A 72,089-nucleotide genomic window follows, 5' to 3' on the forward strand; every position below is an offset into this window, starting at 1 on the left:
AAGCCTTAAATAGGGCCCTTCAGCAGGTCCTTGTCATTATTACACAAGTAACGTGTTGCTCTAACCGTTATCCATTAGTATCGCATGAAGTCATTTTCAAATTGGGCACATGATACAAAAAATCATTTCCAAGTTCCAATACCAAGAGCTAACTGTTCCCTCTTGTTTGCATTCATATCAAAACAGCTAGCTAACTCAACCGACAATTAGTACTATATCTAATTGTGTACTCCCTCCGTCCATGAATAAGTGTACTTCTAGCTTTTGTCTTAAGTCAAAGTTTTAAAACTTTGGCCAACTTTATAGGAAAAAGTAGCAGCATTTATTATACTAAATTAGTATCACTAGATTCGTTTTGAATTGTAATTTCATAATATATCAATTTTATGTCATATATGTTACTACTCTTTTGTATATATTTGGTCAAAATTTTAAAACTTTGACTTAGAACAAAGGCTAGAAGTACACTTATTCGCAGACGGAGGGAGTATATTTAGTAGTAGTTGATCACCATTACCCCTATGTATTTTAACACATGCTGAGTTGCTGACATATCACCTCGCCAAACATGTCACATCATGAAAGGACCACCTCCACATGCCTGGAAAACAGTTTTTCGTTAGTAGTCCATCCCCACTACTCTATTGATCTCAACCTGTACACATCTTATCTCACCACAATGTCACCTTATCGAGAGGCCGCCACAACATGCATGGGAAAAGTTTATCATTATATTATGCTTCTCATATTATTCATAAATATATTTTTCCAATATACAATGATCGAAGACAACATATAGTATTAATTTTAGTTTAAATTTATATATTATTTATTCAAATATTTGTGTTATATAAACCAAATTTTATTGAAATATATTGCGAATGACTCCGCAGCCACACACCATCTATCATATAGTTTAATGCGATACCAAGTTATGAAAACTAGAAGAGTATTTTTTTTATTTGTTTCACAATTTGCACATGCTTTAATCCTCATTTGTTCTTTGTTTATAAAAAATACTTATCCGTGCTTAACGGTTGCTTGTCTATTTTGGCAGAGACATACACGACATCACATTGCGCACTTGGCGAACAACTGTCTAGATGTACTTTTGACCGTTGAGAAGGATCACTACTACAAATAATGTTACATTCGAGTTCGACACATCAGCACTAAACGGTTAGTGACCACTTGTCAGTGATCACAGTAGCACTGAAGAGACAACAACGACCGATAAGCAATGACACGTGGATCACTATGCTGGTTAGTCAACACTGATGGGCCACTAGATGACTAGCCAATGATTGTGGTTTACCCTTGCTCGGGAGGCCATATCACCGATAGATCGCCATCACAGATCGGTTGCCAAGTTCAGCCAATGAGCGGTGACACCATTTAAGCGGCCACCTTGCTAGTTTTTCAATAGGGACCTCAAGGGGCATTATAACCGCTCGACCACCCGTCCCCTGACTTAAACACTCCCGTCCCTTCTGTATCACCGTTGAGCACCTCTCAACCAAATCTCCCCCGCCACTCGGACCGCCTAGCTACCGCTCATCTCCCTCCCATCCTCCTCCCTCCCGCCATGGCCCCCTACGTCACCCGAATCTACAACGTCGCTTCCCGTTTTACCTCGGTCAGCATGACACCATGTATCATGGGTCGTCACCTTGTTGAGAATTCACTGTCCGAAGCTGCCAAGCCCCACATCGTATGGGCCAAGCCAGCCCAGCCCGCCACACCTCCGTCACCAAGACGTTGACATAGTTGACCACCCTAGCTCATCATTGACATGGCGTCATCACTTGTGCAATCTTCCCCCATAGTTGTTCTCCTGGCTCCGTGCCGTTAGGTGCCCTACACTGTCGTGTATGGCCATAAGCCTGACAATGTTGCGATGATGGTGGTGGTGTTGCCATGCTGGCTCTGCCCTACCGCCCGAGTCTCTTGTGTCAGCATGCGCAGTTGTAGACCCGAGAATGCTACCGAGTTGCAGTACTAAAAAAGCGGTTACCCGTGGCATGGGCAAAATATGTTATCATAGGCATGCGGGGGGTCACGGCACTAGTAACTCTAGCAGAGTCGCCATATTCATAGCCACCATAATTTTTTGGAGTCCATGCAAACACAGATCGTCACAATGTGGGTTCCATTTATTTATTTTGTTTTCTTGTTTCTAGTCTATACTCCCATTTAGATGAAATAATTGAACAATTCAGCAAACATTATTAAAAGCATTAATCCAAGTAGAACAAATAATCAAAATTAACAAATAATAAAAATACACCTAAAAATCCAATGAAAATAAATTTCCAAGTAAAAGTAAATGAATTTGAAAGAAACATAACCACACTATCTCCTACCTAGCTGTCAATGATGCTTAATGAGATGCTCACATGGCTGATCATGGGAGGTCATGTCTTCAATTTCTTGTACAACTTAAGAAATGCTTGAATGCGGTTTTGTGCCTGCTAGGCCTGATAGTTGAGCCGACATTTTCATGGTCAATAGGGCTTGAAATGTCCCTCTCATCCTCAATGATGATATGATGTTGTGTAGGATCACACAACATGTCATGATATTTGCCAAGAGATCCTTCTTGTTGTAGAAATGAGAAGGACCACGACCAATTTCAGACCTAGCGTGCAGCACTCCAAATGCTCGCTCAAAATGTCCGTCTTGGCCTCTTCTCGCGCCTTTGTGAAATGCTTAAATTTCTTGGTCTCGGGATTAGAAACCGTCTTCACAAATGTTGAACGAGATGGATAGATGACATCATCTTCGATAGTAGGCTTGGTCATAGTGATGGCCGTTCACATGAGTTGCATGCTGGAGCAGTACCACCTCCTAGCCTAGTTTCTGCAACACCTACTAGGCTACAGCGAACAGGAAGACTAACTGCTGTTGTACACATCAACCCTAAGGAAAGGAGCAGCAGAAAACCAAATCCAGAGCAGATCGTCTTGGTCGGGCTGGGATGTGATTCAGTGATGCTCGACACAGCACACAACTCACACCAAGCAGTCACCCTACACTGCAGGCCCAGATTATTCTCTATCAACAGCTACAGCTACTGCAGTACAGTAGTCAGTAGAGCTGCAGAAGCAATCACAAGTCATTCCCCGAGTACATCGGGTAGGCCTACTATCACAAGATCCTTCCGCCGGGCTCCAAATTGCAGACTACAGCGAGGTTTCTCAACAAGTTGAAGCTGTATTAATTCCTCCTACAGAAGGTTGATTTGGCACTGCCGCCGAACCATTGATTCTACACAACATGTGATGAATTGGAGTCGAACAAGTGCAGTCTCCAACCTAATCTATGGCAACAAGTCGTCTTCCAAAGCATATGTGTCTCAGTGTGACAGTGACTTCAACTTTTCTGAATACACTGACCAATTTGACTACATGAGACATCGACAATAGTTGCTGATGTACTGTAATCCATTTTTTCAGAATAGCAAGATCGAAAATACATGGATGAAACGAGAGAGCGCCAGGAACAAAGGTGACTCTGTTTCGAAGGAGAAAAGAAGAACAAAAGTGACAGGGAATACCGCTCGATGTGAGTTCAGGCCTTGATGTGAGTTCAGGCCTTAAATCACAGAGCTGGAATCTGGACACACGCAGGGGCTGGACAAACACGAAGAAGGAACGGACATAACAAAGTACTCGCGCTAAACACGCCATGATCCACACATTGTGCGTGCCTTCCCACACATTGTACATCGAGACGTTTGACTCCCAAACTCATTCCCAACCTGAACTTGAGTTGACACTACCGAGCATCTCGGTGATTAAGGTTCAGACTGAACAATCACAGGTTAATTTAATGAAGCCAATTAAATGAACACTGAAACGAAGCGAAATAGACTTTTTTTCACATGATCTTGAAAGTGGAGACCAGGGTGAGAATGGTCGACATCTCGTACACGCCGACTGCATGAACAGCTAGCGTCACGGGGCTTGGGCAACTCCTTGGAGGGACCAAAGACAGCCTTGTTGTTGCTGGCCTCCGTCGGCATATCAAAAAAGCGTGATGCTTCCACTGACGCTACCCACAAACTAGGCTTTTGCGTGGCCTCTCTTTCTGCTCCCCTCGTCCAGACTCCAAAAACAAGGCACGGATGGTCATCACCGTGACCTTGGACTCCAGCGTCATTGCAAGGTTGAATGGTGGCATCGACATGAGCTCTGGCTCTACAAAGGGAGTGTTGCGGACAATGGACTCGTACTGCTGATGACAAATATTGGATGATGGATTAGGTGGGAGAGGATACATGTATATTTGTTTTCCTCCAATATTTTAGATAGACTGCAGCTGGATAAAGAGGGATGCAAATCTAGAAACATATGGCATTCACTTTCACACCCTAAGCCAGTGGACTATATATACTCCTTTCTGGAAATAAATAAATAAACTGTGAGCATGGGATATGTCCTGAGCAAGCCAGTCAAGAACTGTTTATCATGTCTTTTGAGCCGTGCGACCATCCTAATTGCATGTTTCGTTTATGATTCCTTGCCAAACCCAAATTGATAGACAAAATACTATGTTAGGTTGAAGTCAATTGACCTGAAAAGAATGGCACAACAAGTTGGAATGAGTCTCCCGTTGAAGGGAAATTGCATTTGCAGACAAATTTGTCTTGCCTTATCTACAGTGGTAACCAATTTATACAAGAGTAAAAGAACTTGATATGCCCACACCTGTCCGGCACGTTTCATCACTACAAGAGTATATCAAGAACTTATATAAGTTGTCTTGAATTATCTAAAGTAACCAACTTATACAAGAGTAGAAGAGTATAAGTTGGACAGATTTGCAAACCTGTCCGGCGCGTTTCTGACCTTACTGTATGCCCTGTAAGCTTCATATACTGAACAGTGCCGAGTAAGGTTCCGGTCAAATAATGCCAAGCTCACTAGTTTATTGAAGCTAAAATAAAACCGAAGGAAGACAGCAGACTCAACATCCTGAGCCTGCCCCTTTTGTTCCTGCATCTTCGGTCCTCCCTCGTAAGCAGACAGCAAGTTATTCAGATATCAGACCTTCTCTGGCCTACATCGAGGAACAGACTGATGAAACTGAAGACTAAACTGCTGCTGATCCACCCAAAGAGCTAGCAGCAAACCAAATCCAGATCAGATAGATCGTCTTGGCTGGCCTGGGATGTGATTCAGCGATGGTCGACTTAGACGCCGCCACGGTACAGCAAAGTTTGTCAGCAAGTTGAAGGACAAGCAATGTCTTGTCAACCAAATAATGCCGCTGAAACTAGATAGATACATAGGCAGCTCACAAGCGTGAGTACACATCCCAACTCTTACTAAACCCGGGGAAATGTCCAAGGACAAATCACTCATTTTATAGAGAAGACAGAACCAAACAGTTCATGGACCTGAGCTTTTTTTTCCTTCAACAAGTATCGAACAGGTAACAAAAATCACGGTTCAGATAGCACGTGTTGTGTTCTGAACAATTTAAAAGGTCAATCAATACTGTCTACTCAACCAGACTAAATGACCTGAAACTAGATAGTACATTCATTCCTCCGCAGCTCACAAATTCTGAAACTGAAATTCAACTGTCGATCTTGATAAGTTTCTCAACTGCACACACAGGGCCATCGCATTCAACAAGTGCCGGCCTCACTGATACCTGCTGCTGCTACTTAACCATCTTACATACGAGGAGAAATGCCTCTCATACAGACGATGAAACTGCTTCTTAACTGTATATTATATACTATATATCTGCATAATCCAGATATGATGACATCCATCCCACACCTCACTATATGTTTGTAAAACTTCGCGTCAAGCAAGCAGGGCCAGAAAGGCTTGTGCTTGATCTGGAAAAGGCACCGGAGCAAATAAACAAATCACAGTTGAAACAAGATATATATATATATATATATATATATATATATATATATATATATATATATATATATATATATATATATATCACATAACAAGTACCCCAGCTTCTACTAAACCTGGGAAGTATCTGAATATTGAACAAGATAAAGGTCAGAGTTGAACGGAGCAGATAACAATCATGACATAAATTGGTACAATTTCTGAAGCAAAAAATAAAAATAAACTACCATGCCTTTTCTATGTTGTTTCTTCACTGTGTTTCCTCGCTTGACTGGGCAGCAGCAACCAGATCAAGATGAGATTGTCTCGGCCTAGGATGTTGATTCAGAGTTGCTCGTCCCTACGCCCTACACTGCAGGCCCCGACAGTTCTCTGTCAAGGGCGACTGCATCACGGTTAAAGATGTAGAAGCAATGACAAGCCATTCCCCTAGCAGATCAGAGCAGAGCAACAATCAGGGACCAGGCCTAACAACCAAGAAAATCCACAAGATCCAGACTGCAGAGTGCTCAAAAGTTTCTCAGATGAGTTACAGCCTTAGTTTTCCTTGCAAAAAGGATCGTTCGGCATGCCACAAGGTCCTCGCAGCAATGGTGTTTCAGGTAATGCTACCAACTTTCCACAATTACTAACAAACAACTTCTCTAGCATAAGCACCTTCAGTTTTGGAAAAGTGAAGATTGTACTGGATCTCAACCATGTTTTGCAACATACCCATGCACTCTCCTCCATACGAATATATTTGCAGAACCTGCAGCCCATCATGAGGTTCGAAATTGTCGAGCACCTTGCTGTCACAAACAGAAGTCCATCTTAGTGTCAGCTCTCTGAGATCCTTCTTGTTTCCAAGGTTTGCCACTTTTGCCTCTGCTTCTATAACATTCTCTATCCGACGCAGCTCTAACTGGCCACCAAGGTTTAAATTCTGCAGCTCAGCAATATCACTGCAAATCGGTCCAGTGACTGCTGCTGCTACAAAACATGTCAGTGTCTGCAGGTTAGTGAGTTTCCCTAGTTCTGGAGGCATGCCCTTCAACCTCCGACATCCATGAGTGTAGAGGTGACGGAGGGAAGACATATGCTTCATTTGCCTTGGAAGTCGATCAAGAGAGCGACAGTTGGAAAGGTCCAATGTTTGAAGGTTACTAGTGGTTGGGGCGCCACTTGGTGGCGCCGCCTCAGAGAAAGCTGGGCGGTGCCAGGTGGAAGGCGCCTCTTCCACTTTATTTTCTATACTATGCAATGTTATTACATAATAGGCATATTAAGCAGCAGGGAGTCACGAGAAATCAGATTTGGGATCATCAGGAACAAAATTTAAAGTTCATTACACAATTGATGAAACAAGTGACGCGTGCATCTTGGCTCATCTCCAAAAAAAGAAGGAACAAAATAGTGACCGTGGATGGAGTGACTGATCTTCACCTCGAGCTCAATGCATCCACTGTCCCAGATCCCGGGCTAGTCTCCGTCGTCGTCGCCGCCGCAGCCCGCAGGTAACCACTGTATCATTTTGAGCCTCACCTCATAATTTCAGTGCAAAATGCAGCCACCATCTTGGAATTCCTTGAGAATCCCTGCCCAAGTACACCATATACATCCACTCTAGTATGGTTAATGCAATAAAGGAAGTTGGGTACCTTTTCTTGGATGTCATCCTTGGATTCAAATCCAATTGAGCTGCTCTGTTGAGGCCATTGTTGGTGCTTCCACTTCCTTGAACCTTCAGAGCAAGGCTCCAGATTTTGTATTTCGAACCGAGGGCAGAGCATACGGTATGACATTGAACAAATCAAGAATGAAGGAAACAAATCATGCCATAATTTCTTTTAGACACTCCCTAAGTTGAGATTGTGAATAATGAGAGAAAAAACTATCGAATATGTCGCCTTTCATTTTCAGCTGTTTCCCTTCAAATGTGAATGCATCAATACACAGATATGTTTTCTATTAACACCCAATCCGAAACAAAGCTAACTATAATAAATTAGAGAACACAATTCAATAGTTTTCAGTGATGTTACCAAAGAATTATAAAATGTTATTTGAAAGTGTACATCATACCTTTACTACATTGGTATTCATAATTATTTGAGTGACGAACTGAGCTTTATTTACCTATTATATATTTTTGTTTTTCGCCAAAACCTAAAATAATATAAGCTTGGCAAGAGGTATCCGTAAACCTGCACAACCTCAGGTTGTAGTTCTGCCCGATCTATCTCCTCCAACACCCATAGTTAAAACTTTGAGAGTTATATATTTATCTTAACTGATAGGAATAAACACAATAACAATGGACAAGAGCATAGTGCATTCAGTGCATCACTTCATGTTTATAGAATATACATGATGATCAAGCAACTATCATATGTTGTAAGAACTGAAGCCTCTAACACAAGTTGAATTTGAAGATTGCAGAAACTATGAGAAGCAAATGGAACTGCAAATAATTTATAAAAAATTGAAAACATAAGTAAAAAAATTGAAAACTATGAGAAGGTTGTGCCTGGAGCATCTACGCTTGCTCTGCTTCCACTTCTTCTTGGACTAAAGATGTTGAGTAACTTCGTGCCTGCACGTGATGCAGTTCTTGGCGTTCGACTCGTTGTCCACATCAGCGCCATGGTCGGGGCTATCGCCAGTGGCCAGATGGCCGAGCACATTGGCCGGAAAGGGGTGAGAAAATCTTGACCCTTCCCTCCCTCCGAATGAAAATTTGGAGTTGACCTTGTATTAGTCTCGAATCTCATGAGTTATTTAAGTAGTTGTGTGTGGCATTTGATATGATAATCAGAGAAGAGAAATTGGTGTTACAGAAAATGTGTAGGTGAAGAATTTTTCTGAAAAAAGTTCAGTATTTTATTCATGTCATATGCTTGCAAGTTGCAACAAATTAATTCTTAACTACACTAAAGTTTTATTCTTTTATACTCTAATAACAGAGTAATGGACATGCCTACGGAATTTTCAGTCGTTAACGATGGTGGCGATTCAGAACATCATCGGTTGGCTCGCCATCTCCTTCACGAATGTATGGCATAATGCACCCACATGTTTCCCAAGCTTATTTTCTGCCCTTTTTCTTCTCACGGCGATACGAGCTTCATGCTTGCTAATCGATGTTTAATCCATAGGACTCATCACTTCTCTACATGGGACGGCTGCTTCAAGGATTTGGTGTTGGTGTCATATCATACATGGTTTGTAATAAAGTATCTTCACTGCATGATTATTCTGTGCCTAGGATGTTCATGACTTTATGCTTTAAGATTTTGAGTACTTCTTAGCTGGTTCAAATATGTTCAGAAACAAGAGAGCAACTAATATGTCAATATACTGGATGCAGAATGGTCCATGTTTTTTTTTGGAAAAGATGGTTTGTTGTTTATACGTATGCACCCCTATCAAAACTAAATTAACCTTTTGAAATTACAACATGTTTACTTTGTGCCTAGGCCTCAGTGCATGCTGATTTTTATGGCTTTATGCTTTAAGAGATTCAGTACTTCTCCATCGTATATACCAACTTATTTTCTTGTCAATAGATTATTGAGCTACCTAATAGTTACAATACTAATTCTTACCACACGGTAAAAGTTCAAAGTGACTACAAACAATAAAATAAAACTTGTGATGACAGAAAGAATAAACAGAAAGGACCATTGGCATCTAATCGCAGTTAACAGCTAGAAGCGTCAAAATTACACAGAGAACAAGTATTCTAGTTGGTCGTTCCTTGTTGCTGAAGCCGTGAGGAGAGTTTCATTGCGAAGCAAGCACAAATCCAACTTACTCTACCCATCTCTTCTCAGATGGAGAGGCCGCCTCCAGCTGGCTGCTGCAGCGCCATCACCTCCAGGGCGCCGAAGTGCTCTCCTTCTACACTCCCCCGCTGCGCCTCGGCTGTCGTCGCCCCAGCAGCTCCTCCCCATCTCTATCCGCGCCCAATGCAAGCAGAGCAGACCCCAGGCTGAGCAGCTCGTGCTTGAGCGGGCGCTTCCGCCACGAGCCCCCGCCCAGCGCCTCCTCCTCCTCCTCCTTCTCCACCTGCCGCGGCGTCGTCAAGGGTGGTCGTGGCTCCTCGAGCCACGACTTCTTGCGGCAACGGTGGTAGTACTAGTAGGAGATCACGGGAGGCCTACCGTCAGCAGCGCCGGAGGCGGAGCTGCGGGGCTTCTTGGGAGCCGCGGGTGCTGCCGCTTCCATGGGGTCCGCCTCCCCTCCGCACGCAGCCTCCCGAAGGATGAGCAGTAAGACCGAGACCCACGGTGGAGGTCCTCGCCGCTGCCACAAACGCGGCCGAGGCCGGAGTCGGCGACGGCGCCCGCATCCATCCAGAGATTCTTGGGCACCTCAGCAGGGTCGCCTCGCCGGCGGCAGGGGCGGTGACCATGGCGACGTAACGCGAGGCAGAGGCGCGTCGCCGGCGCGGGCAGGCTAGCCCTAGTGCGGTGGATTTGGCGGAGGAATAGGCGGCGTGGGTTCTCCAACGAGGCACGTTAACGAGCAGAGGATCAACGCGTTTTCACCCATTTTTTCTCTTCCTATCGTCACAGTAAAGATCCACGTGGACACAATGAGGGAGCTCCCCTTGCGCGATGGGCGCACAAATCTTGCCGATGTACTTTTGAACATGCATATGCAGCCCAAATGAGCAGCATATGTCAAAAAAAAGGTACTCCACTTAACAGAAATACATCATTAAAATGTTCAACATATAGCATAGCATAGCAAACAGAGGAAACCAGAAGGTCTAGACAATGTTACAAGGTGGATGCCAGAGCACAACCATCAATTCAAAATAAAAGCTAACATATCTTTGCGGACTTTAACCACAATACGTGTCACTCTTCTTAATACTCCCAAAGCAAAACTATCACTAAGTCACCTGATACCATCTCTTCTTGTTTGTGCCATCCCACCACAATGCATAATGGCCTCAGGTGGCAATTGTGGCATATCTGTAGATAATACAGAACAATTCTAGAAACCGAGAACATATATATAAACCTACGAGAGATCACCAAGAAAATTAAACACCGAAACTTTACAGTGGTATTGACAGAACAAGGCATCACATATTATTTACTCCATTCTCCTAAGAATAATACAAAAGGGACTTCAAACTATGTACCTCCATGAATAACCTATGCTTGAAGCCACATGAACATATTGTCGTCGGTTGCCGGGCTTCCGCATCTACGCACTGGCAAAATAAAGAACAACTTGCTTAAAAGTGTTAAACTGAAATGTAAGCAGATATATAATGTGGGGATCCCCCCAGCCCTGGCCTTGCCAAAATAAATTAAAATGTGGGTGCTTAAATTTTTTGGAATGTATGTCAAGGGAATGTGTACTATAAAAAGAAGGGGGTATTTTCTTTTAGTCATTTGAACAAACAAGCAAGAAGCACCTTCTGTGTCACATAATTGCAGCCATCAGAACAAAAAATTGTTAGATTGTGGATCAAAGATCCATGATAAAATACATGCACACATCCTATTTGATGCATTAACACAATCCTCCGAAGGGCATATACACCATGCATAGAAGAGAAGCTAAACGAGGAGGAAAAACGAATGAAAATCACAACCAAGAAGGATGGTAAAATCCAGACGTACTGATCATCCTCAACCCATCCAAGGCAAGGCCATAGTCGAATCCCATGGTGGTGGAGTATCCCAGGCGGCGGAGCAGGGAAAGGAATAACACACCAGCACAATCGGCGAAGACGAAGACACCACTGACTGCTCGTCCTTCTCTTCGGCGCCACACTCTGAGGCACGACAAGTGTTTTCATCATTCCAGTTCCCATTGAACTGATGCTTGATTCTGGTGCAAACCTACACGAAAGAACACATATTTATGTATATTTCATCAAGTATATGCCAGAAATATCAACAAGCGAAACCTGTGTGGTTTGACCTAAAGTCCCGTCATCCCATCAATTGTGGTTGTGTATGGAGTGCTTCTCATCCTTGCTCTAGAAACATATTTGTATATGTGAATTTGCTAGTCCCAATCATATGTGTAAAGAAAAGGGTAAACATGAACTGGCTATATGCGTTTATTCCAGCATACCGTCCCATGACACGCTTTGCATACAGATCCCTTTCCTTATGAGCTGAAGTAAAATGAGCTAGTATCCAGTATTAGGAGGATAATAAATCCAACATTTTGTCATGTTAGAACAACCAAGCTGTGGTAGTAAGAAAACTTCCCCTAAAACAAAGGGGCAAACAAAAACTAATATACATCCAAGAAACTAAGGAGGGATAGGAAAAGTAATTGTAGCAATGAAGGCCATCCCCCATCATGTATTATCTACCATCAATTATTGCCCAAGAACACATCTAAATTTAACATGAACAAATGTACAATTTTTTTGTTTTCAAATTCACAGTTTAACTACTAATATACTTGATGAGGTTTGCAAGATCATCCATTAATTTGTTGGGTGCAAGTTCTCCGAGCTAGTAAGAAATAGAGATTCACAAGTAAAAAGCAGAAGGATCACCTCTCACCCTCTCTTTCGTTGTTGAAGAGTGTAATGTTCCCACCCAAAGATAGGTAAAGCTAAAGCTACTTAATGGCATCCCTAGCTTCATCGAAAAGTATTTATATTTTCACTTAGACTGTGGCATATGAAAATGAAAACATCTATAAATCAAGTGCAATTTAACATTGCCAGAATAGCTGCTGGCATCCATCCAGCACCAGTGCCCTTTGCTTCCTACAGAAACATTAACATTAATGAGAACAGAATTACCAGATAAAAAAGTGATACACTCTGGCTACTGTGAGAAACTGAGAATACATGCTTCTGTGAAAAAACAACCTTTGTCAAGAGGTAAGTAGCCCAGGAAGCATTTGCTGAGAAAATTGGAGCAGTAACACGCAAACGGTCTCCGCCAACACTTGGAAGTTCAGAGCGTTTACCAACTTAGTAGACCGATCAAATATTTCGGGCACATTTTTCAGTAACATGCCACCAAATGCTTCCAGCTGTCAAAGTTAACCCAGGATACCTAGTGTCACCGATCACATGACCAAGGGGATACTTACGATAGAAGCAGCAAAAGATAATTCAGCCATGTATTCTAACTGTGTTTCTGCTTTACAAATAACCCGCACATTATTAAATTATTCCGCTCTCTGTGAGGCTCTTACCATGTCCTATCATCAAACCAGTTCTAGAACTCGTAGATTCCATTCTTGACAGAAACTGCACAAGTAGGGGTAATTCAGAACCAATACAGTACATAACTGCATCAAGCCAGCTTTTTAAGTTCCTACTGTAAGCACTTGTTTGCTACATACTTCCACTAATCATCCATAGTAAGCGTGAACTACCAATCACCCTCGTCACTGACCTTGGTGCAGAACCACACGGGGGCTGAATCCTCTCCCGATGTTGCGACCGTGTGGAAGGAGGGAGACAACCTCCGTCGCTCCACGCCCTTGAAGACGGGCAGATCGAAAAAATTTGCGCTGAGATCGCCATCACCCATGGCTCGCCGTCGAGTGGAACGCTCGGCATCCTTCTGCCTACCCCTCTGCCTCGAGGTGGATTTCGGCAGCCCCTCCATCCCTAGCGGATGAGAAAGAGTGGAGATGAGAGCTGCGTGCCCGATGGTGACACGTTTACATATTAAATTCAGAAAACCATGATACTTTAGTACAACAAGTAGATGCTAAAAAAACTATCGTTAAATAAAGTGGCTGGTGCTATAATTCTTTGCTATGGTCCTACAAAAACTATTAAGCTGGTCCAGAAATTATTAGTATGACTAACATACTTGTCCAAGCTGTCAATCTTTTCAAGAAAACAATATGTGTTTGCTTCTTTAATAAGAGAAAAGAATCAGGAACTCTCACAAAATATTCTGCAAACAATTATAACTCAAGAAACAGAGAAACATGGCCTGAAGCAGATCAACAACATAAAACTTGACAACCTGTATCACTCCTAGGACTAAATTAGGAGATCAAAAAACCCTTGCAGAATTTACATGCCAACAGAGAACAAACTGATGACCAAACAAGACTTAGTTCTGGAGTACTAATAAGAAAGATAGATAAATGGATGATGGTTAAGCGTCATAGATAACTTAGTAGATAAATGGATGATGGATAACTCGTCAGGCCTATGGAGCTATGATAGCATGGATAACTCGTCAGGCATAACATAGCTGCAACCAACACAAGAGAGGTGTTATACATAGATAGATACATCGGTAGACAGAGATATGAATCAAATAGGGGATCCCATGCACTTACCTAGAATTTGTCTTCAGAAGGTTTGTGCGTGGGTGCTGAAGGTTGCGGCTGATGGGGCTATCCACGGCTGCGACTACGGGGCAGGCGGATGGGGTAGGGGGCAGCGGAAGGATGGAGCTCGGGGCGGTGGACGGCCGGAGCTCGCTGTCGGGGCCGGCGGATGGATGTCCAGATGCTACTTGCGGCTCGGCGACTCAGATCTTCGGCTTGGCATCGCCGGAACCAACGACCAGAAGCCGCGCCAATCCCTTACTGCACGGTCCCCCGAGACCTCGCTGGCGCACCCGACACCGCGGTGGCTGCCCGGGCCCGGGCCTCCATGCCGGCGTCATCGTGGCGCGGACGGGAGGCCCTGCCCCGCGAGACGGAGGGATCTGACACTGCCACCGCTCGGGGACTCCCTCCCGTGTGCTCCCGAGATCCAAATAGAGAAAATCAGGGGATATGAGGCTGGAGGAGGTGGAGCTCGAGACGGGAGATGAAGAGGGCACGGGCACAGGCGGCGGCACGCAGTGTATTTGCGGAGAAAGAGGCGGCGGCGGAGCAGCAGGGAAGAGGCGGGGGTTGGAGGAGAGGAAAGGAAAGAGAGACAGAGGGATCGCGTGTGTTGGAAACCTTCGTGGGAAAGGAAACGAGATATATTTTCCTCTCCAGGCTCGATCCCGATTGGCCCCCCAAATAGTGCGAGTGATGAGGTGTCCATCTCCAGCGATCGCTATTTGCGCCACAGTTAAAGGGTTGTATATAGAATACTTATATATGTAGGAAGTGTTAAATTGTGATCCAAATTCTAGTACCGGGTTGGACTAGACGTAGTACAACCGGTGTGGACTTTTGCGTTGGCGTCGACGCGTACGAGTACAACTCGTTTACTTATCCTACAAAGACTCCTATGTGTTGCCCCTCATATATACCCCATGTAATCGCACCTCAGACGGCATGTCGTCTCGTGCTTGTAATACTCCTCCTTATAGTGATTGCGCCTTCGTGCGTCCGTGGTTTTCTTCCATAAGGGTTTTCACGTAAAAATCCGTGTGTTCTCGTGTTTTGTTTTATCTCGTTATTATCTAACAAGTGGTATACAAAGCTAAGTTATAGATACGAGATTTGAGACGAGAGAATTAGGGTTACGGCGTCCTGTGCGGCGCCGCCGACGCGACCTGGCGAACCGAAGCCAGATCGATAAAGGAAGCCGAGTTCGACTGGATTTCCACAAGTTACCGCTGCTGCGTATATACGCTTGAAGCCCCGAGTACGTAGCGTCGTCGAGTAGCTGCTGCTGTTTCGTTCAAGTCCCGAGGCTGCTGCTGTTGCTTCGCATCACGTCAAGCATTGATCTGCTCGTGCTACTTCAACTAGTACTAGTAATTGATTCGCACGGTGACCGAGAAAGCTACATCTCACGTGAAGCTTACCCAGTCGGCTAGTACTAGTCTGTACTAGTTTGGTTTATTGCTCTGTCATCGCTAATTGCTACATCCGTTCCGAAGCTATCAGGTGTTACTGTTCTTAGTTCTTTGCTCTGCGTAATTTAAATTCTGTCAAGAATTATTCTACTCTGACTTGTACTACTTTGTATACAGATTTGTTCGACTCATGGCATCTATGAAGTACGATTTTCCGCTGCTGGATCGTGACACAAGGTTTACCCTATGGCAAGTCAAGATGCGGGCGGTGTTGGCACAGGCCGACTACGATGTAGCACTGGATAGTTTTGGAAAGAACCGAATTGAGGACTAGACTGCTAAGGAGAAAAGAATTGATTGTAAGGTTTTGTCACAAATTCAACTCCATTTGCATAATAATATTTTGCAGGAAGTTTTGAGCGAGAAAACTGCCGCCGCTCTATGGTTAAAGCTGGAAGGGATTTGCATGACTAAAGATCTCACCAGCAAGATGCATCTGAAGCAAAAATTATTCCTGCACAGGTTACCTGAGGGAGGTAATATTTTGAATCATATTTCAGAATTTAAGGAGATTATATCCGATCTAGCGGCAATGGAGGTTAAGTATGAAGAGGAAGATACTGCTTTAATGTTACTTTGTTCACTGTCAAGTTCTTATACCAATTTTAGAGACATCATATTATACAATCGTGATACTCTCACGCTTAATGAAGTTTATGAAGCTTTAAACTCTAAGGAGAAGATGAAATTAATGGTGCCTCATGATGGTTCAAGTTCATCCCAAGCAGAGGGATTATCTGTTCGTGGCAGGACAAAGGAGAAGAACTCCAATAATGGAAACAGAGGCAAAAGTAAAAACGGCTACACGGGCCGGTCACAATCCAGAGACAAGAAATATTGCAGATATTGCAAGAGAGACGGGCATGACATCTCAGAGTGTTTCAAGTTGCAGAATAAAGAAAAGAGGAAAGGTAACAAACAAGGTGAAAATTCTGCTAACATTGCTCATGATGATAGTTCCGATGATGCTCTTGTCGTTATTGCTGGATGTGCTGAGACCAATGATAAGTGGGTACTTGATACTGCATGTACTTTTCATATGTGCCCGCATAGAGATTGCTTTAATACTTTTGATTCCACTACTTCTGCTGGTTCCATTTTGGGTTTTGATAATTCACCATGCAAGATTGAAGGCATAGGTTCTATTCGAATCAAGATGTTTGATGGCATAATCAGAACTTTGACAGATGTTCGGTATATTCTGAAGATGAAGAGAAATCTTATCTCTGTTAGTGCCCTTGATGCTAAGGGGTACAAGTATTCAGGTGGAGATAGTGTTTTGAAGGTCACCAAAGGCTCCCTTGTTGTGATGAAAGGTGACTTAAGTTCGACCAATGGTCTTTATTACCTTCGAGGTTCTACCGTTTCAGGTAACGCTACTCCAATTATTTCAAAGAATTCTGATTGTGATGCTGCTAACCTTTGGCATATGCGTCTTGGACATATGAGTGAATTTGGTTTGACAGAGTTAAATAAGAGAGGTCTTCTTGATGGATATGAACCTGGTAAATTGAAATTTTGTGAGCATTGTATCTTCGGCAAGCACAAGAGGGTGAAGTTCAACAGTTCGACTCATACAACCGAAGGTATTCTTGATTATGTGCATTCTGATTTATGGGGACCATCTCGCAAGAAGTCACTAGGTGGTGCTAGTTACATGCTGACTATTATTGATGATTATTCGAGAAAAGTTTGGCCTTATTTCTTGAAGCATAAATATGAAGCATTCTCAGCATTTAAGGAGTGGAAGATTATGATTGAAAGACAAACTGAAAACAAGGTAAAGATACTTCACACTGATAATGGTATGGAATTCTGTTCTAAACAATTTAAGAATTATTGCAAGTCTGAAGGCATTGTCAGACATTACACCGTTCCTTATACTCCTCAACAAAACGGTGTTGCTGAGCGTATGAACAGGACCATTATTTCCAGAGCCCGTTGCATGTTGTCCAATGCAGGTTTGCATAGGCGTTTTTTGGGCTGAGGCCGCTTCCACTGCTTGTTATCTCATTAACCGTTCACCATCTATTGCTCTTAATAAGAAAACTCTAATTGAGGTATGGTCTGGTTCACCTGCTGATTATTCACAGTTGAGAGTTTTTGGTTGCACTGCTTATGCTCATGTTGATAATGGAAAGTTGGAGCCTAGGGCTGTTAAGTGCATCTTTCTTGGTTATAAGTCTGGTGTTAAAGGTTTTAAATTGTGGAATCCTGAAACCCAGAAGATTATTATCAGCAGAAATGTTATCTTTAATGAATCTGCTATGTTACATGATGTTTCATCTACTAATGTTCCTGTTGAGAGTGAACAGCAGCCTCCTATTCAGCAGCATGCTGTTCAGGTGGAACATGTTATTGACTCAGGTGATACATATAGTAATGAAATTGTTGATGCACATGATGAACCCGTCGTTAATGATGATCATGTCACTCCCACTCCAAATCAGCCTATTGTTCCGCCCAGTTGGAATCTTGCACGTGACAGAGTTAGACGGGGTATTAATAAACCAGATAGGTTAATTGAAGAGTGCAATATTGTTTCTTTTGCTTTATCTGTTGCAGAAGAAATTAAAGGTAATTCTGAGCCTTCTTCATATTCCGAGGCTATTATTTCTGGTGATAGTAATAAGTGGATGACCGCTATGCATGATGAGAGGAATCACTTGAAAAGAATGGCACTTGGGATTTAGTAAAATTGCCTAGAGAGAAGAAACCTATTCGTTGCAAGTGGGTTTTCAAGAGGAAAGAAGGTGTTTCTCCTAATGACGAGACAAGATATAAAGGAAGGTTAGTTGCTAAATGTTACAGTCAGATTCCAGGTATTGACTATAACGAAGTATTTTCTCCTGTTGTGAAGCATAGCTCTATTCGTAGTTTACTCAGTATTGTTGCCATGCATGATCTTGAGCTTGAACAATTGGATGTTAAAACTGCATTTTTACATGGAGAATTAGAAGAGGATATTTATATGGAACAACCTGAAGGTTTTGTTATTCCTGGAAAAGAAAAGCTTGTCTGCAAGTTAAAGAAATCTCTTTATGGATTAATTGAAGCAATCCCCTAGACAGTGGTACAAGAGATTTGACACCTTTATGCTCTCTCAAGGTTTTAAAAGGTCTAATTATGATAGTTGTGTTTATTTGAAAATGGTCAAAGGTTCAACTATTTATTTGCTCCTTTATGTTGATGATATGCTTATTGCTGCAAAGAGTATGTCAGATATTAATGAACTAAAGAAGCAATTGAGTAATGAATTTGAGATGAAGGATTTGGGTGCAGCAAAGAAAATACTTGGCATGGAAATATCCAGAGATAGACCGTCTGGAAAAGTGTATCTAAGTCAGAAGGGATGTATTGATCAAGTTCTTCGTCGTTTTAATATGCATAATGCCAAGCTAGTAAGTACTCCGTTAGCTGCACACTTTAAATTATCATCAGCTTTATGTCCTAAGTCAGATGCAGATATTGAGTACATGTCTAGAGTTCCCTATTCGAGTGCAGTTGGTTCACTTATGTATGCCATGTTTGTTCTCGTCCGGATTTATCATATGCATTGAGTGTTGTCAGTAGATACATGGCTAATCCTGGAAAGAGAGCATTGGAGAGCAGTTCAGTGGATTTTCAGATACTTGCGTGGTACTTCTAATGCTTGTTTACAGTTTGGGAAAACTGGAGATAGACTTGTTGGTTTTGTTGATTCTGATTTTGCTGGTGATTTGGATAAGAGAAGATCGCTCACAGGTTATGTTTTCACCATTGGTGGTTGTGCTGTGAGTTGGAGAGCAACTTTGCAGTCTATTGTGGCTTGTTTCACTACTGATGCCGAGTATATGGCTATTTCTGAGGCATGCAAAGAAGCTATCTGGTTGAGAGGTTTGTACGCTGAGCTTTGTGGAGATTCATCTTGCCCTACCATATTTTCTGACAGTCAAAGTGCCATATATCTTACAAAGAATCCAATGTATCATGAGAGGACAAAGCACATTGATGTCATATTTCATTATATTCGAGATGTTGTTGCCGAAGGCGATTTGAAGGTATGCAAGATAAGTACTCATGATAATCCTGCTGATATGATGACAAAGCCAGTTCCTACCAATAAGTTTGAGCTTTGCTCAGGCTTAGTTGGTATTTCTCACTAGTTCTATGGACTTTCACGCACAAGGTGTTTATGCTGTTTTGGATGGAGTTATTCACTTTCTTTGACTACTGGAGGGAATTTGGCTCAAGGTGGAGATTGTTAAATTGTGATCCAAATTCTAGTACTGGGTTGGACTAGACGTAGTACAACCGGTGTGGGCTTTTGTGTTGGCGTCGACGCGTACGAGTACAACTCGTTTACTTGTCCTACAAGGACTCCTATGTGTTGCCCCTCATATATACCCCATGTAGTCGCACCTGAAAATACAAGGGACAGGTCCCTCGCGTCGCCCCCGCCCTGGGCGACTCGGGGGCTCTCCAACCCTAGGGCCGCCGCCGTCCTCTCCTTCTCCCCTCCTCACGCCGCCGCCGGGTGACGCCGCCGGGTGAAACCCGCGTGGCAGACGGCGGCGGCGGGGGGACTCCCTCTCCCGACTCCCCTTCCTCCGCGGGCGGCGGATCTAGGCGGCAGGCGGCGGTGTCCTGCGGCGCTCGTGGTTTGGCGCGAGGTGGCAGGCCTCGGCGAGCGGTGGCGGGGCGCGGGGCATGCGGCGGCGAGCCTCGGCAGGCGGTGGCGGCTGCGCGCAGGGCTGATTCCGGGGCGGCGGCGCGGGCCTGGATCCATCGCAGATCTGATCCTGCGGGCGCGGTCTCGGCTTCCCCTGCTCGGCCGGCGGGTCTCGGTGGGGGGCTTCTCCTTGCTGAGATCTAGCAGCGGGATCATCCAGATCCCGGCAAGGATGGCGGCGACTCGTGCACGAGGGATGGAGGTCTTCGATCAGATCCGGGTGAAAACCTGCTATTGGCTATTGCCAAGGACGGCGATGGCGACGCTGTCTGCGTCGTTCCCTTCCCGAAGGCATCATCGTGGAGAAGTTCAAGGCCACTCTCTGCTACCTCCGGGGGAAATCCTAGATCAGTAGATTGGATGACGGCGGCTCTCTGGTGTCGTTTCACCCCCTGTGGGCGTCATTCTTGGAGGTGCACACGGGCTTGAGGGACTAGAGGACGACGACTTTGGTGGAGCGGTGCTTTATCTTACACATTGATGGTGGCGGATCTCGGCGGCGTGGCGCTGTGGAGACTCGGCGTCTGATGCGCGGAGATGGACTCGTGCAGGAGGTGGAAACTGTCTGGCGTCATGGTGGCGTTGATGGCAGATAGGCCTGGCAAGGTCGGTGCAGCAGTACAGCTCTGAAGATGGATTGGTGGCAGGCGGCTGCAGCGGCCTCATACCCGGCAGGGGTCCTGGTTGAGAAGCACGCCGGACTGGTGGGTGCCCATACCAGGCAGGCGTCCTGGGTGGGACCTCAAGTCTTTAGATGTTTAGGTTTGGCTGCGTGGTCTGTTTGGTATTAGGCCCAGACTTTCAGCGCCCCTACATCAACTGGATAGGGATAGCGACAGTTGTTGCTTGTTTTGGTGGCTTTAGACTTATTGTTGTATGACTCTGTACGGTCTTGTGTCAATAATTAATAAAATGGCCATATGCATCTCCCAGATGCAGAGGCCGGGGGTCGTCCTCCTTTCTAAAAAAAAATGTAGTCGCACCTCAGACGGCCTGTCGTCTCGTACTTGTAATACTCCTCCTCATAGTGATTGCGCCTTCATGCGTCTGTGGTTTTCTCCCGCAAGGATTTCCACGTAAAAATCCGTGTGCTTTCGTGTCTTGTTTTATCTTGTTATTATCTAACAGGAAGTGCTTTGATATTACTGTATGAGAGATCAAGGTACCGCAGATGATGTAGATACTTTGGTTTCAGTGGAAATGATTGTGATCCTATATGAAGCTGCAAGGCATGCAAAGAGCTGTATTTTGGTAGATGCTGCAATGGGTCTTCCACAGAACTGTCGCATGGCAGTGTTTGGATAGCAGGGGAATTTTTCTTCATAGAATCATTCAAAATACCTTCTGTTTCATCCGAGCAGTACTTGGAAGCCCCTCGATTTCACTTGGTTCCTTTGTTGCAACAATACATTCCTTTTGCATAACAGACATTGCAATATCATGCATAAGATCACGGATTTTGCATGTAGCTATGGAATAACACTCCGATTCGTCTTTACTTTTCTCTATCTCCAGAAAGAATGACCTTGAGGCAAGCTCCATGAAAATAATTTTTCCAACGGTTTCAAGACTATCTTCCTTGTGTTCTGGGATAAATCCATTGGCGATCCATAGTCGGATCAGCTTCGCCACATCAATCTTGTAATCCTGGGAAATACAGCTGAGAAAGCAAAACACAGCTTCATGTGTGATGGCAAGTAGTTGTAGCTAAGCTTTAGTATTGGCAAAATTCCAGTTTCCTCGGTGCAAATACTGCTTCTAGATGATACAACCTTCCACTCGTCCACGCTGGTCCTGGTACGAAGTATAGAGCCCCGTGCAGTTGCAGCTGAAGGAGAGCCATGACATCTCTTCATAATCTCACCAACTATCTCAAGTAGCTCCGGAGGCTTTTCATTCTTTGAACTGAATGCTCTAGCCTTAATAATTTCTTTTATGAAGCTATCCCCCAAGGCATTGAGACGGTAGACCCAATCAGCACCCATTATTTGAGCAACTTCTTTATCACGGGTTGTTGTGAGCAGGACACTACCCTTGGCACATTGCTTAAGATGGTCCGTAAGCCTTTCCCACTTATGGACCTCTCTGTTCCAGACATCATCCAATACAAGGAGATACCTCTGCCCAATGAGCAATTTCTGAAGTCTATCCAATGGTGATTTGTCTGTATCCTCATTTTTCTTGGGAGATGCTTCAACTATACTCTTAGCCAAGGAGTTCACATCGAAATAATAAGAGACACAGACCCAAAGCACATCAACTGAAAATCCTTCTAAATTTCAGGTTCATTGTATATGAGCTGCGCTAATGTGGTCTTGCCAAGCCCCCCATTCCAACAATGGGAACAACTGCAAGATCTGAACAGCTAGCTTCACCAAGTAGTATATCAACAATATTTTTCTTATCTTCTTCTCTGGATCTGCTGGCAATTTCTTGTGCATCGATGACGACATAATCTGTCTGCCGCCACTCTTTGAACATTGGCAGCTGTGGCCGGTACTTGAACCGAAAGGCATGCATCTCTGCGATGAGAACCTCAACGGTCCGCACAATCTGGCAAAGCTTGCGAGCCATTTTGTAACGGAACACGATACGGTTGTTAGTAGGGAGGAGTTTTATCACATCGAAGCCAAGCTTAGTGTAGTGCCCCTTTTTTTTGCCTTCACGGTGGAGTGCTTCATACTTGAATTCGTCAAGGACTTCATGTGCCTCATATGTCACCATCTTGAGCTCCTCGAGCCAGGCTTTCGCCCCTTCTCTGTGAGCCGTTGCCTGCTCCTCGGCATCAGTAATGACATCAAGGATGGATGGAAGCTTGCGTTTGAGAAATTTGGGTTGCTTTTCCAATCCCTCCATCACATTGTATTGGTCCAGGAGGTAGCTGGACGCCTTGTTCATCAACATGGACACCAGTGGCGGAATCACAATGGTCGCCAGCAGCTCTGCCATTGGATGGCTCAAAAGTAATTCCCGCAGCACATGTGGCACACCACAAGTACACTGCAGAATAGTCAGTGGAGAAGAGATGGTGTGTCAAGACGTATGTAGAGCTCGAGACCTGTATTTTAACTAATCACAAATTGACAAACCGCTCTCGCAACCATAGTTACCTGAAGCCACCGTGACTTGCATGTGGACACTGAGCAGGAGCAGCAGCAGCTCCGTCGTTGCAGAGGCAGCAGCACTAGCAGAAGCAGGTGGTTACTCCTGTGAAGTTGTGGCAGGACTGCACGCACGCGGTTACTAGATAGATGACTCTTGTGTGGCCTTCCTCTCTGTGTCTCAGCCACTCATAGAGATGCTTCTAAAGCACCTGCTCAAACCGCTATAGCTAGGCTATAGCCGGCTATTCAAAAACTTTGTCCCTGGCAGCCATCTGTTAAGGACAGAATCACAGAAACAATGGTAGACAATGAAAGTCTACATGTAGGGAATGTCTAAATAGAAATGTAGAATCAAGGGGGCGCCCACCTCTCTCGCTGTTTGCAAACCGTCTGGACCTGTCCCATGGAACCACCACTTTAAAAAAATGATAGAAAACTACCAAAATTTTCTAATTTGTGACTAAAAATTACCACTTTCAGGTAATGACCATTATAGACGACTTAAACGTGTTTATGACAGGCGGGGCCCATCTGTCAGGGCTGATGTGGCATGAACGTGAATTTCGTTTATTTCGACCGTTATTACAGAAGGGGCCCACATGTCAGCGTCAACCTGCTCCTTTTTCCTCCTCTCTCTGTGGCATTTTCCCAAACAACTCGTGTGCACCTGCGCGCCACCTCCGCCGCCATCCAGGTCAGTAGAGAGGGCCTGAAATCGCGCCGCGCGCAGCAGCAGCTGGACCCGCCGCTCGTGCCCGGTGCCGCGCCCTGTGGAACAGCAGTTGGCCATGCCGCTTCCTCGCACCGGCCCCGACACAGCCGCCCTGCCGGACGCCGGCATGGAGGAACTCGCGCCCGACCTCGAGCCCTTCCCGACGTAGCCGCGCCTGCCAGGTTCCCGGCGACGAGCTTCCACGCGCCGGAGCTCGTCGTCCGCCTTTCCTGTGAAGTTTACTTTGACGCCACGTCAACGCTGGCAGATGGGTCCCGCCTGTCATAAACACGTTTAAATCATCTAGACTGGTCATTATCTGAAAGTAGTATTTTTTAGTCACAAAATTAGAAAAAATTGATAGTTTTTGGTCATTTTTTTAAAGTGGTAGTTCTGTGGAAAGTGGTAGTTTTTTGTCAATCACTCGTCCCGACAGCGAGGAAGAACAAAGAAGAGAAAGATGCGGATCGACAAAGTTTGTGTTGGGCTTGTAATTTGGGCGTCTCAGAAAATGGAGTCCAGTTTGACAAATCCTCCTTGCGGGCTTATACATTCATTTTTACACATAACATAATTCCTAATACGATTTTGAAAATCCAAAAGAACAATTTCGGGACCCAAATAAAGAATTCATGCTCTACGATTGGAAAGCCATTATTATTATTATTATTATTATTATTATTATTATTATTATTATTATTATTATTAGATTCATAAACCACCTAGCGACGACTACAATAACTGAAGCGATCCGAACGCGTGCCGCTGTCATCACCCCCCCCCCCCCCCCCCCCCCCCCTCGTCGAAGTCGGGCAAAACTTGTTGTAGTAGACAGTCCGAAAGTTGTCGTATTAAGACCCCATAGGACCAGTGCACCAGAAGAGCAACCGTCGTCGATGAAGACTAGCGTAGATCAGAAGGGTCCAACCAGAAGACACATGAATGTAGACAAACGGCGAATAGATCCGAGTAGATCCACCAAAGATAGATCCGCCAGGGACACATCTTGACATGCCGACCGATGATGCTAGACCATGGAGGCATGGTCGTGGGACATCGGCAGACACCGGACGACAACAACTTTTACTGTTGGGATGTTGCATCCTCTTGGTGCAGAGGTTGGAGGATCAAACAAGAAGTGTTTATTTTTATTTTTCAACAAAAATGCAAGGTTTATGTTTCCGCTATATTACACTTAATATACATTTAAGAAAAGATGATGGTGCTATTATGGTGCAATATCCAGTCCATGTATGTGGCTAGATAACTTGGGAACTAAGAGAAGCTTCTCCCTTCTGCGCACCGTTAGCCCAAACACCTCAGTCATATCAACATCATTTGGTTCCAACCCTTGGGGTAGCTCCCAATCAAAATAGTACATAAGTGTCACCAACATGATCTCTATGCTGTCAATCGCAAAGTTGATTCCAGGGCACATCCTTCGTCCTGCACCAAATGGCAAGAATCGGAAATCATTTCCCTTGAAATTGACACGTGCTGCATTGCCATCGTCTAAAAACCTTTCAGGCATGAATTCATCTGCGTCCTCCCAGGAGCTCGCGTCTCTGCCAATAGCCCAAGCATTAACAAATATTTGTGTGCCACTCGGAACTGTGTAACCATCGATGCAACAATCAGCCATTGCATGATGCGGAGAAAGGAGAGGCGCCACAGGATGTAGCCGGAGCGATTCTTTTATGATTGCTTTCAGGTAAATCATGCTGTTATGGTTGACTTTGGTGAATGCTCCTTCTCCCCGATGTATGATGTTACTCCTGACCTCGTCTTGTAACTTCCTCATCATGTGTGGCCTCTTTACAAGTTCAACAAGGGTGAACTCAAGGGTTTGAGATGATGTGCTTGTTGCTCCAAAAAATATGTCCTGAGAATATTCACAAGAAATCTGTTAGATCAACCTAGCCAAATCCACATGTACTTTCTCCGCTATGAAATGATGGTGTGCATGACATGTGTAATTATTTTATTTAGAGATTACAGCCGGAAGCATTGATGCTTACTGTCAGCATAGCAATGATGTGCTCTCTGGTTAGATCATATTCTTGTTGAACAGATAGCAGAACATCGATAAAATCAGCACCCTCTTTCTGATCAGGCATCACGCTGTCCTTGCTATCATGGTCATCAATCACCTTTTCAAGTAGATCAGCCCATCTCTTCTTCATTCTCTCGGCTTTTGCACAGACAACCCACTTCAGCACGCTAACCTTAGCCAGGACAGGGAAGTACTCCTCAAGGATGAATCCTCCTAGCAGTCGTGTGCTATCATTGATCAGGTCCTGGAACAGCTTGTTACGCCCTTCTTTTCGGAAGAACTTGCCTGATATAGCGCGACACGCAATATCATTTGTGAACGAGCTTAGCAGCTCACTCATGTCCACCGTTGAACCTGTTGCGACTGCCTTATTGATCTTGGCCATGGCAATGCTCACCTATCATTCATATGTTAAGACGTCAGGGCTAGCTAAATTTTCACAGCTATTAGCCTCTACAAAATGAAATTTATTCTTTCTTGAGGTCCTTTTTAATCGTCATGGAAAGTAAGATATGCATACAAACTATGGCTAGCATACATAACCAAGATCTGAGACTTGGTTATTTAAAGTTGTAACGCACGGGCAATTATCTAGTCAGCAGAAAAACTAGGGACTAGTAATTCAAAGTTGCAACCTGGAGCATGACAGATGATAAACAAATATGTTAACTGTTTTTAGCAACATTATTAAAATGGAAAATACCATGTCCATATAAAGATATAACCTTCTGTCGAAGAAATGTTTAGTTTTGTGGCATGTGTATAAAGAAAGGGATGTGAAAAGATCCGCCGGGGTGCGAGCTGTCGGATCCGGCGTAATCTTGTGGCTTAGCACAGTCCTCACTTTTGCAACAAAAGTCATGTTGCGTGTTCCCTTTTGCAACACATACCCGGTTGCAGAAACATTTGAAATAAAGATTGTGTTGCAGATTTTGTTTTTGAAACAGAGGTCTAGTTGCAAAAAATTTACGTCTTTACTTTTTTGCAACATAGGTGTTGCTTTGGCAGGAACTTTTGCAACACAGGTGATGTTGAAGAAAAAATTACAACAGAAATTTAGTTGCAATAACGCCGGAGAATACTGTGGTGCGGTGCGCAGGCCACACACAGGACACGCGTCACGCGCTGCAGGCGGCTGATGGCCTGTGCCGGATCTCCTAATGTTGCTTTTATAGATCTTGTTATTTATTTATTTTTCAGAGCGCACAATATACCTTTTCTTGATGAAAACACGAACATGTATGTTGTATTTTTTTAAAAAATTATTGAGTTTTCGGACATCTTTAGTAATTTAATTGTTAGGGGCCATCCTGCGACCCCCATTCTTCCTTTGGCCAGCGCCGTCCCCTCTTGCAAGTTTCACCCATTCCGTCAATTGTTCTGAAGCACTACGTCCCCTGCATGCCTGTCAGCTCTTCCCTAACATTTTTTACCGAGATTACGACAACGGTACCACTGCCTGGCCTACGGGACAATCTCGCGCTCTCTAATCCTGTTGAGCAATTGAGTATTCCCTCCGTTTCTTTTTAATCTGCATATAACTTTTGTCTGGAGTCAAAGTATCTTTACTTTGACCAAAATTATAGAAAAAAGCATCAACATTTACAAGGCCAAAGAGATGTCTTTAGATTCATTATGGAGTGTAGTTTCATATTATGTATATTTGATATTGTAGGTGTTAATATTTTTTTATACAAATTTGGTCAAAGTGGCTGAAGTTTGACTCGATACAAATTTTATATGCGGAGTAAAAAGGAACGGAGGGAGTACATTTTTTTAATGGAGCAGTCCAGTTGTCCGTTGAATACCATGTCCGGCATAAACGACCAAATAGGCTCATAAATATTTTTCACCCTTGTGTAGACATGGATGCAATTTAAAGTTTTAAACAACAGCTATTAAATTACCTCCTCCTCACAGGCGCTGCGGAATGACTGCACCTTTTTGACACTCAGAAGGTGGGTGGTGACGAGCTTCCTTGTCTGCCGCCAGTACTCACCGTAGGGTGCGAAGCCAACGTCCAACATGCCGTACATCATGATATCGGCGACAACGGAGTGTGGGCGCGATGCAAGGATGTGGTCATGCGTGCGCAGCACGGCCTCAGCGGCACGCGGTGACGAAACGATGAGAGTAGGCACGGCGCCGAGCCGGAGGAGCATGAGGTCGGGGCCATGCTTCCTGGCGAGATCACGGAGGCAGACGTGCGGTATGGAGCCGACAAGGTGGAGATGGCCGATGATGGGCAGCGCCATGGGTGAAGGTGGGAGACGGCGATTTACCTGCTGCCTGTCTGCTCTCTTTGCAGCGAACCTAGTCAACGAGTAGTGTACAAGCACGAGCACAAAGGGGAAGAAGAGCAAGAGAAACCATTCTCGTGGAGACGCTCCTTGCAGGAGGTGGTGCACAAGGTCTTTCATGATGTTCGTACGCCAGCTCCGTAGGAGTTGAGCTGTGAAACAGACTAGTTTATCATCTACTAGCTAACTCTTGCTTGTGAATCGCAGGGGTAGTATCTTATTTTATACTACAAATATAGGGCTGCGCGACTAGTCTTCAACTTGTTGGGCTCATACAAGCAAGCAACAAACCATCATATTCCAAAGTAAAGAAAACATTACCGTAAAAATTTCTATTCTATGCACCAAATCACACCTTTTTTTCTATAGAAATTCATATACATGACATTTCACTTCGTATGATTTTCTTAGGTCTTAATCTTAGAATAAAAATATCTTAGGAAGAGAAAAGTCATAGAAAATTAGGTGACATGTATCTCAATTCTTATAAGAAAAGAGATGAAATTTGATTCATGGACTGGACTAACTACCGAGTGATTGGTGGTTAGTAACAAACCCGAACGATTGCATACTTGCGAGGTGAGCGATGCATGCACGCGTGAAGCTCCAGCGGCCAGGACTGCATTTTTAAAAATGGCATATAACAAGAAAACTGATGATGTAGACAAATATTCCTTCAAAATGTTTTGTAGCTCAGATCTTCGGTTCGATTGAAAAACCGTTTTCACATAAAGAAAACACTGCGATGAGATCGTCAAAATTAAATCTCATGCTGGTATGTTTTGACGACTTATTTAGGTCAAAAGTTCTGATCTACATAAATTATCACGGTCTTTACAATGAGGTTATTGGGTATGTTTCAACTATTTTTTAAGTGTGTCAATTTTACCTTGATATTTGTAAGTAAATTATGAGGTCTACAATACCACTGCCTATCATTGGTGCCATGCCTGGCCGCAAGGTGAGGTCCATGTGCTAACACGACATGACCCACTTATAAAAACCAAACTTAATTGGATTTGTATTTGAAAGAGATTTTCTATGATATAATTTTTATGACATAATTTTTATTTTATTAGCTGAATTCATGGTCAAACTTTGACCAAAAATAAAAGAAGCCTCGTATATATCCGGACGGAGTAGTACTAATGCTGCACACTGTAGAAGTTTTATCCCAACTGAATAAACGTGGCAGGAGAGAGGTTGCCCGGAGATAAAAATGCCGTTCGCTTCTGCTGTTACGCGGGGACGTACGCAAATGTCCTTTTTCGCAGTCTGCAAAAGAGGACACGCGTGTCCTAAAACGGCTGGACGAACGCGTCACAGCACGACAAGTCCATTAATTAACGTGGCGTAGCACGTGATAGCATTAGGGTGCACCATATTCCATGCGATGCCGTACTTGGTGACTAGGTGAATGCAGCACTTACCCGGCACGTAAGTTTTGATGGATGGATCAATGATCTTATCTGTAGATTGGATGTGTACTGCTTGAGTTGAATTTAGGTTTTTTGACAAAACTTCTTATCTATTCATCTTCGGTCATGATAGTACAATGAACATCAACAATAACAAAAATTACATCTGAGTCCACCTAGCAACGATTACAAGCACTATGGCGTGTCGAAGGCGCGCTGCCGTCATCGCCCCTTCCTCGTCGGAGCCGGGTAAAACTTGTTATGGTAGATAGTCGAGAAGTCGTCATTCTAAGGTCCCATCGGACTAACGTAGTAAAACAACAACCACCGCTAATGAAGAGTAATGTAGATCGGAAGAATTCAACTTGAAGAAACATAAACATAGAGCAGATGGAAGCAAATTCACCAAGGATAGATCCGCAAGAGACACACCCCCACACGCCCACCGACGATACTAGACACACCACCGGGACGGGGCTAGGCGGGAAGAATCTTATTCCATCTTCAGGGAGCTGTCACCATCTTATTTTCCTGAACAGGATACAAAACCTAACAAAAGTCGAAGAAACATCTAAAAACAGAGCTCTCCCACTAGCAAGGGCCAATATCCACCATGCCGTCATGACCCTAAGGCCACTAGAAACGAGACGGACCGGCGACGGTGCCAGCGAGAGACGGAGGAACCTTAAGCTTTTCCTAGGGAGGTTAGCAGGAAAGTTGTTATGATTCCATGGAAGAGGAAACCGATGACTGCTCGGTTTATTGCAGGCGACCGGAATAAAGCCTTCACGGAGTGCACATCACACCAAACTAAGCTCTGATTAAAGCGCCACAAGACATACAAGAATGCATATTCCGGTCAAACGGTTGGTGGTAATGATGTGCGGTAATATCGCTGCTAATGAATGGTGTGTGTGGGACGAGGAAATTCGTTGCCCAAGCTCCGCTCCTCCCCTGATTAATAGAAAATTCAAAACAAGTACTAATACTAGAGTAATTCAAAAAAATTCAATTATTTTAGAATGAAGTAATTTGGTGTGCTACATATTTTAGATCATTTGGACATCTGAGTAGCTCTCAGCAAAAAAAAAATTGGTATGCGATTTTCTACTATTCATGTAGTGTTCCGGTTCAATTTGTCTTTTTTTGCTGAGAGCTACTCATATGTCCAAATGATTTGCAATTTAGAGCACACCTCACGCATCAAATTATCATTCATGCAAAAAAAGTTCGTTTTTTTTTGTATTTTCTCTTCACCGAATGCAGATGAGTCTGGACTCAGAAATGGATATTCGGGGTGTATGGAGAATGCTATGGATTCGAGCTTTGTCTTCCTCACGGTACTTAAACGTGTGGTTTCTGAACCCATTGAAATTACCAAAGAATCACACTATTTCGACTTTGCAAGTCCTTGGGAACTGTGTAGCGATGGATAATTCAGAAGAAAGGAGGAAGCGGCATTGAGGGTGGTACACAGATATTCTCTGTATAGTATTGTCATGACAAATGATGTATATATCTAAAGTAAAAAAGAACAGACCAAGTGCATAGAAGGCTCCAACATAAGGTGTGGTCTCGGGAGGAATTACGAGAATCTAGTCTTGCTCCTGCCAAGTGCAATGCGTAGAGGCTGGTTTGAACCGAGAACCTCTTGACACAAGTGGGGAGGACTTCACAACTGCGCCAGGCCTGCCCTCTTGAATAGATCAAAATTATTTCCAAAAAAACAAAGAACTCCAAAGAGATGATAAAAATCATGATCAGATCCCTAGCATATGTCCAGCGGCGTCATCACCGGGGACGGCACCGCTTGGGACGGTGATAGACTCTACGCTGAGGAACTAACTTAAGAATGGTAGTGACCGGCAATGTCCAGAATAGATTAGGAATGGCATAAATGGTTCTATCGTATCAAATGTGATGTGAATGTCCAGAAGGCTATAACCAGCCACAAGCTTAGCCTATATTACATCTCCATCTCTCGGAAACAAATTCCATGGTCGTCAAACCATACTAGCAAAGCGTGCTCACACTTGTCCAGTAAAAACCAGTAGAATATTTGCTGCGCAGGTTCCATGGAGAAGAAACGGGTGGCCATCATCGGCGCAGGCATGAGCGGCCTCACTGCTTGCAAGCACGTGCTTGAGCATGGCTTCCGGCCAGTCGTGTTCGAGGCCTAGGCCGACACCGTGGGCGGAGTGTGGGCGCACACGCTCGCCTCGACCCGCCTCCAAACCCCACGGCCACAGTACGAGTTCACAGACTTCCCGTGAGCGCCGAGTCTGTCGGATTTGTACCCGGACTATAACGAGGTCATTGAGTACCTTCGCTCGTACGCGTGCCATTTTGGCGTGCTAGAGTGCATCAGGTTCGGCAGCCGGGTTGCTTCTCTGGAGTCTGGAGTACACCGGTGCCGAGGAGGAGATGATGGCATGGGAACTGTGGGCCGGCAATGGCGAGGCGTTCGCCTCAACTCTAAGACAAGACGTTCTCAATCGCCCAGGGTGTCAATTTAGGTTTTGTTTGCGTGTTTGCTATATGTAAATTGACTGGAAAACGATTTTGGGTCAGTGAGTCTGAGCTCCGAGGCTGAGCGCTCCCATGAGTGACAGCAAGGCGCTGGAGACGGCGTGGCCGAACTGAGAACGAGGCGGAGCTGGAGACGGCGTGGCTTAGATGTAGGCGACGCGGCTGGTTGATACGTGGTGGTGGGGATGCCTTTTTCTGTTTAATTTCCCGAAGCGGCCACGACGTGGCTAGCGTGTAGACGGCTACCCCTGCGTGGCCTCACCATGCTTTGGGCAAGCTTCGTGGTAGACGGCTACCCCTGCGTGGGCCTTGTGCCCGCCCCATGGTTCACCTGCTGCCCCAACATTGGGATGTGGAAACAGCTATTTTGGCGCATCAGGACGGAGACACAATTTCTCTAAGGATCCTACTAGGCCCAACAGCTACGATTGTAGTCTAGTGTACTTGTAATGAAGGGTTTAACTGTTTTGTTTTTTCGGGGCTTCACTGCTTATGTGTGCTATTTTTTGTTGCCTTATACTGGCACCTGAGGGACCATATGTGGTTGCTGTGCCGCGTGAACTGGCTAGGGGTGTGATGTAAGACGACTGCTTCGGTTTCATCTATACTCCCTCCGATCCATATTAATTGTCACTGATTTAGTACATTAATACTGATAAGAGAGAGTACAACGGAGCTGCGGCAGGTGCTCTTTTCCTCTAAAACAACCTGACCAATTTGTTTTCCCAAATTTTCTTCAACGTATTTAAATTTGCAATCAAGAAAACATGAATTTTTCCTGGTTTTTCTTTGATTTCCACAGTTTGTCAAACTTGTATGCTTCCATAGTGTCATGAGTACAAAGACGGTTTAAACACTTGGTCTATATATATATATATATTTATTGATAGTAAAATAGATGAGGATGAAGAATAACTATTCCTCACCCAGAGTGACGAATAGCGCGACCCTATGTAAAATAGTTATTCTTCAAGGCATGAGGAATAGTTATTCTTCACCCCCTCTATTTTACCATCAATGCATCGTAATTTTACGTTTCGTAAGTTTTGCCTTATTTCCGACGCAAAAAGGGACCGTAAGAAAATATATAATCACCGTAAAAAATATTTTATGTTATGTAAAAGTACAAACGTAAAAATATAGTCTAAAATACACATAAACTGCAAATTTTCTTGTCTTATGACCTATATTTTTATTTCTATGTCAAATTTAGGTAGTGAATCTATATGAAGGTAACTATTTGAATTCCAAACGTAATTTAATTATGAAATGATCGTAAGATTACCTCAAACTGGGGTTAGAGTGCCATTATATGTAGACACACGTGGCTGACTTCGTGGTGCTATGCGTCGGACGGTACAACGGCATCCCTAGCATTCCAACATTCCCACTGGAGAAAGGCCCATTGGCCTTTAATGGCATAGTGATCCACTCCATGGATTACTCCAACATGGAAGATGCACAGGCCACTGAATTGATCAAAGGCAAGCTCGTCACTGTGGTTGGCTACCAAAAGTCTGCTCTTGACATCGCCACAGACTACGTAAACAAGAACGGTCCGAGGCATCCTTGTACAATGATTATTCGGACGATGACATGATCATTGCTGACTTCTATGCTTGGTGTTGGAAATATGCCCTAGAGGCAATAATAAATTGGTTATTATTATATTTCCTTGTTCATAATAATCGTTTATTACCCATGCTAGAATTGTATTGATAGGAAACTCAGATACATGTGTGGATACATAGACAACACTATGTCCCTAGTAAGCCTCTAGTTGACTAGCTCGTTGATCAATAGATGGTTACGGTTTCCTGACCATGGACATTGGATGTCGTTGATAACGGGATCACATCATTAGGAGAATGATGTGATGGACAAGACCCAATCCTAAGCCTAGCACAAGATCGTGTAGTTCGTATGCTAAAGATTTTCTAATGTCAAGTATCATTTCCTTAGACCATGAGATTGTGCAACTCCCGGATACCGTATGAGTGCTTTGGGTGTGCCAAACGTCATAACGTAACTGGGTGGCTATAAAGATGCACTACGGGTATCTCCGAAAGTGTCTGTTGGGTTGGCACGAATCGAGACTGGGATTTGTCACTCCGTGTAAACGAAGAGGTATCTCTGGGCCCACTCGGTAGGACATCATCATAATGTGCACAATGTGACCAAGGAGTTGATCACGGGATGATGTGTTACGGAACGAGTAAAGAGACTTGCCAGTAATGAGATTGAACAAGGTATCGGTATACCGACGATCGAATCTCGGGAAAGTATCGTACTGATAGACAAAGGGAATTGTATACGGGATTGATTGAATCCTTGACATCGTGGTTCATCCGATGAGATCATCGTGGAGCATGTGGGAACCAACATGACTATCCAGATCCCGCTGTTGGTTATTGACTGGAGAGTTGTCTCGGCCATGTCTGCATGACTCCCGAACCCATAGGGTCTACACACTTAAGGTTCGATGACGCTAGGTTTATAGGGAAAGTATGTACGCGGTTACCGAATGTTGTTCGGAGTCCCGGATGAGATCCCGGACGTTACGAGGAGTTCCGGAATGGTCCGGAGGTAAAGATTTATATATGGGAAGTCCCGTTTTGGTCACTGAAAAAGTTTCAGGTGCTATCGGTAACGTACCGGGACTACCGGGAGGGTCCCGGGGGTCCACCAGCCCTAGAAGGTTGCGTGGGCCAAGTGTGGGAGGGGACCAGCCCCAGGTGGGCTGGTGCGCCCTCCACCAAGGCCCAAGGCGCCTCCAAGAGGGGAGGGGGGCAAACCCTGGGGCAGATGGGCCCTCAGGCCCACCCCAGGTGCGCCTCCCCATCTCCCCCTTGTGGCCGCCACCCTAGATGGGATCTGGGGCTGCCGCACCCCTTGGGGTGGGAACCCTAGAGGTGGCGCAGCCCCCTCCCCTCCCCCTATATATACTTGAGGTATGGGGGCTGCCCAACACACGATTTGATCTCCCTCTTGGTGCAGCCCTACCTCTCTCCCTCCTCATCTCTCGTAGTGCTTGACGAAGCCCTGCTAGAGTTCCGCGGTCCTCCACCACCACCACGCCGTCGTGCTGCTGCTGGACGGAGTCTTCCCATCCTCTCCTTCTCCCCTTGCTGGATCAAGACGTGGGAGACGTCACTGGGCTGCACGTGTGTTGAACGCGGAGGCGCCGTTGTTCGGCGCTTAGATCGGAATCAACCGCGATCTGAATCGCTGCGAGTACGACTCCTTCATCTGCGTTCTTGCAATGCTTCCGCTTAGCGATCTACAAGGGTATGTAGATGCACTCCCCTTCCCCTCGTAGCTAGATTACTCCATAGATTGATCTTGGTGATGCGTAGAAAATTTTAAATTTCTGCAACGATCTCCAACAGTGGCATCATGAGCTAGATCTATGCGTAGTTTCTATGCACGAGTAGAACAAAAGTTGTTGTGGGCGTCGATTTTGTCAATTTACTTGCCGTTACTAGTCTTATCTTGATTCGGTGGCATCGTAGGATGAAGCGGCCCAGACCGACCTTACACGTACTCTTATGTGAGACTGGTTCCACCGACTGACATGCACTAGTTGCATAAGGTGGCTAGCGGGTGTCTGTCTCTCCCACTTTAGTCGGATCGGATTCGATGAAAAAGGTCCTTATGAGGGGTAAATAGAAATTGGCATATCACGTTGTGGTTTTGGCGTAGGTAAGAAACGTTCTTGCTAGAAACCTATAGCAGCCACGTAAAAACTTGCAATAGCAATTAGAGGACGTCTAACTTGTTTTTGCAGCATGTGCCGTGTGATGTGATATGGCCAAAAGGATGTGATGAATGGTATATGTGATGTATGAGATTGATCATGTTCTTGTAATAGGAATCACGACTTGCATGTCGATGAGTATGACAACCGGCAGGAGCCATAGGAGTTGTCTTAATTTATTTATGACCTGCGTGTCAACATAAATGTCATGTAATTACTTTACTTTATTGCTAAAGTGTTAGCCATATTAGTAGAAGTAATAGATGACGAGACAACTTCAAGAAGACACGATGATGGAGATCATGATGATGGAGATCATGGTGTCATGCCGGTGACAACGATGATCATGGAGCCCCAAAGATGGAGATCATAAGGAGCAAAATGATATTGGCCATATCATGTCACTATTTGATTGCATGTGATGTTTATCATGTTTTACATCTTATTTGCTTAGAACGACGGTAGCTTAAATAAGATGATCCCTCACAATAATTTCAAGAAAGTGTTCCCCCTAATTGTGCACCGTTGCGAAGATTCGTTGTTTCGAAGCACCACGTGATGATCGGGTGTGATAGATTCTAACGTTCGAATACAACGGGTGTAAGCCAAATTTACACACGCAATACACTTAGGTTGACTTGACGAGCCTAGCATGTACAGACATGGCCTCGGAACACGGAAGACCGAAAGGTCGAGCATGAGTCGTATAGAAGATGCGATCAACATGAAGATGTTCACCGATGTTGACTAGTCCGTCTCACGTGATGATCGGACACGGCCTAGTTGACTCAGATCATGTTTCACTTAGATGACTAGAGGGATGTCTATCTGAGTGGGAGTTCATTAAATATTTTGATTAGATGAACTTAATTATCTCGAACATAGTCCAAATTGTCTTTGCAAATATGTTGTAGATAAATAGCTCACGTTGTAGCTCCCTGTTTCAATATGATCCTAGAGAAAGACCAAGTTGAAAGATATTGTAAGCAATGATGCGGACTGGGTCCGTAGTCCGAGGAGTGTCCTAACTGCTACACAGAAGGCTTACGTCTTTGATGCACCGCTTGATGTGCAAACCCCTACAACGTCGTCTGTGGATGTTGTGAACACCTGACAGACACGTCCTGATGACTACTTGATAGTTTAGTGCACCATACTTTACGGCTTAGAATCGGGATTCCAATGATGTTTTGAACGCCATAAGACATATGAGATGTTCCAAGAGCTGAAATTGGGATTTCAGGCTCATGCCCGTGTTGAGAGGTATGAGACCTCTGACAAGTTCTTTTGCCAACAAGATGGAGGAGAATAGCTCAGCTAGTGAGCATGTGCTCAGAATGTCTGGGTGCTACAATCACTTAAATTAAGTGGGAGTTAAACTTCCGAATAAGATAGTGATTGATTGAGTTCTCTAGTCACTATCACTAAGCTACTAGATCTTCGTGATGAACTATGACATGCAAGGGATGGAGATGATCCCAGAGCTGTTCGCGGTGCTTAAGACCGCAACAAGTAGAAATTAAGAAGGAGCATCAAGTGTTGATGTTTTAACAAGACCACTGGTTTCAAGAAGGGCAAGGGCTAGAAGGGAAACTTCATGAATGGCAAACCAGTTGCCGCTCCAGTGAAGGAACCCAAGGTTGAACCCAAACCCGAGACTAAGTGCTTCTATTGTAAGGGGAATGGTCACTGGTAGCGGAATTACCCCAAATGCATGGTAGATAAGAAGGCTGGCAACTTCAACAAAGTATATACGTGTTATTAATGTGTACCTCACTAGTACTCCTGGTAGCACCTGGGTATTGGATACCGGTTCGGTTTCTATTATTGGTGACTTGAAGCAAAAGCTACGGACTAAACGGAGACTGGCTAAGGGCGAGGTGACGATGTGTGTTGGAAGTGTTTCCAAAGTTGATGAGATCACCATCGCACGCTCCATCTGCCTTCGGGATTAGTATTGAACCTAGATAAATGTTATCAGGTGTCTACGTTGAGCATGAATATGATTAGATCATGTTCATTGCAATACGGTTATTTATTTAAGTTAGAGAATAATGGTTATTCTGTTTACATGAATAATACCTTTCATGGTCATGCACCCTATGTGAATGGTTTATTTAATCTCGGTCGTGGTAATACGCATGTTCACGCCAAAAGATGTAGAGTTAATAATGATAGTACCACTTTCTTGTGGCACTGCCGCTTAGGTCATATTGGCGTAAGATGCATGAATAAACTCCATGTCGATGGATGTTTGGAGTCACTTGATTTTGAATCGCTTGACACATGCGAGCCATGCCTCATGGGCAGGATGACTAAGACCCCGTTTTCAGGTAAAATAAAACGGACAAGTGACTTGTTGGAATTCATACATGCTGATGCGTGTGATCCAATGAGAATTGAAGCGTGCGGTGGATATCACTATTTTCTCATCTTCACTGACGATTTGAGTAGATATAGGTATATTTACTTAATGAAGCACAAGTCTAAAACGTTTGAAAAGTTCAAGCGATTTTAGAGTGAAGTTAAGAACCATCATAACAAGAAGATCAAATTCCTACGATCTGATCGATGAGAATTTCTGAGTTATGAGTTTGGCAATCACTTAAGACATTGTGGAATTGTTTCACAGTTGAAGCCACCTGGAACACCACTAGGTTATGGTGTGTCCGGACGTCGTAATCGAACCTTATGAGATATGGTGCGATCTATAATGTCTCTTACCGATCTACCGTTTCATTTTGAGGTTATGCGTTAGAGACAGCTGCATTCACTTTAGATAGGACACCATCTAAGTCTGTTGAGACGACGTCGTGTGAACATTGCTTTGGCAAGAAACCAAAGTTGTCGTTTCTTAATGTTTGGGGCTGCGATGCTTAAGGCTTCAGCCAGAGAAGCTCGAACCCAAAGCGGACAAACACATCTTCATAGGATACCCAAAGGTGACAGTTGGGTACACCTTCTTTCTTAGATCCGAGGGCAAATTGTTTGTCGCTAAGAACGGGTCCTTCCTCGAGAAGGAGTTTCTCTCGAGAGAATTGAGTGGGAGGAAGATAGAACTTGATGAGGTTGTCGAACCTTTATTTCAACCAGAGAGTGATGCAACACAGAAAGATGTTTTCTGTGGCGCCTACGTCTGTTGAAGAGGAAGTTAATGATAGTGATCATGAAGCTTCGGCTCAAGTTGCTATCGAACCTCATAGGTCGACAAGGATATGTACTACTCGTGAGTGGTACAGTAATCCTGTCTTAGATATCATGTTGTTAGACAACAATGAACCTACGAGCTATGGAGCAGCGATGGTGGGCCCGTATTCCGACAAATGGTTAGAAGCCATGAAATCCGAGATAGGATCCATGTATCAGAACAAAGTATGGACTTTGGTGGACTTGCCCGATGATCGGCAAGCCATTGAGATAAATGGATCTTTAAGAAGAAGATGGACCTGGGCGGTAATGTTACCGTCTATGAAGCTCGACTTGTGGGAAAGAGTCTTTTCACAAGTTCAAGGAGTTGACTACGATGAGAATTTCTCACCCGTAGCGATGCTTAAGTCCGTCGGAATCATGTTAGCATTAGCTGTATTTTTCGATTATGAAATCTGACAGATGGATGTCAAAAACAAGTTTTTTTACCAGTTTTCGTAAGAAAGAGTTGTATGTGATACAATCAAAGTTTTGTCGATCCTAAGGATGCTAAAAGGTATGCTGGCTCCAGCGATCCTTCTATGGACTAGAGCAAGCATCTCGGAGTCAGAATATATGCTTTGATGGAGTGATCAAAGCTTTTAGGTTTATACAATGTTTGCTATAAACTTGTATTTACAAGAAAGTGAGTGGGAGCACTACAACATTTCTGATAAGTATATCTGGATGACATATTGATGATCCGAAATAATGTAGAATTTCTGGGAAGTATAAACGGTTGTTTGAAGAGTGATTTTCAAAGGAAGACCTGGATAAAGCTGCTTACATATTGGGCATCAAGATCTATAGAGATAGATCAAGACGCCTGATGATACTTTCAAAGAACGCACACCTTGACATGGTTTTGAAGGAGTTCAAAATAGATCAGTCAAAGAAGGGGTTCTTACCTGAGTTGTAAGGTGTGAAGTTGAGTAAGACTCAAAGCTTGACCACGGCAGAAGAAAGAGGAAGGACGAAGGTCGTGCCCTATGCTTTTGTCATAGGCTCTATACGGTATGCCATGCTGAGTACCGCACCAGATGTGTGCCTTGCCACATGTCTGGCAAGAGGGTACAAAGGTGATCTAGGAGTGGTGTTGGGGAACGTAGCAGAAATTCAAAATTTTCCTACGTGTCACCAAGATCTATCTATGGAGAGACCAACAACGAGGGGAAGGAGAGTGCATCTACATACCCTTGTAGATCGCTAAGCGGAAGCATTCAAGTGAACGGGGTTGATGGAGTCGTACTCGTCGTGATCCAAATCACCGGAGATCCTAGTGCCGAACGGACGGCACCTCCGCGTTCAACACACGTACAGCCCGGTGACGTCTCCCATGCCTTGATCCAGCAAGGAGAGAGGGAGAGGTTGAGGAAGACTCCATCCAGCAGCAGCACAACGGCGTGGTGGTGATGGAGGAGCGTGGCTATCCTGCAGGGCTTCGCCAAGCACCACGGGAAAGGAGGAAGGAGAGATGCAGGGCTGCGTCATCTAGAGGAGAGGAACTTGCGTGTTATGAGCAGCCCAAACCTCAACTATATATAGGGGAAGGGGAGGGGCTGCGCCCCCTTTAGGGTTTCCACCCCAGGGGTGGCGGCCAGCCTAGATCCCATCTAAGGGAGGCGGCCAAGGGGGAGGGGGAGAGGGAGGCGTACCAGGATGGGCCTTAGGGCCCATCTGCCCTAGGGTTTGCCCCCTTCTCCTCTCCCTTGCGCCTTGGGCCCTTGTGGGGGGGCGCACCAGCCCACCTGGGGCTGGTCCCCTTCCACACTTGGCCCATGAAGCCCTCCGGGGCTGGTGGCCCCACTTGGTGGACCCCCGGGACCCTCCCGGTGGTCCCGGTACGTTACCGATAAACCCCTAAACTTTTCCGGTGACCAAAACAGGACTTCCATATATAAATCTTTACCTCCGGACCATTCCGGAACTCCTCGTGACGTCCGGGATCTCATCCGGGACTCCGAACAACATTCGGTAACCACATACAAACTTCCTTTATAACCCTAGCGTCATCGAACCTTAAGTGTGTAGACCCTACGGGTTCGGGAGACATGCAGACATGACCGAGACGTTCTCCGGTCAATAACCAACAGCGGGATCTGGATACCCATGTTGGCTCCCACATGTTCCACGATGATCTCATCGGATGAACCACGATGTCAAGGACTTAATCAATCCCGTATACAATTCCCTTTGTCTATCGGTACGATAACTTGCCCGAGATTCGATCGTCGGTATCCCGATACCTTGTTCAATCTCGTTACCGGCAAGTCTCTTTACTCGTTCCGTAACACATCATCCCGTGATCAACTCCTTGATCACATTGTGCACATTATGATGATGTCCTACCGAGTGGGCCCAGAGATACCTCTCCGTCACACGGAGTGACAAATCCCAGTCTCGATTCGTGCCAACCCAACAGACACTTTCGGAGATACCCGTAGTGTACCTTTATAGCCACCCAGTTACGTTGTGAACGTTTGGCACACCCAAAGCACTCCTACGGTATCCGGGAGTTGCACAATCTCATGGTCTAAGGAAATGATACTTGACATTAGAAAAGCATTAGCATACGAACTACACGATCTAGTGCTATGCTTAGGATTGGGTCTTGTCCATCACATCATTCTCCTAATGATGTGATCCCGTTATCAACGACATCCAATGTCCATGGTCAGGAAACCGTAACCATCTATTGATCAACGAGCTAGTCAACTAGAGGCTTACTAGGGACATGGTGTTGTCTATGTATCCACACATGTATCTGAGTTTCCTATCAATACAATTCTAGCATGGATAATAAACGATTATCATGAACAAGGAAATATAATAATAACTAATTTATTATTGCCTCTAGGGCATATTTCCAACAGTCTCCCACTTGCACTAGAGTCAATAATCCAGTTCACATCACTATGTGATTAACACTCAAGGTCACATCCCTATGTGACTAACACCCAAAGAGTTCTGGGTTTGATCATGTTATGCTTGTGAGAGAGGTTATAGTCAACGGGTCTGCAACATTCAGATCCATATGTACTTCGCAAATTTCTATGTCATCTTGTAGATGCAACTACCACGCTACATTTGGAGCTATTCCAAATAACTGTTCTACTATACGAATCCAGGTTACTACTCAGAATAATCTAGATTAGTGTCAAAGTTTGCATCGGCGTAACCCTTTACGACGAACTCTTTTACCACCTCCATAATCGAGAAAATTCCTTAGTCCACTAGTTACTAAGGATAACTTTGACCGCTGTCCTGTGATCCATTCTTGGATCACTCTTGTACCCCTTGACTGACTCATGGCAAGGCACACTTCAGGTGCGGTACACAGCATAGCATACTATAGAGCCTATGTCTTAAGCACAGGGGACGACCTTCGTCCTTTCTCTCTATTCTGCCGTGGTCGAGCTTTATGTCTTAACTTCATACCTTACAACTCAGGCAAGAACTCCTTGTTTGACTGATCCATCTTGAACACCTTCAAGATCATGTCAAGGAATGTGCTCATTTGAAAGTACCATTAAGCGTTTTGATCTATCCTTATAGATCTTGATGCTCAATGTTCAAGTAGCTTAATCCAGGCTTTCCATTGAAAACACGTTTCAAATAACTCTGCATGCTTTCCAGAAATTCTACATCATTTCCGATCAACAATATGTTGACAACATATACTCATCAGAAATTCTATAGTGCTCCCACTCACTTCTTTGGAAATACAAGTTTCTCATAAACTTTGTATACACCCAAAATCTTTGATCATCTCATCAAAGCATACATTCCAAACTCCGAGATGCTTACTCCAGTCCTCAGAAGGATTACTGGAGCTTTGCATACTTATTAGCATCTTTCAGGATTGACAAAACCTTCCGGTTGTATCACATACAACCTTTCCTCAAGAAAATCGTCGAGGAAACAATGTTTTGACATCCTATCTGCAAGATTTCATAAATAATGCAGTAATCGCTAACATAATTCCAACAGACTCTTAGCATCGCTACGGGTGAGAAAGTCTCATCGTAGTCAACTCCTTGAACTTGTCGGGAAACATCTTAACGACAAGTCGAGCTTTCTTAATGGCTATACTTACCATCATTGTCCGTCTTCCTTTTAAAATCCATCTGTACTCAATAGCCTTACGACCGTCGAGCCGTTCTGCCAAAGTCTACACTTTGTTTTCATACATGGATTCTCTCTCGGATTTTATGGCCTCGAGCCATTTATCGGAATCCGGGCCCACCATCGCTTCTCCATAGCTCGTAGGTTCATTGTTGTCTAGCAACATGACTTCCAAGACAGGATTACGTACCACTCTGAAGCAGTATGCATCCTTGTCATCCTACGAGGTTTGGCAGTGACTTGATCTGAAGTTTCATGATCACTATCATAAGCTTCCACTTCAATTGGTGTAGGTGCCACAGGAACAACTTCTTGTGCCCTGCCACGCACTAGTTGAAGAGACGGTTAAATAACCTCATCAAGTCTCCACCATCCTCCCACTCAATTCTTTCGAGAGAAACTTTTCCTCGAGAAAGGACCCGATTCTAGAAACAATCCCTTATTGCTTTCGGATCTGATATAGGAGGTATACCCAACTGTTTTGGGTGTCCTATGAAGATGCATTTATCCGCTTTGGGTTTGAGCTTATCAGCCTGAAACTTTTTCACATAAGCATCGCAGCCCCAAACTTTTAAGAAATGACAGCTTAGGTTTCTCTAAACCATAGTTCATACGGTGTCATCTCATCGGAATTACGTGGTGCCCTATTTAAAGTGAATGTGGTTGTATCTAATGCCTAACCCATAAACTATCGTGGTAATTCGATAAGAGACATCATGGTATGCATCATATCCAATAGGGTGCAGTTATGATGTTCGGACACACCATCACACTATGGTGTTCCAGGCTGTATTAGTTGTGAAACAATTTCCAAAATGTCTTAATTATGTGCCAAACTCGTAATTCAGATATTCATCTCTATGATCATATCATAAATCTTTTATCCTCTTGTCACGACGATCTTTCAACTTCACCCTGAAATTACTTGAACCTTTCAATAATTTAGACTCGTGATTCATCAAGTAAATATACTCAACATCTACTCAAATCATCTGTGAAGTAAGAACATAACGATATCCACTACACGCCTCAGCACTCATTGGACTGCACACATCAAAATGTATTACTTCCAGCAAGTTGCTTTCTGGTTCCATTTTACTGAAACCGAGGCTTTCAGTCATCTTGCCCATGTGGTATGATTTGCATGTCTCAAGTGATTCAAAATCAAGTGAGTCCAAACGGTCCATTTGCATGGAGTTTCTTCATGCATATACGCCAATAGACATGGTTCGCATGTCTCAAACTTTTTCAAAAAATGAGTGAGCCCAAAGATCCATCAACATGGAGCTTCTTCATGCGTTTTATACCGATATGACTTACGTGGCAGTGCCACAAGTAGGTGGTACTATCATTACTATCTTTTGGCATGAACATGTGTATCACTACGATCGAGATTCAATGAACCATTCATTTTAGGTGCAAGACCATTGAAGGTATTATTCAAATAAACAGAGTAACCATTATTCTCCTTAAATGAATAACCGTATCGTGATAGACATAATCCAATCATGTCTATGCTCAACGCAAACACCAAATAACAATTATTTAGGTTTAACACCAATCTCGATGGTAGAGGGAGCGTGCGATGCTTGATCATATCAACATTGGAAACACTTCCAACACATATTGTCAGCTCACCTTTAGCTAGTCTCCGTTTATTCCGTAGCTTTTATTTCGAGTTACTAACACTTAGCAACCGAACCGGTATCTAATACCCTGGTGCTACTAGGAGTACTAGTAAAGTACACATCAACACAATGTATATCCAATATACTTCTATCGACCTTGCCAGCCTTCTTATCTACCAAGTATCTAGGGTAATTCTGCTCCAGTGGCTGTTCCCTTTATTACAGAAGCACTTAGTCTCGGGTTTGGGTTCAACCTTGGGTTTCTTCACTAGAGCAGCAGCTGAATTGCCGTTTCATGAAGTATCCCTTCTTGCCCTTGCCCTTCTTGAAACTAGTGGTTTCACCAACCATCAACAATTGATGCTCCTTCTTGATTTCTACTTTTGTGGTGTCAAACATCGCAAATATCTCAAGGATTATCATATATGTCCCTGATATATTATAGTTCATCACGAAGCTCTAGCAGCTTGGTGGTAATGAATTCGGAGAAACATCACTATCTCATCTGGAAGATCAACTCCCACTTGATTCAAATGATTGTTGTACTCAGACAATCTGAGTACAAGTTCAACAATTGAGCTTTTCTCCCTTAGTTTGCAGGTTAAGAAAATCGTCGCAGGTCTTAAACCTCTTGACGTGGGCACGAGCCTGAAATCCCAATTTCAGCCCTCGAAACATCTCATATGTTTCGCGACGTTTCAAAACGTCTTCGGTGCCTCAACTCTAAACCGTTTAACTGAACTATCATGTAGTTATCAAAATGTGTATGTCAGATGTTCGCAACATCCACAGACGACGTTCGAGGTTCAGCACACTGAGCGGTGCATTAAGGACATAAGCCTTCTATGAAGCAATGAGGACAATCCTCAGTTTACGGACCTAGTCCGCATAGTTGCTACTATCAACTTTCAACTAAATTTTCTCTAGGAACATATCTAAACAGTAGAACTGAAGCGCGAGCTACGACATAATTTGCGAATACCTTTTGACTATGTTCAAGATAATTAAGTTCATCTCATGAGCTCCCACTCAGATAGACATCCCTCTAGTCATCTAAGTGATTACATGATCCGAGTCAACTAGGCCGTGTCCGATCATCACGTGAGACAGACTAGTCAACATCGGTGAACATCTTCATGTTGATCGTATCTACCATACGACTCATGCTCGACCTTTCGGTCACTTGTGTTCCGAGGCCATGTCTGTACACATGCTAGGCTCATCAAGTCAACCTAAGTGTTTCGCGTGTGTAAATCTGTCTTACACCCGTTGTATGTGAACGTTAGAATCTATCACACCCGATCATCACGTGGTGCTTCGAAACAACGAACTGTCGCAACGGTGCACAGTTAGGGGGAACACTTTCTTGAAATTTTAATGAGGGATCATCTTATTTACTACCGTCGTTCTAAGCAAATAAGATGTATAAACATGATAAACATCACATGCAATCAAATAATAGTGACATGATATGGCCAATATCATATAGCTCCTTTGATCTCCATCTTGGGGCTCCATGATCATCTTGTCACCGGCATGACACCATCATCATGATCTCCATCATCATGTCTTCTTGAAGTTGTCTCGTCAACTATTACTTCTACTACTACAGCTAACAGTTAGCAATAAAGTAAAGTAATTACATGACGTTTATGTTGACACGCAGGTCATAAATAAATAAAAACAACTCCTATGGCTCCTGCCGGTTGTCATACTCATCGACATGCAAGTCGTGATTCCTATTACAAGAACATGATCAATCTCATACATCACATATATCATTCATCACATCCTTTTGGCCATATCACATCACATAGCATACCCTGCAAAAACAAGTTAGACATCCTCTAATTGTTGTTTGCATGTTTTACGTGGCTGCTATGGGTTTCTAGCAAGAACGTTTCTTACCTACGCAAAACCACAACGTGATATGCCAATTGCTATTTACCCTTCATAAGGACCCATTTCATCGAATCCGATCCGACTAAAGTGGGAGAGACAGACACCCGCCAGCCACCTTATGCAACTAGTGCATGTCAGTCGGTGGAACCGGTCTCACGTAAGCGTACGTGTAAGGTTGGTCCAGGCCGCTTCATCCCACGATGCCGTCGAAACAAGATTGGACTAGTAACGGTAAGCATATTGAACAATATCAATGCCCACAACTACTTTGTGTTCTACTCGTGCATAGAATATACGCAATAGACCTAGCTCTAATACCACTGTTGGGGAACGTAGCAGAAATTCAAAATTTTCCTACGTGTCACCAAGATCTATCTATGGAGAGACCAGCAACGAGGGGAAGGAGAGTGCATCTACATACCCTTGTAGATCGCTAAGCGGAAGCGTTCAAGTGAACGGGGTTGATGGAGTTGTACTCGTCGTGATCCAAATCACCAGAGATCCTAGTGCCGAACGGACGGCACCTCCGCGTTCAACACGCGTACAGCCCGGTGACGTCTCCCACGCCTTGATCCAGCAAGGAGAGAGGGAGAGGTTGAGGAAAACTCCATCCAGCAGCAGCACAACGGCGTGGTGGTGATAGAGGAGCGTGGCTATCCTGCAGGGCTTCGCCAAGCACCACGGGAAAGGAGGAAGGAGAGATGCAGGGCTGCGTCATCTAGAGGAGAGGAACTTGCGTGTTATGAGCAGCCCAAACCTCAACTATATATAGGGGAAGGGGAGGGGCTGCGCCCCCTTTAGGGTTTCCACCCCAGGGGTGGCGGCCAGCCTAGATCCCATCTAAGGGAGGCGGCCAAGGGGGAGGGGGAGAGGGAGGCGCACCAGGATGGGCCTTAGGGCCCATCTGCCCTAGGGTTTGCCCCCTTCTCCTCTCCCTTGCGCCTTGGGCCCTTGTGGGGGGCGCACCAGCCCACCTGGGGCTGGTCCCCTTCCACACTTGGCCCATGAAGCCCTCCGGGGCTGGTGGCCCCACTTGGTGGACCCCCGGGACCCTCCCGGTGGTCCCGGTACGTTACCGATAAACCCCGAAACTTTTCCGGTGACCAAAACAGGACTTCCCATATATAAATCTTTACCTCCGGACCATTCCGGAACTCCTCGGTGATGTCCGGGATCTCATCCGGGACTCCGAACAACATTCGGTAACCACATACAAACTTCCCTTTATAACCCTAGCGTCATCGAACCTTAAGTGTGTAGACCCTACGGGTTCGGGAGACATGCAGACATGACCGAGACGTTCTCCGGTCAATAACCAACAGCGGGATGGATACCCATGTTGGATCCCACATGTTCCAACAATGATCTCATCGGATGAACCACGATGTCAAGGACTTAATCAATCCCGTATACAATTCCCTTTGTCTATCGGTACGATACTTGCCCGAGATTCGATCGTCGGTATCCCGATACCTTGTTCAATCTCGTTACCGGCAAGTCTCTTTACTCGTTCCGTAACACATCATCCCGTGATCAACTCCTTGATCACATTGTGCACATTATGATGATGTCCTACCGAGTGGGCCCAGAGACACCTCTCCGTCACACGGAGTGACAAAACCAGTCTCGATTCGTGCCAACCCAACAGACACTTTCGGAGATACCCGTAGTGTACCTTTATAGCCACCCAGTTACGTTGTGACGTTTGGCACACCCAAAGCACTCCTACGGTATCCGGGAGTTGCACAATCTCATGGTCTAAGGAAATGATACTTGACATTAGAAAAGCTTTAGCATACGAACTACACGATCTAGTGCTATGCTTAGGATTGGGTCCTGTCCATCACATCATTCTCCTAATGATGTGATCCCGTTATCATCGACATCCAATGTCCATGGTCAGGAAACCGTAACCATCTATTGATCAACGAGCTAGTCAACTAGAGGCTTACTAGGGACATGGTGTTGTCTATGTATCCACACATGTATCTGAGTTTCCTATCAATACAATTCTAGCATGGATAATAAACGATTATCATGAACAAGGAAATATAATAATAACTAATTTATTATTGCCTCTAGGGCATATTTCCAACAAGTGGATCACCAGATAGCGGTCAAAATTATCCTTAGAGGAATAAGGAAATGTTTCTCGGTTATGGAGGTTATAAAGAGTTCGACGTAAAGAGTTACGTCAATGCAAGCTTAACCCCTATCTGGATAGCTCTGAGTAGAGATACCGAATACGTATAATGGAGCAACAATTTGGAATAGCTCCAAGTGGAACGTGGTAGCAGCATCTACGATATGACATAATGTTTTGCGAAATACATAGGGATCTGAATATTGCAGACCCGTTGACTACAACCTCTCTCACAAGCATAACATGATCAAACCCAGAACTCATTGAGTATTATTCACATAGTGATGTGAACTAGATTATTAAGTCTAGTAAACTCTTTGGATGTTGGTCACATGGCAATGTGACCTGTGAGTGTTATTCACATGGCGATGTGAACTAGATTATTGACTCTAGTGCAAGTGGGAGACTATTGGAAATATGCCCTAGATGCAATAATAAATTGGTTATTATTATATTTCCTTGTTCATGATAATCGTTTATTATCCATGCTAGAATTGTATTGATAGGAAACTCAGATACATGTGTGGATACATAGACAACACCATGTCCCTAGTAAGCCTCTAGTTGACTAGCTCGTTGATCAATAGATGGTTACGGTTTCCTGACCATGGACATTGGATGTCGTTGATAACAGGATCAGATCCTTAGGAGAATGATGTGATGGACAAGACCCAATCCTAAGCCTAGCACAAGATCGTGTAGTTCATATGCTAAAGCTTTTCTAATGTCAAGTATCATTTCCTTAGACCATGAGATTGTGCAACTCCAGGATACTGTAGGAGAGCTTTGGGTGTGCCAAACGTCAGAACGTAACTGGGTGGCTATAAAGGTGCACTACGGGTATCCCCGAAAGTGTCTGTTGGGTTGGCACGAATCGAGACTGGGATTTGTCACTCCGTGTAAACGGAGAGGTATCTCTGGGCCCACTCGGTCGGACATCATCATAATGTGCACAATGTGACCAAGGAGTTGATCACGGGATGATGTGTTACGGAACGAGTAAAGAGACTTGCCGGTAACGAGATTGAACAAGGTATCAGGATACCGACAATCGAATCTCGGGCAAGTATCGTACCGATAGACAAAGGGAATTGTATACGGGATTGATTGAATCCTTGACATCGTGGTTCACCCAATGAGATCATCGTGGAGCATGTGGGAGCCAACATGGGTATCCAGATCCCGCTGTTGGTTGTTGACCGGAGAGTTGTCTCGGCCATGTCTACATGACTCCTGAGCCCGTAGGGTCGACACACTTAAGGTTCGATGACGCTAGGGTTATAGGGAAAGTATGTATGCGGTTACCGAATGTTGTTCGGAGTCCCGAATGAGATCCCGGACGTCACGTGGAGTTCCGGAATGGTCCGGAGGTAAAGATTTATATATGGGAAGTCCCGTTTTGGTCACCAGAAAAGATTCGGGTGCTATCGGTAACGTACCGGGACCACCGGGAGGGTCCCGGGGGTCCATCAGGTGGGGCCACCAGCCCTAGAAGGGTGCGTGGGCCAAGTGTGGGAGGGGACCAGCCCCAGGTGGGCTGATGCGCTCCCCACCAAGGCCCAAGACGCCTCCAAGAGGGGAGGGGGGCAAACCCTAGGGCAGATGGGCCCTAAGGCCCACCCCAGGTGCGCCTCCCCCTCTCCCCCTTGTGGCTGCCACCCTATTTGGGATCTGGGGCTGCCGCACCCCTTGGGGTGGGAACCCTAGAGGGGGCGCAGCCCCCTCCCCTCCCCCTATATATACTTGAGGTATGGGGGCTGCCCAACACACGATTTGATCTCCCTCTTGGCGCAACCCTACCTTTCTCCCTTCTCATCTCTCGTAGTGCTTGGCGAAGCCCTGCTGGAGTTCCGCGGTCCTTGACCACCACCACGCCGTCGTGCTCCTGCTGGACGGAGTCTTCCCAACCTCTCCTTCTCCCTTGCTGGATCAAGGCGTGGGAGACGTCAGCGGGCTGCACGTGTGTTGAACGCGGAGGCGCCGTTGTTCGGCGCTTAGATCGGAATCAACCGCGATCTGAATCGCTGCGAGTACGACTCCTTCATCCGCGTTCTTGCAACGCTTCCGCTTAGCGATCTACAAGGGTATGTAGATGCACTCCCCTTTCCCTCGTTGCTAGATTACTCCATAGATTGATCTTGGTGATGCGTAGAAAATTTTAAATTTCTGCAACGATCCCCAACACTTGGGGTGTCCCGGTTGCTTTCTTTTACTTCAATCGCTTGTCCGAGCTCCTAGTTCACAAGCCAGGCGAGGGGCTGCTCCTTAGCCTGCTGACTACCTTCTTGTCACCCTTGGTATGAATGTTTTTTTGTGGTGATGTACGAGTCGAATTTGAAGTAGTAAGGTGTAGAAACTAACAATAGATCGGTCTTTATATATGCATGTTCTCATGGACGCATTTCATGCATTAATTCAACTCGATCAGAGATGGATGTTTTCAAAGTTTGTTGAGAGCTACTACATGTGGGCAGTGCCCATGAGGAAGCATGGCATGGTGCCGGAACACAGCTTCTTCCAAGCTTTGAACTCATGGCTTATTGCGATAATGCCAGACAAATTCTACAACAAGGTGGAGCAGGGAAGCATTGTTTTGAAGAAAGCAATAAAATTTAGCTTCTGTAGAGATGGCATCATTGTACAAGGTGAGTCTGCACTGATCAAGAGCGACATTGTGATCTTTGCGACGGGATATAATGGAGATCAGAAGCTCAAAGAGTTGTTCGCCTCACCTATGTTCAGAGAGATCGTTGTTGGCACGCCATCTACTGCAGTTCCCCTATATAGGTTCCTTTCAAACCTTTTTAATTTTTGGTCAACTTGCATGAGCTATATTATGCCTACCTATGTAGCACAATTAATTAACCATAGTTATTATGAATTTGACAGGCTATGCGTCCACCCAAGGATTCCCCAGTTAGCAATTGTTGGCTACTCTGAGAGCATGGGAGATCTACACACCTCGGAGATATGGTCCAAGTGGCTGGCCCATTTTCTCGATGGGGGCTTTCAATTGCCTACCATATCATCAATGGAGGAAATTGTGAAAGAATGGGAGGCATACATGAAACGCTACTCTGGTGACTACTTCCGTCGATCTTGCGTCGGTTCTGTCGGCATATGGCCCAATGACCAGCTATGCAAAGACATGCGGTGTGAGCCTAGGAGGAAAAATGGCTTTCTGGCGGACTGGGTGGTTCCCTATGAACCTGCAGATTACGCAGGTGTCAGTCCGAGAAAGTAAAATACTATAATATGGTATTTTACTAGTTAAATATATGACTAAAATTTGATCCAAAATACATGAGGACTAAAAAATTCAGACAGGAACTATATTATTGTCGTGGAAGCAACGTAGCCAATAATAAATTATTTGTATCGTTAGACTTTCCGAGCTGGGTTGTTTCCTTTGGTTAAACACTGGCATTGTTATATTATTAAGCTGCAACATTGAAGACTATCCATATGGCATACTATATTATTGAGTGCAAGTGGCATAGCCAATAAATGAAATAATTCTTATCAGCAGACTAGTCTGCTGACCTGTTTTTATTGATTTGCTTGGTCGGGCCTGAAAGCAATGGTATTTTAATATTTTTAATAGTATGCAATATTGGAAGACTATGTGTACTACGTTTTTGTCGTGTAAGCAATCCAGCCAATAAAATAAAATCAATTTTATCCATAGACTAGTATGCTCAGATATTTCTTATTTAGTTGCTTCATCAACAAGAATAAAGCATCAAGAAAATACAAACACAACAAGCACACACCCGATCGGCATGATTAGGATGGATACAATCAACACTGACGTACACACACAAATCATCGCTTCGCCAAAGAGCAAAGTCATATATACCGGAAATATTCCTGGGAGGAAGAAAAAGAAAAAGAAAATGCAGAGACCAAAATATCGATCAATGAACTAAAAAAATGACCATTGGCCCCAATCCTCCCTTGAAGATACAATGAGAACGAGAAAGTTTGTCCAATAGCAACGCCTGTGAGAAGTAAACATCGCTCTAACACCGCCATCGCCGGATTCATCCACCGAAGGCTACATCCTGGGTTTTCACCCTAAAGATCATGTTCAATCAACTCTAAGCAATGCCTTCAACAAGATAAGTCACAAAGACACAACCATGACCTTGTAGTACCAACAGGAGGAATTGCAGGAGTTAGCGTTTAGAGACGATAGGTTGCCCTTCGACCAATATATAGTGCCAAGCTGTGCAACATAGACTGGCCATGGGACGCGAGGACACCAAAGTTACCAATGGGATCCGTAGCTCCCCTGCAAGCAGCGCTGGGGAGAACTCAAAATGGAGCCATCGCACATGCTCCAGGTCCTACGCCGAAAATCCAAATCAGACATGATACCACCCAAACCGAGCCTAGATGTGTCAATGTTTCCTCTCTGCCACTACGGTGAGAAGGGTAGAAAGAGGGATCTGTGACAATAAACTTATTGCGGGAGCTTCGGTTGGATCCCGCAACCATTTTCATCTGCCATGGAAGATGACCCCTGCTCGCCCCTAGTCGACGCCGGAGCGAAGCTCCTACATGACATAATGCCTGACACCCTAGAGGCAAACACAAGCCTACACTTATCCTACAAGAATGAGCCAATCTCCTAAACTGTACCCGCACCGACTGCTGGAGGCGAGAGAGATAGGAGCCAGAAGCTCCAAGGTGAGTCTAAAAACAAAGGTTGGACGGAGCAACTCAAAAGAGAGAGACAAAAGATGGAGAGATACATAAGAGGGAGAAAATAGTTTATTCTGTTCCAATTGGATCACGGCAAGTCCAGACAGAGCCAAGTGGACTAGCTATAAAGTCAGTCATATAGGCTCATAGCATACTACTACTAACTAGCCAAGTGTTTCACATTTCTGAAGGGAAAAGAAGAGGACAAAGCTGCGTGGCTTCCATGGAGAAGAAGCGGGTGGCCATCATCGGAGCCGGTGTGAGCGGCCTCACTGCATGCAAGCACGCGTTGGAGCATGGCTTCCGTCCTGTCCTGTTTGAGACCGACGCAGACGCCATCGGTGGTGTGTGGGCGCACACGCTCGCCTCAACGCGGCTTCAGACCCCACGGCCATATTACCAGTTCACCGACTTTCCGTGGCCACCGGGAGTGTCAGATTTGTACCCTAACCATAACCAGGTCATGGATTACCTGGGCTCGTATGCGCGCCACTTTGGCGTGCTAGAGTGCATCAGGTTTGGCAGCCGGGTTGCTGCTCTGGAGTACTCCAGTGATGTGAACGAGGGGGAGATGATGACGTGGGATCAGTGGGCCGGCAATGGTGAGGCATTCGGCAGCGGTCGGGGAGAGTGGAGCCTCACCGTGCATCGCGGGAACCACCTTGAGGTGAGCAATTATAAAATTTCTGTTAGTAATTTGGAACGGAGAGAGTAAGTGAAAGTTGCTAAATTCTGATGACTTCTGCTATGCACAAGCACAAACAGATCCATGTGGCCGACTTTGTGGTTCTTTGTCTCGGAAGATTCAGTGGCAGGCCCAATATTCCCGCTTTCCCGCTGGGGAAAGGGCCAGAGGCCTTTGATGGCACGGTGATCCACTCCATGGATTTCTCCAACATGGACGATGCAAAGGCCACCCAACTCATCAAAGGCAAGCTCGTCACCGTCATCGGTTACCAAAAGTCTGCTCTGGACGTTGCCACACGATGCGCAAATGTGAATGGTAATATCCTGTCCAGCCTCTATATTTACATGCAATAACTGGAACAATATGATTATTTGGTTACAAGCAACATGAACTTGTACATTAATTCGAGCAGGTCCGATGTATCCATGCACAATGATTTGTCGTACGAAGCGATGGATCATCCCGGGCTACCACGCATGGGGTGTCCCGATTTCTTTCTTCTACCTCAACCGGTTTTCTCAACTCCTAATTCACAAACCAGGAGAGGGGCTGCTCCTTGGCCTTCTGGCAACATTGTTATCACCGTTGGTAATGACCATAACTATACTGCATACCAGTAGGAAATAGTTTATCTACTTCTGAGTTTATCTCCTCTTTTCGGGGTGTCAGCAATCAATCCAGTTAGACCACAACTACTCTGATGTTCTTCACTGCATTGTTTCAGAGGTGGTTGTTTTCCAGGTTTGTTGAGAGCTACTATAGATGGGTTGTACCCATGAAGAAGTACGGCATGGTGCCAGACCACAGCTTCTTCGATGCCATGAGCTCATGCATGGTTGTGTTGCTACCCGATAAGTTCTACAATAATGTCGACCAAGGCAGTATCGTTCTCAAGAAAGGAAAGGAAATGAGCTTCTGCAGACAAGGCCTTGTTGTAGAAGGCGAATCCTCGACAATAAAGAGCGACGTGGTGATATTTGCTACTGGGTACAGAGGTGACGAAAAGATGAGGGATATTTTCATGTCCCCCATGTTCAAAGACATTGTAGCAGGCTTGCCGTCTAGTATCGTTCCACATTTCAGGTCAAAATTAATGTGAATACAAAACAACACAAACTTTTTGCACATGCAAGCAAATCTGTAAATTCATGGGAGTGGACTACGATTAATGGCTATTTTGATCAATACATGCAGGCAATGTGTCCATCCTAGGATCCCCCAGTTAGCCATCATCGGCTACTGCGAGAATGTGTCAAACCTGCATGCGTTCGAGCTACGGTCAAAGTGGTTGGCACACTTCCTTCACGGGAGCTTCTGTCTGCCTAGTATCCGATCTATGGAGGAGAATATAATCGAGTGGGATAAGTATATGAAACGGTACGCTTCAACCCAATTCCGTCGGTCGTGTATTGCACAGGTCCACATCCTGTGCAATGATCAGCTGTGTCAAGACATGGGGATTAATCACAAGAGGAAAAATGGATTCCTGGCAGATTGGGTGCTTCCTTATGGACCAGCAGATTACGGTGGCATCAACCGGCGGAATAACTGAAATATTTCAATATTTCACATGTGGTCTTATTATTAATTGAAGAAAGAGGACATTCCAGTATTATGGCATGATAATGTATCACAACAAATCATGTACTGCTAAGAAATAATAAATGAGGTCAACTAAAATATCAACCTCTCATGTCATACAAAAGTATCATATAGATACTACATCCGTAATGCATAGTATCATAAACTAGTATCTTAGATAGTTTCATTTATTGTCGTACATGACACATAGTAGTATAGAATTTATTATGATACGGTATCATAAGGGCATCTCCAATAGATTGTATGTTAATCTTGTTGGTAAAATGTCAATTTCATCAATCAACAAGCTATCATACAACTACTCCAATAGGTTGTATCTGAGCTATCCAATAGATGATAAGAAAAATAAATGTGATTACTCTCTATTTCACCTTGGAGCTTTGTGTAAAGTTTGTTGGTTATTCTACATACATCTTTGCTCTCTCTTCACATTTATTACATTCCACATCATCACTATGTCCTAGGTGGCAAATTAGCAACACCTATCTTACAGTTGTTGGAGATGCCCTAATATGATACTCAATCCTCTATTTCTTCATTTAATTATGTGCCACCTCATCCAAATTGTCTAGTTCACATGCATGATACTAGTTATGATACTCCCACTACGACTAGCAGAAAGAAGAATTAATTGGTAATAAAGAAGGAATTAAAAAGGACGTGAAGATGCAACCTCCGTATAGAAAATGGAACATAAAAGAACGGCTGGGCAAAGTAATCGTACAACCTAAACATGTATATTGTCACCCACAAAAATATGTATATTGTTTTGTATTGAGAGCGTTCCGAATTTGCATCCATTTTTCACGTAATTTCTGCTAAAACACCTTTTCAAACTACAACACAGATCAACGGTTGTAGATGGATGCACAGGTGTTTGCGCCAGCGAATTTTAGAAAGAAAGAATTAGAGATATTTTTCAATCTGGAAGCGTGGTTGTTCCCCGGAGATCTGTCTCTCTGGTGATGTTTCTTGTTAAATTTCATACAACCCCTCCGTAGTGTCACATAATTTGACATATCAAATGTGCAATTTGAGGACGAAGGAGATTGGAATCCACAAGGTAGCCGTATCGTTTTCTATCTTCGAAAAGAAGAAAGAAAGGCGATCTCGCCTACCCTCACAAAGCTCTTCTTCTGCCACCGCCCTCTAGCTGCTCTCCTCCGCTTACAACCTCGGTCGTTGGTGGTGGAGGGGGTCACTGGATCCACATGTGTGGATAGTTTTAGGACAAAGTAGTTTAATTTTAGGATGTTCGTCCTTTTGGCTTCGGCGATGGTGATGGCGACGCTTAGTAAAGTTTCTTCATATGCTATTCTGACAATGCGATTGGTCCTATGGTTCGGGATGGATTTGAAATCTAGCATGTACAAGTAAGGATGGTGCGGTGGCGGTGACATCCTCGTGGTGGACCTGTGTCATCAGAATCCATCGTTGTGATGTAGTTTGCTCTAGCGCCGGCGCGGAGCTTGGGAGATAGTCCAGGATCGGATGCAGATTGTAGTCTGCATCGGCGGCATCTGCAAGATGGTGGATCATGTGTTGGGTACATGGTACGTGGATAGCATGTATGGTTTCCTCCTCCGGCATCTTAGTCATGTGGGGTTGCCAGATCTGAAGTTCGATGGCGTGTCACTACTAGGGAAAACCTTATACACAGAACTTTAGCAGTAACGCTTGTTAAAAAGGGCGCTAGTGCTACATAGCAGTAGCGCGTGCAGGATAGCCGTGCTACAGATACACATGTAGCAGTTGCGCGTCTTCATGTAAAATCGCTACTACTAAAATTCCCATTACTAAGCCGATAGGCTACACATAGTAGTAGCGGTCTTGTAAAAACCGAGCTACCGCTAAGATTATTGTAGCAGCGCGAGAAAACAAAATGAAAAACAAATAGAAAAGTAAATGAAAATGAAAGAAATAGAAAAAGGGGAAAGGAAAAAAATGTAAAAAAAATGAAAAAGGGAAAAAAGAGAAAGGCATAGCAGTAGCGTCTCTTCATAAGAGACACTATAGATAATATAGCAGCTGCGCGTTTTTAGACCCCCGCTATAGAAAAAGAAAAGGAAATAAGAAAAGAAAAGGAAAATACATAGCTATAGCAGTAGCGCGTTTAATAAAAATCACTATAGTTAACTTAGTTATAGCGCTTTTTCACTAAACGCGCTACCGCTAAGTTTGACTTAACCCAAAAGCGGTTTCCCTCCCCTCGGCCACCACTTCTCCCCCTAATCCCTCGCCCCACTTCGCCGCCGTCTCCTGCCGACGTCGACGGCCCCGGAGCCACCAGAGCCGCGCGCCGTCGATGCCACCGGAGCCGCCCCCAACGCCACCGAAGCCGCGCGGTCTCATCAACGTCACCAGAGCCTCCCTCGGCGCCACCGGAGCCACCCTCGATGCCCCTGCCTCCCTCGCCATCACCGGAGACGCCCCTACCTCCCTCGCCACCACCGGAGCCATCCTCTGTAAGCCCCACCCCTCCTCTATCTATCTATCTATCTCTCTCTCATGCATAGCAAAAACATTGGACAGAGAACTAGCTAGCTAGGTTAACTAGTTTAATTAGGTTAATTATCTAGGTTGGTGCAAAAATTTAGTTAGGGCTTTGACAAAGAACTAGTTAGGTCAACTAGTTTAATTAGGTTAATTATCTAGGTTAGTGCAAAAATTTATTTAGGGCTTTGACAGAGAACTAGCTAGGTTAACTAGTTTAACTAGGTTAATTATCTAGGTAAAATAGGTTAACTAGCTAGGCTAGCTAACTAGGTTAAATAGCTAGGTTAATTATGTTCGTTACGTTAACAAGCTAGGTTAACTAGGTTAGCTAGGTTAGAGCAAAAATTTATTTTAGAACATTAGGTCAGAAGGGTTAGAGAAATGGAGTTCCTTTGCAATTTAATTAGGTTCTGTCCTACGCAGAGAAGGGTTAGAGAAAATAATGTGTGTGTGTGTGTGATAGAGAGATGAATAGCTAGAACATAATTTGGGTTTTGTCCTAGGCAAAGAAGTGTTTAGTGAGGACATTTTGCAAAGGTTTTTGATTTTTGAAAAGACCACAATTTTTCTAGGAAAATAATTTAGGCAAGTTTTATTATAAAGAAGATCCCTTCCTAGACTTTTAATGTTGATTATATCTTATCATTGAAGTGGTCGTGTTATATGTTTTCATTGAAGTGGTTTGATTGTGCCGAAGTGGCTTTTTGTTGTTTCCAGGGAATGAAGCCGATTTGCCTATATTTGCCCAGAATGTTGATTCATTTTCATTCCGAAAAATTTCAGGTGCTCGATTTGTCCACTTTTTAGCAAAGGTCATGCCAAAATTTCCCATGAATTTTGGCATGACTTGTGCTACAAGCTAGGACATGTTGAGTGCCCGAGATTTGCCGCACCGGGAAGGAGTCAACTTTCCTACAAAACATAATCTTTTTTATGTGATTATTCATTTTATTAGGTCTAGAGTTAATTTACTAGATTTAATCATAGGAAACATGGCTAGCAATGATGAAGGACAGGGTTCTGGTGAATGCGACGATGTCTACCGAGTGGCAGACGAATTTTTCAACCTTGCCGACAATCAACGGGTGTTTTTGGTGGGCCCACCTGTCACATCGGAGACTGAGACCGACATCGAGACTGGCGCTGAGACTAAACCGAAAGCAAAAAGATAACGGCGCCCAAACCAGCTCATGACTACTGGACTGGCGGTCACGGAGGTGGACGACGGCATTTTTGAGCCAAAAGAGCCCGCGGAAGCACACGCGTGCTACGACAATCAAATAGCCTGCATCGTACAGACAACCGCCACCATCAACGCAGAGAAACTAAAGCAGATAGATGATATGAGGTCGTCCCTCCTAAAGAAGCTGCACCAGATATCCTTGTTCCCGGGCTGGGATGAAAAGGAATATAAAAATCCAGATAAGGACCCGGTAATGAAGAAGATAAATAAACACGCCATGACCAAGTTTAGCGACGCGTTGGCCGCCTGGAAAGCAAGGGTCAAACATCGGATCGTCAACAAAAAGGAAGCCTACTCCAAGATTGTAGAGGATAATCCGACAATCATAGAAGAGAAGTTTCAAATATTCAAGGCGGCTTGCGAGGCCGAAGCTGCCAAAAAAAGTCGAAGTACATCAAGGGGCTTCAACAGAGGAACATGGGGTGCCACCACCTCGGTAGCCGTGGTTACGGCGGGAAGAGGTCCATATGGGCCAAGGAGGATGCGGAATGCGAAAGTCTAGGCATCCCAGACCCCTTTGTAGACTTCACCGTCCGGCGGGAGCGTGACGCCCTCAGCGCCCGGTACCATTGGGACCCAGTCAAGAAGGTTTTTGAGATGGACCTGCATAGGAAGAGACCGAAGAAAGGCAACAAAGCTGCTTCTATGATCCAGCCGCCTCAGCAGCCTCGGGTTCAAGACCGTATACCTATCCCCGTTGCGGCAAAATGGCATATCCCTGGTGAACCAATCCTACCTAAGGCAGCGGTAGAGGCCACACACGATGATCTAAGGAGACTTCATGACGATGTGCTGCAGAGAGAGGAAAGCCTCATCGCCTCGGAAAATCCAGGATACCGACTCTACGTGGTTAACGTGTCGCGGCAAAGGTCGTACGTCCACACATGCGCCACGGACAAGTTCTTCCTTCGATTCGATTACATCTTCGACATGTTTCACTTGAAGAAGCTGGATTTTACGTTTGTCCGCCTTTATGCCTTATACATGAACTACATCATCGGGGTTGAGCAGATACCTTATATCGGTGTCGCTGACCTGTACTTCATGCACGCGGGCTTCTTGGCAGTCTGCACAGAGCACCGTGAATACGCGAGGGACTACATCGTCAATTTCATGGTCGCCAATAAGGACAAGGAGACGATTCTCGTGCCTTATCATCTCCTCTAAGTCATCCGCGCGGATATCGTTCCTTCGATTTCAATCATTCATTTGCACGATGGAGGCTAATTAATTTGAGGTGTACTTATTTTGCGCAGCGGCGGGCGCGCCATCCTCATCATCCTTTACCCCCGATACTCCCACGCTCTTTACTTAGACTCGCCGAAGAACATGAACAAAAAGGATTACACCCACATCAAGTCTGTTCTCGACAGTGCTATCTTTTACTATGGCGTACGGGGTGGAGAGATCAAGGGCAAGAAGAAAATGGACAGCAGGCCCGCCTTCGGCCATAAGACCGACTTGTGTTGCATCCAGCAACCGAGTGATACTTTTAGTGATGGATTCTATCTCCTACACCACATGCTGGAGTACAGACGGGATCAGCAGAACCTTCGCATGTCACCTAAATCCGGCGATGCCCATATTCTACAATGGGCAAAGAACGTAGGTGATATCCCGGATCATCGACTTCGAGCTGGGTTCTATCACATCCATCATGAACTTGCCCAAGTCATCGTGAAGGAGGTCCTCGACAAAACAGGTATGTTCTATGAGGAAGGGCAAATGTCGCGGAAAGACGTCCGAACACGTGTAGCCGCTCAGCCTCTCGACCTGAAGCCTTTCACTAAGCTCGGGGACTATCTCCCTGACTTCGATGGATGGAACGACATGTTGGAGTGATTCTCGATATATGACAATGTGTCTGTTTACTCCATACTTTCTGAATGAAGAAACTTTATTTGTGATGTAATTAAACCGTCCTCCTCAATTAGTGAAGATCACTCTGGTTTTGGGTACTATGAACTTTGTTATTTATGCTTATGATATGTTGCTTCTATTTTCGCCAAGTTTGTCTCTTTCTGTTGCTCAACTATATATGTTGCATATCATCGACTCATGTGATGATGCAGGTGCATCGATCATCGATGATGAAGAAGTGCAACGCCAAGAGTATATGACGAGTGGCCGGAGTGTTAGGCCCAGGTGTACCGGTTTCCGGTTTCCGAGCGACAGACAATAGTTAGTTTAGGTTGACGCTAATGCGAGAGAGAGAGATACGAACTCATGTACTGCATAGTTTCGTTTTCACTCATAGTGATAGCTCTTCTCGCGTATATCGTTGTTTAGATGGATGACGATGTAGTTGCAAGTAATCGAGACTTGTATCGCTATTTTCGAGATGAGGACGAGAGACCACTTTGTGTTGGATGATGATTATGATGATGACATGATTTGATGAGAATATCTGTATGTATATGCTATGATTACATTTGTATGTGTTTGATATGCTAAAGGTTATTGTATAAAGCCTATTCAAATACAAAACAAATATGCAGAAAAAACAGAAACTAATAAAACTAGAAGTAGCGAGGGGAATAAAATTAGCAGTAGCGCTCTCTTACCAGTAGCGTGTCCTAGTTAAAAGCGCTGCAGCTATTAGCAGCAGTGCGTGACACTAAAGCCCGTCACTGCTAGCCATGTATAGCAGTAGCGTGGGACGGCACGCGCTACTGCTACATGTTAGCTGTAGCGCCTTATCAGTAGCGCGGCATCCTGCGCTACTGCTAGGCAAAATACCCGCGCTACTGCTAGGCTTTTCCCTACTGGTGTGTCCAGGGTGTTGCCCCGGTTTGATTCGTTCAACGGTAATGGTTTCACCTTTGGCAAGCCACCTTCGAGATGGAGCCGCGTCGAGCTCGGGTGTGGAGATGATCCATCATTTTTTCCTATGGTGGATGTTGTGGTGGTGCCAGAGGCAGGTGACGGGCGTTGGTGTCAAGCTCAAAGGTGTATTCGGTCTTGTTCGTAGGTTTACTTATTGGTTGATGTTCTTTTGTGCAAAGGCTAATGTTATGCAATTTTTGCAATTTTGCTAGGTTGGTATGTACGTGACTTGTACAATGTTCCTTATGATATAAATGAGACACGTATTTTTTTTGAACCGGGTATAACCCCTTTCCATTACTGCGACATAACGGAAATACAAACCATGTCCAGAAAAATAAGACGGGGAGGAAGGCGGGTTCAAGCATCGTCGGGAAACTCACCATGAGCACTCGCCATCGAGATTACTCACCATGGGGCGAAAACCCGACGACACCATAAATCCAAGACCCCAAACAGCTAGCTCACAGTTTCCAAAAGGCCGACCACTATGAAACCACTGCAAAAACCAGAGCAACATGCCCCCATCATCCTCACGTAGGAGGTATCTAACCAAAGCAACAAAGCTTAACGCAATAGGTTTCTTCCCTTCAGCAGGCTCCCTCGTCCTGGTACGCCGCCGCGCTGATCCTCATCATGCGAGACACATTGTGCTTCAACAGAGCTCCTCCAGCCCTCAGTTTCACCGCATCCTCCTACTTCATCATACATGCCCAGTAACAAAGAAGTGCACATGCAGAAAAGATGCATTCAAATGGGGTTTTGAGAGGAATATGCTCAACAGTAGCTCAGTTACGGTAGGTCCATATAGCCCAGCACATAGCCGCAATGCTAGCTGTATAAAATGTATCACCACCAGGAAAAACATATAACACCAAACATATGCCTGCCACAAGTTGTTGGGGCATAATTCACTGCTAAACATGCACCCCACCACTCTCCAGGTAACCCTGGCAACAAGACAAGTAAAAAATAGATGCTGGGAAGTTTCCCTCTCCCCAGAAAACGAACACTTGGGTCCCCCTTTCCACCCACGACGTTTCATCACGTCTCTGGTCAGCACCGCATCTTGCGATAACTTCCACATAAAAAATTGAATTTTCAATGGAATGCGAGCTTTCCATATCCATCGGTAGTTGCATCCGGAGATGCTTTTTCTAGATAGGAATATAGTGCTTTGGTTGTGAAGTAGGGTTTAGGGTCCAGTCCCCATTTGATACTATCACTCTGTATAGAAACATAAAGCTTTTTAACAGTCAATACCATTTTTTGCCATTGCTCATTAAGCTCATAATTCAGTCTCCTTCGGAAGAAGAAAAAAGGGTCAGCCTCGAAGCATTCCTTTGCAACACAGTTAGGATAGCTGCAAATAACAAAGAGTTGAGGGAATTGCACAGCAAATGGAGCTTGGTCGCCAACTAGATCTGTCCACAGCCTAGCTATGTCACCAGATTGGACGACCACTTTTCTACCAGTCATATATAAGTCCTAGCTAGCTGTTGACCTTGCATTGGTTTTCCCCGAAGAGGAAGGGATGATGCAGCAAAGTAGCGTAAGTATTTCCCTCAGTTTTTGAGAACCAATGTATCAATCCAGTAGGAGGCCACGCTCAAGTCCCTCGTACCTGCACAAAACGATAGCTATTCGCAACCAACGCGATTAGGGGTTGTCAATCCCTTCACGGTCACTTACGAGAGTGAGATCTGATAGATATAATATTTTTGGTATAAAGATGCAAAGTAAAAAGTAAAGGCAAAGTAAAAAGCAAAGCAAGATTAAAGTGATGGAGATTGATATGATGAGAATAGACCTGGGGGCCATAGATTTCACTAGTGGCTTCTCTCAAGAGCATAAGTATTCTACGATGGGTGAACAAATTACTGTTGCGCAATTGACAGAATTGAGCATAGTTATGAGAATATCTAGGCATGATCACGTATATAGGCATCACGTCCGTGACAAGTAGACCGAAATGATTCTGCATCTACTACTATCACTCCACTCATCGACCGCTATCCAGCATGCATCTAGAGTATTAAGTTAAAAACAGAGTAACGCCTTAAGCAAGATGACATGATGTAGAGAGATAAATTCATGCAATATGAAATAAACCCCATCTTGTTATCCTCGATGGCAACGATGCAATACGTGCCTTGCTGCCCCTTGTGTCACTAGGAAAGGACACCGCAAGATCGAACCCAAATCTAAGCACTTCTCCCATGGCAAGAACTACCAATCTAGTTGGCCAAACCAAACAGATAATTCGAAGAGACTTGCAAAGATAACTAATCATACATAAAAGAATTCAGAGAAGATTCAAATATTATTCATAGATAGATTTGATCATAAACCCACAATTCATCGGTCTCAACAAACACACCGCAAAAAGAAGATTGCATCGAATAGATCTCCACAAGAGAGGGGGAGAACTTTGTATTGAGATCCAAAAAGAGAGAAGAAGCCATCTAGCTACTAACTATGGACCCGAAGGTTTGAGGTAAACTACTCACACTTCATCGGAGAGGCTATGATGATGTAGAAGCCCTCCGTGATGATGGCCCTCTCCGGCGGAGCTCCGGAACAGGCCCCAAGATGGGATCTTGTGGATACAGAAAGTTGCGGCGGTGGAATTAGGTTTTTGGCTCCGTCTCTGATCGTTTGGGGGTACGTATGTATATATAGGAGGAAGAAGTACGTCGGTGGAGCATCAAGGGGCCCACGAGGCAGGGGGGCGTGCCCTAGGGGGGGCGCGCCCCCACCCTCGTGACCGCCTCTCTGATGCCTTGGCGTAGGGTCCAAGTCTCCTGGATCACGTTCGGTGAGAAAATCACGTTCCCGAAGGTTTCATTCCGTTTGGACTCCATTTGATATTCCGTTTCTCCGAAACACTGAAATAGGCAAAAAACAGCAATTCTGGGCTGGGCCTCCGGTTAATAGGTTAGTCCAAAAATAATATAAAAGTGGAAAATAAAGCCCGATATAGTCCAAAACAGTAGATAATATAGCATGGAGCAATAAAAAATTATAGATACGTTGGAGACGTATCAGGCATCCCCAAGCTTAATTCCTGCTCGTCCTCGAGTAGGTAAATGATAAAAAGAGAATTTTTGATGCGGAGTGCTACTTGGCATAATTTCAATGCAAATGTTCTTAATTGTGATATGAATATTCAGATTCGAAAGATTGAAGACAAAAGTAATATGACATAAAAATAATAATACTTCAAGCATACTAACAAAGCAATTATGTCTTCTCAAAATAACATGGCCAAAGAAAGTTATCCCTACAAAATCATATAGTCTGGCTATGCTCTATCTTCATCACACAAAGTATTTAAATCATGCACAACCCCGATGACAAGCCAAGAAATTGTTTCATACTCTAACTTTTTCAAAACTTTTTCAATCTTCACGCAATACATGAGCATGAGCCATGGATATAGCACTATAGGTCGAATAGAATGATGGTTGTGGAGAAGACAAAAAGGAGAAAATAGTCTCACATCAACTAGGCGTATCAATGGGCTATGGAGATGCCCATCAATAGATATCAATGTGAATGAGTAGGGATTGCCATGCAACGGATGCACTAGAGCTATACGTATATGAAAGCTCAAAAAGAAACTAAGTGGGTGTGCATCCAACTTGCTTGCTCATGAAGACCTAGGGCAATTTGAGGAAGCCCATCATTGGAATATACAAGCCAAGTTCTATAATGCAAAATTCCCACTAGTGTATGAAAGTTATAACATGAGAGACTCTCTACTATGAAGATCATGGTGCTACTTTGAAGCACAAGTGTGGTAAAAGGATAGTAACATTGTCCCTTCTCTCTTTTTCTCTCTTTTTTTATTTTTTATTTGGGCCTTTTCTCTTTTTTTAGGCCTCTTTTTTTTGGGGTTCTTTGGCCTCTTTTTTTCGTCCGGAGTCTCATCCCGACTTATGGGGGAATCATAGTCTCCATCATTCTTTCCTCACTGGGACAATGCTCTAATAATGATGATCATCACACTTTTATTTTTCTTACAACTCAACAATTAAAACTCAATACTTAGAACAAAATATGACTCTATATGAATGCCTCCAGCGGTGTAACGGGATATGCAATATGACAATGATGGAATGTGTCATAATAGACGGAACGGTGGAAAGTTGCATGGCAATATATCTCGGAATGGCTATGGAAATGCCATAATAGGTAGGTATGGTGGCTGTTTTGAGGAAGGTATATGGTGGGTGTGTGATACCGGCGAAAAGTGTGCGGTATTACAGAGGCTAGCAAAGGTGGAAGGGTGAGATTGCGTATAATCCATGGACTCAACATTAGTCATAAAGAACTCATATACTTATTGTAAAAATCTAGAAGTTATCAAAGCAAAGTATTACGCGCATGCTCCTAGGGGGATAGATTGGTAGGAAAAGACCATCGCTCGTCCCCGACCGCCACTCATAAGGAAGACAATCAATAAATAAATCATGCTCCGACTTCATCATATAACGGTTCACCATACGTGCATGCTACGGGAATCACAAACTCTAACACAAGTATTCTTTAAATTCACAACTACTCAACTAGCATGACTTTAATATTATCACCTCCATATCTCAAAACAATTATCATGCTTCAATCTTTTCTTAGTATTCAACACACTCAAAAGAAAGTTTCACAAATCTTGAATACCAAGCATATTATTATTAAGCAAATTACCATGCTATTAAGAGACTCTCAAAATAATTTAAGTGAAGCATGAGAGATTAATAGTTTCTTTAAAAAAATCCACCGCCGTGCTCTAAAAGATCTAAGTGAAGCACATATAGCAAATTATAACGCTCAAAAGATATAAGTGAAGCGCATAGAGCAAAACTACATAGCTCAAAAGATATAAGTGAAGCACATAGAGTATTCTATCAAATTTTAATTCATGTATGGCTCTGTCAAAAGGTGTGTACAACAAGGATGATTGTGCCATACTAAGACACAAAGACACAAATAATACAAGACGCTCCAAGCAAAACACATATCATGTTGGTGAATAAAAATATAGCTCCAAGTAAATTACCGATGGAAGTGGACGAAAGAGGGGATGCCTTCCGGGGCATCCCCAAGCTTTGACTTTTTGGTGTCCTTGGATTATCTTTGGGTGCCATGGGCATACCCAAGCTTAGGCTCTGCCACTCCTTGTTCCACAATCCATGAAAAGAATTCACCCAAAACTTGAAAACTTCACAACACAAAACTTAAAGTAGAAAACTCGTGAGCTTTGTTAGCGAAAGAAAACAAAAGACCACTACAAGGTACTGTAATTAACTCATTATTTATTTATATTGGTGTTAAACCTACTTTATTCCAACTTCTCTATGGATTATAAACTATTTTACTAACCATAGATTCATCAAAATAAGCAAACAACACACGAAAAACAGAATCTGTCAAAAACAGAACAGTCTGTAGTAATCTGTAGCTAGCGCAAGCTCTGTAACCCCAAAAATTCTAAAATAAATTGCAGGACGTGAGGAATTTATCTTTTAATCATCTGTAAAAATAATTAAATAAATAGCACTCTTCAAATAAAAATTACAGCAGTCCTCGTGAGCGCTAAAGTTTCTGTTTTTTACAGCAAGTTCAACAAGACTTTCCCCAAGTCTTCCCAACGGTTCTACTTGGCACAAACACTAATTAAACACAAAAAACACAACCAAAACAGAGGCTAGATAATTTATTTATTTAATAACATCAAGGATAAATATTGGGTTGACTCCCAACAAGAGCTTTTCTTTAAAGCCTTATAGCTAGGCATTGATAATTTTAATGATGCTCACATGAAAGACAAGAATTGAAACACAAAAGGAGCATCATAAAGCATGTGAAAAACACATCTAAGTCTAACATACTTCCTATGCATAGGCATCTTATAGGCAAACAAATTATCAAGGCAAGCAAAAACTAGCATATGCAAGGAAGCGGAAAGAAACAATAGAAATCTCAACATAACGAGAGGTAATTTAGTAACATGAAAATTTCTACCACCATATTTTCCTCTCTCATAATAATTACATGTAGGATCATAAGTGAATTCAACAATATAGCTATCACATAAAATATTCTCAACATGATCCACATGCATGCAAAGTTGACACTCTTCCGAACTAGTGGGATCAACATTAACTAAAGTCATGACCTTTCCGAACCCACTTTTATCAAAAACTTCATGAGATTGAACATTCTCCAAATATGTGGGATCTAAAGTTGACATTCTTCCAAACCCACTTTCAATATTATTGCAAACATTATAATCAATCTCATATTCATCATGGGGTTTAAATAAATTTTCAAGATAAAAAGAAGAATCACCCCAATCATGATCATTGCAACAAGTAGAGGACATAGCAAAACTAGCATCCCCAAGCTTAGGGTTTTGCATATTATTAGCACAATTGACATTAATAGATTTTATAATAGCATCATTGCAATCATGCTTTTTATTCAAAGATCTATCGTGAATTACTTCATAAAATACTTCACCACAATTTTCAGATTCATGAATTTCAAGCAAAACTTCATAAAGATAATCTAGTGCACAAAACTCACTAGCAATTGGTTCATCATAATTGGATCTCTTAAAAAGAATAGCAAGCGGATGAGGATCCATAGATATTAGGTTCTCTGTTTAGTAATAAATAAACAACTATTCCAACCATACGAGCAAACAAGAAACGGGCAAAAAGAGGCAAACGGGAAAGAGAGGGAGGATAGAGAGAGAGGGTGAATAAATCGGCAGGGGTGAAGTGGGGGAGAGGAAAATGAGAGGCAAATGGTAAATAATGTAATGCGGGAGATAAGGGTATGTGATGGGTACTTGGTATGTTGACTTTTGCGTAGACCTCCCCGGCAACGGCGCCAGAAATGGCTCGTTGTCGGGAGTCAAATCTTGACTTGCGCGAACCTCCCCATCAACGGCGCTAGAAATCCTTCTTGCTACCTCTTGAGCTTGTGTTGGTTTTCCCCGAAGAGGAAGGGATGATGCAGCAAAGTAGCGTAAGTATTTCCCTCAGTTTTTGAGAACCAAGGTATCAATCCAATAGGAGGCCACGCTCAAGGCCCTCGTACCTGCACAAAACAATAGCTACTCGCAACCAACGCGATTAGGGGTTGTCAATCCCTTCACGGTCACTTACGAGAGTGAGATCTGATAGATATAATATTTTTGGTATTTTTGGTATAAAGATGCAAAGTAAAAAGTAAAGGCAAAGTAAAAAGCAAAGCAAGATTACATTGTTGGAGATTGATATGATGAGAATCACTGGTAGAAAAAGGGCCTATAGTCCCGGTTCGTAAGGGCCTTTAGTCCCGGTTCCTGAACCGGGACTAAAGTGTCGGTACTAATGCCCCGACCCTTTAGTCCCGGTTCAATCCAGAACCGGGACTAATGGGCCTCCACGTGGGCAGTGCGCAGAGCCCAGTCAGGAGACCCTTTGGTCCCGGTTGGTGGCATCAACCGGGACCAATAGGCATCCACGCGTCAGCATTTTTGTGGCTGGGGTTTTTGTTTTTTTTTTTGAAGGAGGGGGGGGGGGTGGGGGGTTTTGGGGGGTTAATTTAGGTGTTTCATATATTGTGTTAGCTAGCTATAATTAATAGAGAGAAGTGTCCTCTCTTATGTCCGTGCTTGGTCGACGCTACGTACTATACATACGTATAGAGAGGACTAGACACGCTGGCTAGCTAGTAAGCAAACGAAGGAAACAGAAGATCGTGATGAACATATATGCATACAGAGAGAAGTGATATCGACCACCTCTCTTTCTCCGAGAGATTGGTCGAACAACAAGTTCTCGTATATCTATCTGACACTACCGGCTACATATATACAATAATTATCTCTTACAAATATAATCATACGGACTCAGGGTCAACATAGAATTCTCCGTCTTCAGGGATCACGTGGTCAAGAAAGAATGCCGCCAATTCCTCTTGAATTGCTCGCATGCGAGCTGGTGCTAGGAGTTCATCCCGCTTCCGAAACATCTAATTTAAAGAAGGGGGTCAATACATATATATATGAATGAATGAAACTCAACACAAATGATGGTAATAAAATAAAATTGTGAATGTTGTTATTTACGTACTTCATATTGTTCGTCAGTGTAGCCCCGCTCACAGGTCGTGTGGCGGATGGACTCGCAAACATAGTATCCACAGAAATCATTCCCTTGTTCCTGCCACAACCACTTTAGAAGAAATAGAGGTTAATCAAACTGATAAGCAAGAATGCCAAATGGTATTGATGAAACTAGCGCTTGAATGACTAGTAGATGCGCTTAAAATGCTACTATAGCTAGTACTTACTTTCGGATGTCTAAATTGCAGCTCCTTCGGCAGTCCCGGAGCTTTTCTGGTGAATTTTCTCCAAACCCTGCCGGACAAAAAAAACAATTACTTGATATATCAGGAAATGAACAAAGTTGCTGATATGGTGGATAATGATCGATTTAACTTACTTCTCGAGTATTTGAGTCATGTCTGCATAGTCCTTGGGATCTTTTCGTCTTGAGTCTAAGACGGTTACTTGTCCCTGCTCAAGCTTAATATGTAGGAGAATATAGTGGAAACTGCACACGCATGCATAACTCATCAATTACATTACTATAACCTTGACTAATATATAAGGGAAACCGAATACGCACAAGACAGTAACACTCACTTGAAGTTGTAAGGAAAGAGTATTATATCTTTGTTTTGATTTATTATCAACGATTGTAGCATGTTGGCCTCGGTATCTGCGGCATGAAATTTAACCTGAGTTGCATCTATGAGATATGTGTTAATGAACCCAATATCACCGACTTGTCTTTTCTTCAATTCGACGATCTTCAATCTGCATAATATAGTGAGGATGATTATAAATACATGCAATGAAAGAGCTAAGCTATATAGAGAAACTTAATGACAGAAGTAGTACTACTTACAGACAGTAGCAGGCGACCGTTGTTTTATCGAGGGCCAATTGATTGAAAAACTGATAGAACTCCTCAAATGGAACAGGCAACAGATCAATTCCAACGAGTCATGATCCTTTTTAACTTTCAAATACAAAGTACTCCCCCCCCCAGAGTTTCTGCAGATTTTCAAGTACCAATCATGCAATATTCGCATCATCGTTGATAGAGATCTTTCATCTTTGACGAGAGGCTTCCCGTACTGGTATCTTTGTATCTGCATCTCCATGGGTTCATAATGTACTTCAGCGGGCAGGTAATCTGCAAGATTGCTATAATCGGGCACCATCCTCGGATCATTAGCGACGTTGTGGCTAGGCACCTTGAGA

General features: G+C 44.1%; 2 protein-coding genes, 1 long non-coding RNA gene and 2 pseudogenes across 3 annotated transcripts; 2 read left to right on the forward strand and 3 right to left on the reverse strand.

Annotated features, from left to right (window-relative positions):
- Window positions 1-10,904: 10,904 nt before the first annotated feature.
- Window positions 10,905-11,762, reverse strand: LOC125541774. Its single transcript, XR_007297643.1, has 2 exons — window positions 11,603-11,762; window positions 10,905-11,094 (listed from the first exon to the last, which is right to left on the reverse strand). It is a non-coding gene; the product is annotated as an uncharacterized LOC125541774 (long non-coding RNA).
- Window positions 11,763-21,677: 9,915 nt separating this feature from the next.
- LOC125532498 lies at window positions 21,678-23,294 on the reverse strand (annotated as a pseudogene).
- Window positions 23,295-25,389: 2,095 nt separating this feature from the next.
- LOC125522768 (indole-2-monooxygenase-like) lies at window positions 25,390-28,505 on the reverse strand. Its single transcript, XM_048688115.1, has 3 exons — window positions 28,122-28,505; window positions 26,180-26,611; window positions 25,390-26,043 (listed from the first exon to the last, which is right to left on the reverse strand). The coding sequence occupies exons 1-3, from the start codon at window positions 28,467-28,469 to the stop codon at window positions 25,390-25,392; spliced, it is 1,434 nt and encodes a 477-aa protein (XP_048544072.1). The 5' UTR covers window positions 28,470-28,505.
- A 3,502-nt stretch (window positions 28,506-32,007) lies between these two features.
- LOC125523674 lies at window positions 32,008-52,446 on the forward strand (annotated as a pseudogene).
- Window positions 52,447-54,132: 1,686 nt separating this feature from the next.
- On the forward strand, window positions 54,133-56,149 carry LOC125524558 (probable flavin-containing monooxygenase 1). Its single transcript, XM_048689878.1, has 5 exons — window positions 54,133-54,576; window positions 54,675-54,912; window positions 55,010-55,185; window positions 55,322-55,680; window positions 55,792-56,149. The coding sequence occupies exons 1-5, from the start codon at window positions 54,133-54,135 to the stop codon at window positions 56,147-56,149; spliced, it is 1,575 nt and encodes a 524-aa protein (XP_048545835.1).
- Window positions 56,150-72,089: the final 15,940 nt, after the last annotated feature.

The sequence above is a fragment of the Triticum urartu genome, chromosome 1 (assembly GCF_003073215.2).
Source record: "Triticum urartu cultivar G1812 chromosome 1, Tu2.1, whole genome shotgun sequence".
Lineage (NCBI taxonomy): Eukaryota > Viridiplantae > Streptophyta > Magnoliopsida > Poales > Poaceae > Triticum > Triticum urartu.

Bases quoted from the DNA above. Each gene is read 5' to 3' on its own strand.
- LOC125522768 (XM_048688115.1), bottom strand. From the start codon at position 28,469: ATGGCGCTGCCCATCATCGGCCATCTCCACCTTGTCGGCTCCATACCG. The intron at 26,612-28,121 runs GTAATTTAATAG...TATGAATGATAG, and splicing joins GCAGCGCCTGTGAGGAGGAG to GTGAGCATTGCCATGGCCAA. The intron at 26,044-26,179 runs GTAAGCATCAAT...GAATATTCTCAG, and splicing joins ACATCATTGCTATGCTGACA to GACATATTTTTTGGAGCAAC.
- LOC125524558 (XM_048689878.1), top strand. From the start codon at position 54,133: ATGGAGAAGAAGCGGGTGGCCATCATCGGAGCCGGTGTGAGCGGCCTC. The intron at 54,913-55,009 runs GTAATATCCTGT...TAATTCGAGCAG, and splicing joins ACGATGCGCAAATGTGAATG to GTCCGATGTATCCATGCACA. The intron at 55,186-55,321 runs GTAATGACCATA...GCATTGTTTCAG, and splicing joins CAACATTGTTATCACCGTTG to AGGTGGTTGTTTTCCAGGTT.